At 44.6% G+C, this 72,089-nt stretch overlaps 1 protein-coding gene across 1 annotated transcript; it reads left to right on the top strand.

The window, feature by feature from the left end:
* Positions 1–33,301: 33,301 nt before the first annotated feature.
* Positions 33,302–70,673, top strand: LOC119169234 (uncharacterized). Its single transcript, XM_075881359.1, has 10 exons — positions 33,302–33,486; positions 53,273–53,336; positions 54,651–54,736; positions 56,408–56,500; positions 58,376–58,435; positions 62,065–62,148; positions 63,102–63,249; positions 66,671–66,846; positions 67,803–67,990; positions 70,536–70,673. Exons 1-10 carry the CDS (start codon positions 33,412–33,414, stop codon positions 70,543–70,545), a joined length of 984 nt encoding a protein of 327 aa, XP_075737474.1. The 5' UTR covers positions 33,302–33,411; the 3' UTR covers positions 70,546–70,673.
* The last annotated feature ends 1,416 nt before the right edge of the window (positions 70,674–72,089 follow it).

Here is a 72,089-nt window from a genome sequence, read left to right as displayed (position 1 = left end):
CACTGTTGTGGATGAAGCGGAAAAGTAGAAAAGGTGAGGAAAAGATATAAAAATAATTCGCAAGGTCACGCATCATATGATCACTATTCATGTAGTAAACAGAGAATGGCTTTCATAGAAAAAAAAAACAACCCTCCCCCATGCCGCTATACAGAAACATACTATGCCATAGTTATCCTACGTCTCCTTCCATAATTACCACCAGAGTCGACAAAGCCTCATTGGCTGGTTCATGCGCTACTCTTTGTTCACTTTCTGCGAACCACGCGCACAGTGGGTGGCGGCAGCCAATGAGACGGTCAAAAGACATCCGCTCGCATTAGTCACTGCAAGGTAGTACACGCGAGATCCAAGACGAGAAAGCCCAGTCGAGAGAGAGAGAGAGAGAGAGAGAGAGGAACACAAGGTGACATGCTTTTCCGGCTTTGCTCTCGAGGCAAGCAGTTTCCGAGGAAACCATGGCATTCTGGGAATCATGGACTGGCTGCACGGCACGGACAGAGCATTCAGACGGAGCGAAGCCTACCAGAGGTACCGGTAGCTGCTGTCGACCAGGCCTGTCCACGAGCTGTATTCGGACACAGGAGGCCAACGCGATTTACCCACCGAAGGGCGAACAACGACGCAGTCGCATGGCTGACGGCGAAGCGGGCGTGCGGTTCTCGTTTTTTTTTGTTATTTGCTCCTTTGTGATACCACTCTATGTCGTCTGGGATCGTCTCGAAGACTTGTCTGTCTGGGTAGATTGCGACGCCACCATTAAGCTGGCCTTGTGATAAGCGAGGGAGAAAGAATGCGAGGGTCGAGCACTACAGATGTGAGCATTGGGGTGCAGCTCGTTGCTTGTTCCTAATTTACCCCCTACCAGCGAGAGTTAGCGTTGTGTGTGTTCACACAAATTGTTCATTTGTTCTTTTACTTGCTATTGTTCTTTATTATCTACTTCATCTATTACTCCCCCTTTCTCTCGCCTTCCCCGGGAAGGATAGCCAACAAAGCCGGATCGGTGGGTGGTGGTGGTAGTGGTTAGAAGATGAGAAAAGGCACCTAATTTCTGCAACCCGGTCGGGAGCACGGTGCAGTGCCTGGCGGTACTCCTTGGTTAACCACACCTGCCTTTCCCCTTCATTCGTCTCTTCCCCTCTCCTTAACCTCCTTGCTATCTATCTATCTATCTATCTATCTATCTATCTATCTATCTATCTATCTATCTATCTATCTATCTATCTATCTATCTATCTATCTATCTATCTATCTATCTATCTATCTATCTATCTATCTATCTATCTATCTATCTATCTATCTATCTATCTATCTATCTATCTATCTATCTATCTATCTATCTATCTATCTATCTATCTATCTATCTATCTATCTATCTATCTATCTATCTATCTATCTATCTATCTATCTATCTATCTATCTATCTATCTATCTATCTAATCTGTTGAAAGAAACATATTCAGACAGATTTAGTGACCGTGATGTTGCTGGACACTTTTGTCGACAGTAGAAAAGATTTCTTCCGACAAAGGCACTTGGGCTTCCTAAGGAAGAAAGTAGAGCAACCACTTTAATAATTGTTCTTCACTCATCGCGAATCACTTCATTTTTTCCCCCTCCAGTGTCCTGAATGCGAATGCTTGGATGATGAGGGCAGGAAACTGCGCTTTCCCGCTGGACATGTCCGTGGTCACGTACAGCGCTAAGTCGTAGAAAGAGAGAATGAGAAGAAGAAAACAGCGTAAAAGAAGCGCGGAGGCTGTTCCGTTGCTCTGGGACCCGCCGCGTCGGTGTGCTCATTGTGGCGCTCGACTGACTGCACATACGGAAGTTTTGGGATCTGATACCACCTGTGGCGCCCGTATTTCGATAGAGGCGAAATGTTAAAGTTTCGTGTAGTTGGATTTAGATGCACGTTAAATAAATCCAGGTGGTCTAAGTTTTCTGAGCCCTGCATCTCGGCGTCACTCATAATCACGTCGTGCTTTTGGAACGTCAGTAACTATTGAGACGCAACTATATAAGTTGAGAAACGTCAGTAAATATTTTATAACAGTCAAGCTGTTTAGCTAATTGTTCCGTGTTAGTCGATTGCAGGAAATTAGTGTCATCGTAGACGTGTATGTCTCACAGACAGGGAATAAACCCTACGAGTAACCACTGGTCCACTGCAAAGGAAGAATACAACAGTTAGCCCGACGAATGGCTGCGAAGCGATGGTGGCCAATGGAATATTTCGAGCTTGCACAACCACGGTAAACTGGTACTGGTACAACGAGAATACTAAGAAACAGGTAGGCAACGGTAGTGGTGCGAAGGCCCTGAAGCGACTGCAGGCTTACGCCAATGGCGACAAACATATATGAGCCCGTCTCATCGGTGGTACAGTGGTTGAGTTGCTCTGCTGATGACTCAAAGGTCATGGTTTTGATCGGGGCCACTGTGGCCGCAATTCGGCGAAAGCGTAATGCTAGAGGGCTTGTACGGTGCGATGAGAGTGTACGTTGAAGAACACTAGATCTAAATATTCGGAGCCCTCCACTAATCATGTTGTGGGTTTGGGACGTAAAACCCCAAATATTATTACACTTATATCGATGAGACCCAGGTATGAAACCCATGCCTGTGTGTGTGTGTGTGTGTGTGTGTGTGTGTGTTTGTGTGTGGTTTGTTCGCGCTCAAATAATTTTTTTTGGAATTTTGTACCAACTAGCCCAACGACAAGTTCTTTTACGATTATTCATTCATTTATACCGTTCATACAATTCTTAGTGCATGTGCTGTAACGTTTTGCTTATAGTTATTAGGTCGCGAAGGTGTAAAACGTGATTTTTTGAGCTCCGAATTGCCCCTTGAAACACGAACTGTTAAATAAGACATTATTTGAGAGTTTAAATTGCATTTCGTGTAACCCACGGTCATTCGTTGTTGAGACGCTAACGTGATCGACGTTACGAATCTAAATAAATGCGTTTACTAGGTAGTAAACAAATCATGCCACGCAAAGCGATGGAAAGACCCTTACGAACGTAAGGCAAAGACTTTCGTCAGTGTGAATCACTAACCAACAAAAACATAAAATATACCAAGACATCTTTATTTTAAGAAGAAGAAATAAGAAATGATGCATTGAAATGGCTAGGCTGCTTGATCTTGTTGAGGCTGTTCGAAGTTTTGAAATTGAATCTTTGACTTTGCACTCGCCCATGTCGACGAAATACATAATTCACAACAAGTGGGCAGCTTTGACGACTCTGTAAGAGATTGTATTTTCGAGTTGTCAGCGTTTGAAGAGTCTTCTGGACTGACGCGTGTGTTACGCGAGTAGCGATATGCACTTTGCAAATAGAACATCATCGGTGACATGGTTTCTACAGAACTTTCTTTTTATTTATTTATTTATTTATTGCGAAGTTCGCTCTCAGTCTGCATCGATGAAAAATCATGAGGGTTTTCAGTTCCTCTCGAGTGGCTCCAATTTTTCACGACACATGGGACGAAAACAGGATAACTTTCCCATGGCACATATTACAGCATATCTTCATGTTGTCCCCCGGGTTGCTTTCTAGGCTTCCTATTGTCACTATTACTAAGAATACTTTTTCGGGGTAGAGATACGTCGTTCTATTACAAAGTAAACTTCTGAAATTGAACTGTCCATTGCCACGCTTTTTTCTTTATTTGTTTCAGTTGTCTATGTGTTCTTTTTTCACTTGTTCGTTCTTGTTCTCGTGTAACTTTTTTTTCAAGCTGCAGAACCTATAGAAACTGTGTTGGTATTAACCTCAACCTCTTCACAGCAAGCCAGCTATACCAGAATAGAACATTCATGTGGTTATTGAATTCGATCTTACGACGAAGCAGTCATCCAATTTCCCATTTCCTTCAATAGTTAGACGTCCATATTGATTGCAACGAAAAAAAAAATGAAGCATGGATGAAGGTCAAATTCCACAGTTACTCATTATGTGATCTTAACACGTCCTCACATGAGACGTTTATGGAAAGTCTGGAAAATCGTTTGCAGGATTTTGTTTCACCTTTATTTTGAAGTTAGTGGCATGAAGTAAATATAATAAACTTAAAGGATACAATTATAGCGACCAGTCTAGTTACGCGGCACCACACTTTACACGAATAGAGAATAGAAAGATAGATAGATAGATATTTTAGAAGGAGGATGAAGTAAAAAAGTACAAGAAAAAAGAAGAATGAATGAAGGAACAGCGACAATAATTATGGGGAAATGAAATGAGCCATTAGTCAGTAATAGCCAATATTTACCATTATTTATCTACACAGGAGCTATTAAAAGCCACCATTTAGCACCCCTTGCTGGAAGAAAAAATAAGTTAGATATTCATTTGGCTAAATTATATACGGCAAAACAATTGAATAGGCTAGGCATGTTAATAGTCAAGAATAGTATACACTAGTTGTATGTTTTTAACACAGTTAAGGCAAAGATAGTCAATCTTTACTAGTACTGGTGGTATGCCACTAAGTATGGTAGGTAAAAAGAAGTGACTGTGCCACCTCCGGGACCAGCCAATGTGTTCGTCATAACATGGGCATCGTCACCAGTGGCGTAGGCAGAGATTTATTGCGGTGGGGAGCTTTGATCAGAAGCGGGGTTCGGACAGATGAATGTGGTCCAATGTCGTTTTTTTTTCTATGTATCTCATGACAGAATAAAAATTTTGGAGGAGCACGGGCCTGGTGTGGCAACCCCTGGCTACGCCACTATTCACCACAGGCCCCTTAAAGTGACTGAGTGTAAGAGCCCTATATGAAGACGTTGTAGAAATTTAGAGTTGGGTAACCAGTATTCGGACTCACTGTGTTTGGTTAAGTGCACCTTGTGTGATATTAAACCGATTATGTCCACCGTAAACAGGAACGCAAGTCAATCGCGCTCGGATGTTCATGGCATCAATGTAAGATAGCGTTAGGGGCAGCTTGGGCAAGCATGTCAATCTTGAGAAAGAGGGGTTTGAACGCCCACCTACACAACATTTAGATATTGCCACAAGGCATGCATGCTCTGACGGAACAGCACTGTTGCGAAGTGACTAGTTCCCCCAGACGTAGAGAGACGTTCGTTTATTGCCAATACTGCGGGGCGGACTGCTGCACCGCTTTCATGGTCATGTCTCTGTGCGCTGAATGCCACCACGGTTTTCTCTTCTTCCAGATTGATTGATGATTGATATGTGGAGTTTTACGTCCCAAAACCACCATATGTTTATGAGAGACGCCGTAGTGGAGGGCTCCGGAAATTTCGACCACCTGGGGTTCTTTAACGTGCGCCCAAATCTAAGCACACGGGCCTACAACATTTCCGCCTCCATCGGAAATGCAGCCGCTGCAGCCAGGATTTGATCCCGCGACCTGCGGGTCAGCAGCCGAGTACCTTAGCCATTAGACCACCGCGGCGGGGCGCTCTTCTTCGAGAGTATATAGCGCTCCAGGTTGCTTTGTTATGCAGTGTTTTATCCACTGGAATACTATTGCGCACTGAAAACGCAGAGCGCATCTCTTTGAGCCGTTTATCATATTCAAGGACTGGGGACCCGTGCTCACAAAAACGTCTATTGATAAAGATTTTTACAGAAGAATGTTTTATCCAATGACAATTCAAGACATATTAATAGTGAAACTGACGGACCAAAGGGAAACCGCACTTAAAAGATTTTGTGAATTCGATCCCAGAATCGCGCTGTAGTGCCAGCTGAGTACGTGCACTGCAGCACTATGAGATTCAAACACGATACTCGATGATACATGACTGCCGGCGCTTGTGCCACTGCGGTGGGCTTCGCAATGAAGCAACGACAATGCATTGTTGCGCTGCAGCATATCACGCGAAGGTTATGCACGGTCCCGGAATTTACCCACTGAGTGGCAGACAAGCAGCACGCGGCCGTGGCGTAAAAAACGTGAACCGTCTTCTGGTTCATGCGCGTATCGCGTTTGAGGCAAAAAGTTCTGTTGGCAGAGTGCATCACTTAACCCTTCTCAGTGACGCGCCAGCTTGACGTCGCCAACAGCTTGAGCAGCGCACGTTTAGGGATCCGGTGACTCTCAATATATATCAGCAGGTGGCCATTTCACGCTTGAGTATGCGCCAAAACGATAAGCCTGTTTGGCCAGCTTAGAAGGCTAGCAGATGAGATTTATGGCTCTTTTAGCGAGCCAGCGCGCTCAAGGACCATACGTTGTAGGCAACATGACGTACTGAGAAGGTGAAGCCATTCTCATGTTTCTCCAAGCGTTGCAGACAAAGGAACAAGCTGAAAGTACACAGAGAATACGTGCCTCCTTTATGTTTTGTTCAGGAGCACTACGCTTCAAGTCGATTGCTACATATAAAAAGCAAAAAAAAAATGGCAGCATATCCACGGAGTGAATGATGGGGAGTGGGGCGAAGCATTCGTCCGTCCATTCGTTCTTGCTTCCGTCCGTTCCTGCGTACGTCTGTGTAACCGTCTATGCGTCCGTCCACCCGTCAGTGTGTGCGTCTGTTCGTGCGTTCGTCCCTACGTTCGTCCATGCATCCGCGCCTGCGTCCGTTCATGCGTCCATCCATGCATCTGTCTGTGTATTTATTCGTCCAACTATTCAGCACTCCAAGTACCACCATATCGCATCTTTTCATCATATATTCTCAATATAGAAGCAGCGCCATCCAGTGGACATTTATTTATTTATTTATTTATTTATTTATTTATTTATTTATTTATTTATTTATTTGTAAATACTGCCAATCCCAAAGAGATCATAGCAGGAGGGCATATACAATAGTTGAATACAACATAACACAAATTGTGATACATTGGAAACACCAACTAATTAAAAAAAAGTGCAACACAAGCGCGATTTCAAGGACTAAACGGGAGGTGGCACATGCACACTTTCTTACGGCTTGCGCTTCGGGTTTACTTCCCACCTTTAACCACCTCGAGTTCATGGTATATACTAGTTCACTGTATTCATGGCTATGCGGCCCAACGCTCGCTAAACCTTTCTAAAACCAAGGAGGTTACACCCAGCGAGTATAACGTAGCAACCCTTTCTTGTCAGATCGGGCTTAATGTACATGCCAATAGCTGCTAATGGGAATCACAGCGTGCGCGTTACCTAAAGGCCGAATGCTCCTGTCTCTCATTCCTCCTTAGTAGCCATTAACATGTGCATTGAGCACTATCTTTTATTGTTCAACAACGCACAGAAGAAATTTCTCACCGGAACCACCTTGGAGGTCAAAATAGTAAGGACCGCTATTTCGGGTATGTGCCACTGGTGGTTGGGTACTACGAGAGACGCACAAGCCACGCCATAAGGAGCTTCGCCCCTAAAACACAGTGCTACTTCATACACGGACAAAGGAACTTACCAGGATGGACGCTGTCCATGTGTGTTCCTTTGTCCGTGTCCAAAGCCTTACGAACGACCTCGTGCTCAAGCTAGCATATGCTATATATGCAGGCTACAAAGTAGAGAGAGATGGCATGACCCGCTGTTTCATATTCTATTAAAGCTGCAACTGAACTCAATTGCGCATGAAGTGAAACTGCAATCGGAGTGTGTTTTGCTGCAAATACTCATGGAGGCAGAATAAGGTTATCAAAGACATTCATTCCGCTTTACATTCGTTGTTGCAAGTACTTAAAAAAAAATACAAGGGCGAGTAACTCCACCTCACTATGAGCCCTGCTGGTAAGTCAAATGCAGTTCTGCGAATCAAATTACGTGTCTTTGCGATTTCTGTTCGCGAAAGTGATCAAAGAGCTCCCCGCGTCTCGAGGAAATAAAAATAAATGAAATAGCCTTGTTCGTTTGGAATCAATGCTTCTTGAGCACAAATACACAAATAAAATGGTGTCCCGTGTTTTGCGACTTAAATAGTTTATCTCCATATTGCATAAATTAGAATCCAAGCATGTCTCAGGCAAAAGAATCTGGTGGTGCTGCAGAATAACAGCAGTCTAGGGGTAGCATAGCAGCAAACCAGAGAAAGGGAATGCTTAGGGAAGAGCGAGTGGCGCTAACAAAGAAGAAATGAAGAAACGATAATAATTTAGCATACTATATGTACAGTAGCACACCCACGAATCAAAATTGGTCAACAAGCATTGTATAAAAGCCAGTAACTAAGTCTCAGTAACAATTACGATGTGACGAACTCGTCAGACGTATACCATACGCTACGATATACACAGCGACATTTAAAAAAAAGTGGAAATGTTGCTTCTCTCGTTGCTTCTCTTAAGTGTGAAGGTTAAATTTTCTTTTTAATATTTCCTAGAAATTTGCCTTTGAATAAAGCTCGACAGGAAACCTTTCCCAGGGTGTCAGAGTAATTTAAGAGATCTCAGCAGAACGTCAATGATTCCTGAAATCACTGTGATAGCTTGAGTTCTTCACGGAGGATATGATTAACATGTTAACAGCAAGCTCTATGCGACACAGAACGTTATGTGTGTTTGCTGTAGGTTCGCTTGGTGTAGCTTCGTAAACATGAAAAATTTCATGTCCAATCAGTAACGCGGATGTTTGTAAACTTGTGTACCACGGAGGGGCGACACATCTGTGGAGTATTTTCCACAACTGTCTTCAGCTTGAAAGGCTGCTTTTTTTTTTTTATCGAACGATAAGCTGAAAAAAGTAGGAAGAAGAGGGTTAAAGGGGCGGCCAGAAACTCCTATGAAACACTTCAGCCGGAGTCGGAATCAAAATCGCGACCTTTTGATGTTAACTGCACAGAGTCATATTCTTTGAGTTACCCCGACGCGTGGACGCTTTCACAGAGCTTATTTAGAGGGTTTATACAGACTGGTGCATCTCGAGTAACACTACAACGCTTTCGTGGTTTTCGCAGATCGTGGACGCTCGAAAGTCCTTTAGGACTTTTTCTATTCTGCGCATGCTAAGATTGTCCCTGTCTGCTCATCCACTTGTGTAATCAATAGGAATTCCTAATGGAAACGTTAACTGGCAGGTTACATCGTACAACTATTAGCCTATCACTCGTATCATCGATACAGAGACCTCTCTTTCTCCCCATATATCAGTCCTCACCCTCTTTCCGAAACTCAGGGTAGCCAGTCTGGCTAGGCATAATCAACCTCCATTTTTTGCCTACGTCTGTATTCTTCATTTTGTAAGGGGTGAAGCTCCTCATGGCGTGGCTTGTGCATCCCCCGTTGTCGTAGTGCGTAACCTGTGGCACATACCCACATACTAGTGGCACATACCCGCCTTCGGGCACATATCCGCATGTCCACATGTTACGAAAAACGTAGCACGGCGTCGTTATCTCACTTTCGGTGTTAACACAGCGTTGACAGCAGAAATGTGGTGCATGTTCTCGTTTATTTTTTGGATTGTCCGCTGGAGGGCGGTACTTGTATATGATGAATACGTGGTAAAAAGAAGTGAGATGGCGGTACTTGAAGTGTTCACCAGATAGACGGACGGACGCGCGGACAGACAGACAGGCAGACAAGCAGAAAACTGATGGACAAACGGAGAGACACACACGGCCGGATGGACGGATGAACGAGCGGACACACGCACAGACGGACGCATGAACGGACGCATGAACGGACGCACGAACTGGCGCACGTGCGGATGAATTGACGCACGGACAGACGGACGCACGGACAGAAGCACGGAGGGATTGACGGACTCTTCGCCCCACTCATCATGATTCATTCCGTTGATATGCTGCAATTTTTTTTCTTTCGAAGATTGAAGTCGAATAAAGGTATTTAATTTACAGATCAGTGGTGTAAAGGCGCTACGAATTACTTCAAGAGTTTCATGCTGCGTTTCTGGTAGTCGATACATTCAACGCCAAGAAAAATAGTAGAAATTCTAAAGGCTCACCTGTTTGTTTGGTAGGCACAACATTAATTACAAGCTGTTATTACTAGTTTATCGCCATGGCAACGCAATCGGAAAGTACCCGTTGTTGTATCAATGACGCCGGAATGGCACATTCTACTTTACGACGTCCAGGCATTTCACAAAGTTTGACTGTCAAGGTGATGCGAAATTTACGCGGAGACAGTGTACGCTGAGGGCCTGTGTCGTCAGGAAGCCTAAAGCAAGAATCGAAACGTTGAATTCACTGATCGTTACTCGCGCAACGCACCAACCGAAATAAGCAATCTCTCCGAAGATTGCGGGATCCGTATACTCTGGAGGTTTGACACATGCTGATGAGATGGGAACATCGGAAAAACATTCCGAGCCGCCCCACGGCGAATGTGATTTCCAAAGGGACCCCGCTGGGAAACGGAAAAAATAGGTATTTTCAATTCCAGAGCGGAAATATCAGTTTCCCACTACGTTTGCTGTTTGGCATCTAGGGCGTGTGCGCTGACAAAATCAGAAGTGCGAGGAATAACTAACTAACTAACTAACTAACTAACTAACTAACTAACTAACTAACTAACTAACTAACTAACTAACTAACTAACTAACTAACTAACTAACTAACTAACTAACTGTTTACCTAACTAACTAACTAACTAACTAACTAACTAAATAGAACTATGCTTTAGTGGCGTATGGTATACCGAATGCATTTTGCGCAAGACTGCTTCGCTCTCGCCGTTGTACTCGCGCAAATCACCTTTTACCGGTGCACTACGAATATCGAATGAGTGTAAATAGAGCCTGTGGGATGTATGACTTCGAAAAAGTCATCTTACAGTGAAAGCTGTTAGATTACAGCAACGGCCTAATTCGGTGATGTAGTTGGCCACCGCTATAGCTGTTGTCTATAACCGTTATTAGAGAGTGAGAAAAAAAATTAGCTCAGCTCCGCCCTAATTGTTGTGGTGTCCCCTCGCCCTGACACTCACCTCCCGTTTCTCTCTCTCTCTCTCTCTCTCTCTCTCTCTCTCTCTCTCTATTTCTATGTCTTTATATCTTTGTTTTCCTATGTTTTATTTTTTTTTATTTCTACATTTCTCGCTTCTTTTATCTGTTTCTTTGTATCACTCTCTGCTTCTTTCTATGTCATTGATTCGCTCTCTTTCTCTCCAGTTCTGCCTTTCGTTCTCTCAGTTTTTTCTTTCTATCTTATGTTTTACTTTTTCTTATTCTCTTTTATCTTCTTTTTACCCCCTCGTCTGTCTTCCTCTCCCTCGCCTCTCTTTCTCACTCTCCTTTTTAATTTACTAGATCGCTCGCTAGGCCGGATTAAGCGACCGCTTGTAAGCGTGCAGAGGGGAGGCACAGATGTAGCCTGACAAGGCTTTCTACCCTCTACTTCATTTCTCCTTTCACCCCCTCACTTCTTCACCCCGGGCAGGGTAGTGAACCGGACGCACGTCTGGTTGACCTCCCTGCCTTTCTTTTCTTCCCTTCCTCCTCATTCAAGGCTGTGCTCGGGTCTGTACTGCTCGCCTGAGTATAATTTATACGTGTGTTCGAGTCTCGCCCCACAAAGAATTTGTTTTTCTACACAATTTTCCTCTGTCACCATCTTTATTTCTGTCTCTTTCTCTCTATCTCGGTACTCGTCATCTTACTTATCCGAGTTATTGCACCACACCGCAGAAAAATTGGCGCTTGTGTTTTGGGAGTGATAACTTCTAAGTCGGAACTTATTGACGCCTAATCAGCCTTCACGTAATATTTTATTACTTTCATTGCGTGCTCCAGACGCAGGGGTTAAAGTGCACAAGGAAAATGTGCAGTACGGTGATCCTTGAGGTCAGGTAAGTAAGGAATTGATGATATGACCGAACAATTAGTTGTGAACATCAAGTCAAGTGTATTAGAAGAAAACGCTGTAATGCGCGTCATTTAGACGATTGCTTGGAATAAAGTGAAATTATTACATATATTTAGGGAGCGATCACCTTCCGCTGAAACACTGCTAGCCCTTTTATCCTCACTGCTCCAAATAACTTCTGTAAGGTAAAAAACGCTCAGGACTATTTGCAAGTGCGACTATTGAACGGGAAGTTTGGGCAAACAATTTATTTATTTATTTATTTATTTATTTATTTATTTATTTATTTTGAAACACTGCCAACTTTCTCAAAAGAATCCTTACATAGGGTTCTTCCAGGTAAGCCATTCTCTTTAAAGCTTCATCCTGTCTAATTAATCTGACTAAATACTGTCCATGTGCGTTTTTAAAGCCATATTTCTAAAGTTCATTAGGGACTGCTGTTCAGAATAACCGACACATAAATTAGATCGAAAGAAATGGTTAGCGAGAAAAATGTACTGTGAACGTTTCCTAACCGTCCTCAAGGCAATTTCCATATTTGAAACTACATGCGCTTTAAGCTTTCCTGTGAAGGCAACACCTTAATGAGAGATTCGCGGAAGAAAACAAAAACAAAGCAAGCTACAGAGCGTTTTTTGATGACAACACATGAGCCACGTGGCATGGCCTATTTAACCACAAATGATGGTGGTGCATGGTGGTGGGGGTGGTGGTGGTGGTGGTGATGATGAAGGCAGTGTTGCCACAGGCGTGTCTGGCCTGCTGGACCTGGTAAGCTGCTCCGCCTTAGCGACTCTTTCTGTGAAAAATCTCTCATCATGAATCACTTAAACAGGTCCCTCGCAGAAAACGTCAAAGAATACTAGCCACGTTTTCGCGCACACCTCCCCGAAACACAATCGCCAAGTGCTTCGACATATCACACGAAGCGCTGAAAACTTCGTTCGTTGCCCAAGTTTCGGATGGTCGCTTCAGCAGCCAACTGCAATGCCACTTCAGGTGCATTAGATACTTTGCAAAAACGAAAGTGGTGTTCCCGATTTCTTCTCAGTGAGAAAGAATGCTCACATTCATTAGAAATCAAGGCTTTCGAGCTTGGAATGAACAGAAGAGCGTGGACGTATTCATTCGAATTCTCTTCGACGTCGGCAAGCGCTAATGCCCTGGGCTTTATCGCTCTCTCTACCCGTACATCATTCAATCGTGCGCTAAGAAGATAAGCGGATCATCTGCAGACTGCAGGGACCGAGTAGCCTCGGTGTATATATGCGTTGGGCAAGGCATGCGAAGAAAATGATGGCACGACACGGCGCCAATAAAGCACAGGTTGTAGTGAAGAAGATTAGTGTGTACTTCATCATCTCTGGCTGTGGGTGAAGCGTAAATGAATAGAATAAAATACTGCGAGTGGATTGGGTGGCTCGTTACTGTGTAAGCCAGAACATAATTTGTAAATTTATGATTAGCTATATTTACTCTATGGTCCGCTAAATCAGAATTTGTGGTCCAATAATGGCTATGGCTACGCTGCGTGAATATAACAAGTATAGTGCGTGAACGAATTGAACAGTTGAGCTGCTGCTTACCGTAAAGCGCGATGTCAATTCTATCTTTTTTAAGGAACTTATACCACCTCTGATAATCCTCCAACATTTCAAGTGAACGTGTGCTTGGAGTTCCTAATGTCGCCATCGTTAATAATGGTGCTATAGGAGGTGCTATAGGAGGCGCGGCTGCTTCACTAATTGAAAGAAACAATCCCACTTTATATGCGTACCTTTCGGCAATCCTCATCCCCACATAGTTCGCCGTTACGTCAACATGTCGTTTTCTCGTCACACTTTGCAATACCTGTTCGTCTGCTGTCATACGTGCGCTCGACGCTCATCCACCTCGAACGTGGAGAAGGAGCACATGGCCTCTCTCGCAGTACGGCACAATTCCGAAAAATTATTATGGCTACGTGTTCGTTGTGGATTCGGGCGCAACTGTAAGGTGAGAAAGAAACGGCTCCCTCATCTTTGAGCTCGGGGTAGTGAGGGGCCTAATAACCATCATAAATGATCCATATAAATGGACGCACAACACACACACAAACACACACACACACACACACACACACACACACACACACACACACACACACACACACACACACACACACACACACACACACACACACTCACTCACTCACTCACTCACTCTCTCTCTCTCTCTCTCTCGAGGGTCTCGTGCTTTGCTGAGATTCCTTTTTGCTTTTATGCATTGCTCGTTTGCTCGTTTTGCTTTGTTTATGATCATGCATGCAGTCTCACCGACTCACTTACCTACATGTGGCATTAGGATGTTACGTGCATTATGCACTACGCGTGGCGGGGTTTAGACTGCTATGGAATAATGCACGCAGCAGTACAAGCACCGCATGCACCTCGCCAATGAGCTCAACGAGAAGCCGAGTCGTACCGTCTCTATACAGTAGATATTGAAGATATATACAGAAGAAGGTGACTGGCGCTTTGGTGTTATCCAGTATGAGCCATTTGACATAGCGTTGCGGGGCAGCACGCTAATAATAGAAACGAGGAGCACGCGATTCAAACGTGATTTCATGGGTGGCAACACGTTCTGCATTGTTCAGTATGAAACGTAATAATAACATTTTCATTGAAGTCGCAAATGCTGTAGGCCCATGTGCTCCGATTTGGGTGCACGTTAAAGAACTCCAGGTGGTCGAAATTTCCGGAGCCCTCCACTACGGCGTGTCTCAGAACCATGTAGTGGTTTTGGGGCGTTAAGCCCTCATATCAACCAATTATGAAACGTAATAACTCGACATCTGACGACCCCAAATGATCATGACAAACGCCATAATGGAGGATTAAAGAAATTTTGACCTTCTGGGGTTCTATTACGTGCATCCAAATTTACGTCCACCGGCAGCTACTGTTTCTGGTGTGCCAAAATACAGCCACCACGGCTAATATTCGATCCCGTTGTGGTCAATAGTCCGGTATCGTAACCACTTGTCCGCTATGGTGAGTCTGTTGTGCAAAGCAACACAACAAATACACCAAATACACGAAAAAAATATTGGCAGCATATCCAAGGAGTGAATGATGGAGAGTGGGGCGAAGCATTCAACCATCCATTTGTTCTTGCTCCCGTCCATCCATGCGTCCGTCTGTGTTGACCGTCCATACGTCCATCCGCCCGTCTGTGCGTGCATCTGTTTGTGCGTCTGTCCCTGCGTTCGTCCAAGCATCCGCCCGTGCGTCCGTTCGTTCAGCCATCCGTGCATCTGTTTGTGTGTCCGTTCGTCCAACTACTCAACACTCCAAGTACCACAATCTCGCATCTTTTCATCATATATTTTCCATATAGAAGCACCGCCATCCAGCGGACATTCAAAGGACTAAACGAGAGGTGGCACACGCACAGTTTCCTACGGCTTGCGCTTCGGGTCTACTTCCCAACTTTAACCCCCTCGAGTTCATGGTATATACTAGTTCACTGTATTCATGTTTCTCATTCACCATTAGCAGCCATTGGCATGTACATTGAACACTATTTTTTATTGCTCAACAACGCACAGAAGAAATCTCTCACCGACACCACCTTGGAGGTCAAAATGTTATGAAGGTCTGGATGCCGCGAAAGCTGTTCTTTAATTTTATTTTTTTGATGTACGAACTGTGTACAAGGGTGTTGGGTCCTCTGTCAGGCTATATGCCTTTAGCCCCAACATCCTTTTGTTTCTTGTGTCTTTTACAAGAAAACAATAAAACGAATTTTGAAATTTAAAAAATTGAAAATTATACTTGTTACACACTACAACGGCTACGAGGGATGAACGGGTGCCGTTCTAAGGAGCTTCGCCCCTAAAAAAAATGGGTACAGGGATTCTCTTCACAAAGGGGCAAGATGGAGACGTTTCCGCCAGCTAAGTTGGGACACCTCATTCTACGGCGAGTAATGATAATACTGAATGTGAATTCTATCTATCTATCTATCTATCTATCTATCTATCTATCTATCTATCTATCTATCTATCTATCTATCTATCTATCTATCTATCTATCTATCTATCTATCTATCTATCTATCTATCTATCTATCTATCTATCTATCTATCTATCTATCTATCTATCTATCTATCTATCTATCTATCTATCTATCTATCTATCTATCTATCTATCTATCTATCTATCTATCTATCTATCTATCTATCCATCCATCCATCCATCCATCCATCCATCCATCCATCCATCCATCCATCTATCTATCTATCTATCTATCTATCTATCTATCTATCTATCTATCTATCTATCTATCTATCTATCTATCTATCTATCTATCTATCTATCTATCTATCTATCTATCTATCTATCTATCTATCTATCTATCTATCTATCTATCTATCTATCTATCTATCCGCTTACGCCGGGGTGCTCTCGTGATCGCCTCCTTAACTTTGCGCGAACCAAAATTAGCATGGGAGGGTAAGATGGTTTGACGAACATGATGCGCTGGTCCGCGGGCGGGTATGGGCTACTGGTAATGTGGGTATGGGCCCCAGGTGATTAAAGCTTAGTAACTACTTAGGAATGGCGGTAACACACATGGGTAATTTCAACGCGTGAGTGAGCGTTAAAATTACCAATGTGTGTTACCCTTGTTTGTTATCCACCTGACATCGGCCGCGCTGACCAGATGAGTGCAAAGAATAAATCTCAGGGTCCCAGCAAGGATCAACCACCGTAGCAATCTGCGTGCCAATCAATCATTCTACCGCAGAGCCACGCGAGGTCTCGGAACTAATCTTGAAATAGACCATGTTATGGCGTTTATTAGCCGGCACACAGCGAGTCTACACAATGACGACAGTAACGGCCAAAACACGGGGTCTCCGCGCGAGCGGCGTTCTCCTTGGGCAGACCCACTGGAAAGCACATAAGAGTTCGACCCACTTCAGTGTTCGGCGGCTTCTGTACAATTACCCCGGGGTCGAAGAGGGAGCCACCTGGCGACCTAACAGCTTGTCACTACGAGCGGGTCATAGTAAGCCTTCAGACGCTCCACGTTGACTATGTCGCGCCCGCGGCGGCGCATGTCCGAAGATTGTTCAATTGGCTCGATAAGATAGTTGACCGGAGATGTGCGCTCGATCACACGGTAGGGACCTTCATATTTCGGGAGTAGTTTGGAAGAAAGGCCAGCTACAGAGGTCGGGATTGAGAGCCATACAAGGGAACCAGGAAGGAAGGTGGGCTCAGAAGTGGCGGAGCCATCACGAATACTCTTCTGCCGCTCTTGCTCATGCGCCGTAAAAGTCTTGGCAAGCTCGCGACACTCTTCAGCAAGCCTGGCGGTCTCGGAAATAGGTGTACACTCAGATGGATCCGGCGTGTACGGGAGTATCGTGTCGATGGTGTGTGACGGGTGCCTTCCGTACAGCAAAAAGAAAGGTGAAAAACCAGTCGTGCTCTGAGGGGCGGTATTGTAGGCGTAAGTGACGAAGGGCAGTATGGTATCCCAATTCGTGTGGTTGGCGGCGACGTACATCGACAGCATGTCGCCGAGGGTGCGGTTAAAGCGTTCGGTCAGACCATTCGTCTGCGGTAGGTAAGCAGTAGTTTTGCGATGGACAGAATGGCACTCAGTGAGAATGGCATCGACGACTTCTGACAAGAAGACACGGCCTCGATCGCTGAGAAGCTCCTGGGGTGGACCGTGGCGCAATATAAATCGATGTAGTAGGAAGGACGCAACATCACGCGCAGTAGCCGCAGGGAGAGCGGCGGTTTCGGCGTATCGCGTTAAATGATCTACGGCGACGATGGCCCAGCGGTTGCCAGCGGACGTCAGAGGAAGTGGTCCGTACAAATCGATACCTATACGCCCAAACGGACGGTCAGGGCAAGGTAGCGGTTGCAGACCGGCTGGTGACATGTGTGCGGACGGTTTGCGGCGTTGGCAAGCGAGACAGGAGCGAACGAACTGCTGGACGTAGCGGTACATCCCGCGCCAGAAGTAGCGTTGTCTAATGCGATGGTAGGTTTTGAATACCCCAGAGTGCGCGCACTGTGGATCAGAGTGGAAGGATTCACATATCTCCGACCGCAGACTACGGGGTATCACGAGTAGCCACTGTCGGCCATCGGCGTCGTAATTGCGTCGGTGTAGGAGGCCGTCACGAATGGCGAAATGGTGAGCTCGACGACGCAAGGCACGCGTGGATGGCGTTGCGGACGGATCAGAGAGCAAGTCGATCAGTTGGGCGATCCAACTATCCTTTCGCTGTTCGGTAGCGATGATGTCAACATCAACGGCAGAAACAACAACCGAGGATACTGAGCAGAGCACGTTAGCTTCAGGCAGAGGGGAGCGCGAGAGGGCGTCGGCGTCAGCATGCTGGCGTCCGTTGCGGTAGAGGACGCGGATGTCGTAGTCTTGTAAGCGAAGAGCCCAACGGGCGAGGCGGCCTGAGGGATCCTTCAATGATGACAGCCAGCATAGTGCATGATGGTCAGTGACGACATCGAATGGGCGACCATACAAATAAGGTCGAAACTTTGTAAGAGCCCAGACGATCGCCAGGCACTCTTTTTCCGTGACGGTGTAGTTTCTCTCGGCTCTTGTGAGCGTACGGCTTGCATATGCCACAACATAATCAGGGAACCCGGGTTTGCGCTGCGCCAGGACAGCGCCGAGGCCTACACCACTGGCGTCCGTGTGCACTTCTGTTGGGGCCGTAGGGTCATAGTGGCGGAGAATGGGAGCAGACGTCAACAAGTGGCGGAGCTTCAAGAACGCGTTGTCGCACTCTGACGACCACGAATTGAGGGGCCCGTTACTTCCGAGGAGCTTCGTCAGCGGTGATATAATCGTGGCGAAGTTTCGTATAACGCGTCGGAAGTATGAGCACAGGCCCACGAAACTACGCAGTTCTTTGACGGACGCAGGTTTTGGGAATTCGGCCACGGCCCGAAGCTTGGCTGGGTCAGGAAGAATGCCATCCTTGGACACGACGTACCCTAGGATGGTGAGTTGGCGTGCTGCAAAGCGGCACTTCTTCAGATTTAGTTGCAAGCCGGCATTGCTCACACGTGCGAAAACTTCTTTTAGACGTTGGAGATGGGTGGAGAAATCGGGAGCGAAGACAACAACGTCATCGAGGTAACACAAGCACGTGTGCCATTTCAAGTTGCGCAGTACGGTGTCCATCATGCGCTCAAATGTCGCAGGTGCATTACACAGACCAAACGGCATGACGTTGAATTCGTACAAGCCGTCGGGTGTGATGAAGGCAGTCTTCGGTCGAGCGTCATCAGCCAGGGGTACTTGCCAGTACCCCGAGCGCAGATCGAGAGAAGAAAAAAATTGGGCTCCGTGAAGGCTGTCAATTGCGTCGTCGATGCGCGGCAGTGGGTAGACATCCTTGCGAGTGATCTTATTGAGCCGTCTGTAGTCCACACAGAACCGCACAGAACCATCTTTCTTCGCAACAAGAACAACAGGAGACGCCCATGGACTGTCCGAGGGCCGAATGACGTCGCGTCGGAGCATATCGTCAACCTGCTCGTTAATTTGCCGGCGTTCAGAAGGCGACACGCGGTATGGACGTTGCCGTAATGGTGGATGGGCACCAGTGTCAATACGATGCGCAACAGTGGACGCGCGACCGAGAGAACTTCGCCCGACATCGAAAGAAGAACGGTATTCTTGCAACAGGTCTAGAAGCTGGGAACGCTGCACTGACGTAAGGTTGTCATCAATGAATGGGCCAAATACATCAGGAGATGATGGGTCAGAAGTAGAAACAGCACTGATGGTACGTGAATCGGGACAACGCGAGTCTTCGGGTACGTCCAGGACTTGTGCGTCGTCGACTGCTTCCACTCTGCCGAGACATTCCCCTTGAACCAAGGTAACAGTGTACGGGGATGGGTTGGTCACAAAAATAGCGGCGTTGCCTTGGGTGATTTGCACGGTCGCGAAAGGTACTAGCAACCCTTTCCTCCTGGAAGCACGGTAGGATGGCGAAACAAGTGCAATTGTGTCGGAGAGACCGGTGCAGTAGACCGATACGCCCATCGTCGAGCTTGGAGGCACTATAGTATCGTCTTTCACAAGAATCTTGTTCAGTGTCGAGGAACCGTCTTCTGGCGTCAAATGCGAGAAGGGCGAGAGTTCAATTTCGGCGGCGGCACAATGAATGACGGCGTCGTTGCGGGAGAGAAAATCCCATCCCAAGATGACATCATGAGAGCATGCAGGAATGATGATGAATTGGGCGACATACAGAACGTCCTGAACGACAACGCGAGCTGTGCAGCCTGCTGTAGGATTAATACGATGTGAGCTAGCGGTACGAAGGGACAGTCCAGAAATCGGCGTCGTCACTTTTCGAAGCAAGCGGCAAAGGTTTTCGCTCATAACTGATACCGCAGCTCCAGTGTCAATAAGAGCAGATGCATGAACACCGTCCACAAGCACGTCAATGACATCAGATGGGCGGCTCTGAGGGCTTTCACAATGCGATAGCGTCGCAGTCCTTGCCTCTGGGACTGCGACGTCTAGTTTTCCCGCTCATGAGCAGAAGAACTTGGCCGCATGGGGGACAGAGACCGACGTCGTGGAGACGGCGACCTTCGAGCAGACGGACCTGGGCGAGACGACAGTGGCACAGACGGCAGTTCCTCGTTATACGAACGGCTAAGGTGGCCAGCAACAGGAGAAGTGGGAGCCGGCTGTAGTCGAGAGCAATAACGGGCTACGTGACCGGCGTAACCGCAAGCAAAGCAGATGGGCCGGTTGTCGGGTGTGCGCCATCGGTTTGCCGGGGTGGGTCTCGCCCGGAACGGTGTCTGGAAAGGCTGCATGGTGGGCTGAAAATGAGGCTGAGGGGTTGCGCCAACATATGCAGCCGGCATACCCGCTGCAAAGGACGGAGGTCGTGCGGCAGCTTCGGCGTAAGTCACTGGTGCAGGCGCTTGAACGACTGGAGGCGGCCTTGCGACCACTTGGGCGTAACTTGGGGGTGCAGGGGCCGGAAGTTGTTGTGGGTGGTACGCAGGCATGACCTCCGCTATTTCCTGCTCAATCGCTCGGCGGATGGGTGGAAGAATGGTAGGGGCCGATTGTTGAGCAGCCGGTGGGTGGGCAAAGGGCAGGAGAGAGAACTGCCGCGCGATTTCCTTACGTATGAAGGACTTGAGATCTGCCAGCAGTGCCACCTGATCACAGCTCGCTTCCAAGCCTGCAAGCCCTGCATCTCGTGATGTGGAGCGACGGGTCACCGAACGCTGCCGGCGGAGCTCCTCGTAGCTCTGGCACAGCGTGATGACCTCAGCTACTGTGCCTGGGTTTTTGGCAAGCAGCATCGTGAAGGCATCATCGTCAATGCCCTTCATGACGTTCCGGATCTTGTCTGATTCGGACATGCTGTCGTTCGACTTCTTGCACAAGTCCAGGACATCTTCAATGTAACTGGTGAATGACTCACCGGCCTGCTGAGCGCGTTCGCGTAAGCGCTGCTCGGCTTGCAGCTTGCGAACGGCAGGGCGGCCAAAAACGTTGTTGATAGCAGTCTTGAAACCGGACCAGGTTGCAAACTCGGACGCGTGGTTGGTGTACCACAAACTTGCAACGCCCGCAAGGTAGAACACCAAGTTTGTCAACTTGCCGTCCTCGTCCCATTTGTTGGGGACGCTCACGCGCTCGTAAATGGCGAGCCAGTCCTCCACGTCAGTGCCATCGGCGCCCGTGAAGATGGGTGGATCGCGGATCCTGGGGACACCGGGACATGGGGGTGGCATGGGAGGAGGCGTTTGCTGAGAGGCGTCGTGGGACATGGTAGATTGCAGCGTACGTGAGCGTAGTTCCAAGGGCATCGAAGGGGATCGTAGCACTCTCCACCAATTTGTTATGGCGTTTATTAGCCGGCACACAGCGAGTCTACACAATGGCGACAGTAACGGCCAAAACACGGGGTCTCCGTGCGAGCGGCGTTCTCCTTGGGCAGACCCACTAGAAAGCACATAAGAGTTCGACCCACTTCAGTGTTCGGCGGCTTCTGTACAACCATATTGTTCGTGAAACGTCAATTCTGGTTAGAGTACTGTCAATCCAATTTTATAAACATTACACATGTCTTCCTTTGATACAGCCGTTACGTTGGGTTAACGTCAATTGTAAGTAGGTGTCATGCACTGAAGTAGATTTATATAGGTGGGTCCAAGGCTTCTATCCTCACCAGCACAAGCACTTCATATCAGCTTATCGCTTCTGGTGCTGCTAGTGCTAATGTTGCGGTTAGCATCGTTGCGCGAGTGCAAACAACTGGCTGACTACACATCTGCAACTGTTCAACATATGTCTGTGTGTGCATCATTTGTACATATATTTAGCGTGTATTCGTAACGGGTCGCCCATTAAAAAAATTACAACATGGTCACCTTCCCTCCGCATGCCCCGCATAACTTTGATTCCCAAGGTACTTTGCGCCCCGCCGCGGTGGTCTAGTGGCTAAGGTACTCGGCTGCTGGCCCGCAGGTCGCAGGATCAAATCCCGGCTACGACGGCTGCGTTTCCGATGGAGACGGGAATGTTGTGGGGTCGTGTGCTCAGATTTAGGTGCACGTTAAAGAACCCCCGATGGTCGAAATTTCCGGAGCCCTCCACTACGGCGTCTCTCATAATCATATGGTAATTTTGGGACGTTAAACCCTACATATCAATCAAACCAAGGAGCTTTGCTGATTTTTTTTAGACAAGATGAACTGGACAAGTGTCTCTGAATGTGTCCTTATTCTCACGCGCACGAATATATTTTTACGTGTCGCACGATAAAACATATCAAGAGTGAAACAGACGCAAACATGATATATAAGGTCAGCGCGCACGAGCCAGTACTTCTTATAAACAGAAAAACGTTATTTTCAGTTCATCTTTTAGCGCTTGTCGCCTATTCGTTTCTTTTAATTTCTAGCGTGTCAGCTTCCGTATTTGCACTGGCTTGGGGCAGTGTCTCAGAGTGCAATGTTTGTATATTTTTAGTCGACGAACGCTTCTCGAACTACTGCCCATTCGTGTGCACAATAAGGTGTTGAAAGACTGGTCTTCGCCAATACTCAGCATGTAAGATGGCGCACTGCTTTCAGCTTGCTGGCCAGTGTCGATAGCTGCGAATCTTCCGGGGAACTTTGCTCGCTCTGGTGTAGGTAATTGTTCCCGCTGATTCTACGTTTACTCGTTATTTCTCTCATTATAGCGCATAAAGTGTGGCAGATACGTTGATGTATAGCTTTCTTATCTTTTCTTTTACTTCATAGCTCGAAAACAATACTCTTATGTAGTTTCACTGGCCTAAACCATTTGTACGCTTGACAGTGGATGTTAACAAAATGCTCCCAGTTCAATTCGACAAAGTGCACATTCATTTGAAGGAAGGAAGGAAGAAAGTTTAAGCGGAAAGACTGGGAGGTTAGCCAGTTCTTAGACCGGCTGGCTACCCTGTGCTGGGGAAAGGGGTGAGGGGAATAAAAGACGTTAAAAAGAAATGTTTCGAAAAGAGAGAGAAATTACAAAAAAAATGCGACAGAAGAAAGGCAACATCAAAGAGTATAAGACACTAAAGTCTGTCTCTGAGGCCAGTTATCCGCAAAAAGCGCAGCAAAGCTTTCAAAGCCTTCCGGGCTGAGGATGGGCTCGGCCAATGACCCAGAATCCTTTGTTCCGACAAAGGCTGATCGTCCAGTCTATCCAGAGCTGCAGTGAGTTCTTGTCTTTGCGCAGTCATTTGAGTTTTTCAGATGGCCCCGGGGACGTATGCCTCCTACGCCTAATTACCGAGAAGCGTCTAGTGCGTGATGTCACAGTGCAACTCAGTCTCGTACAAGGCCAAGTGAACTCGTACAGCTGAGCTACTACCAGATGCAGGCTAATAGATTGTAGGTGGCGCTCACCCTGTGCGTGAACGAAGTTTTCTTGAGGCGAACTGTTAATTACACAAACATAATTACACGGTACCAACAAAACCAATGTGACTACGTAATACATGGGAAAACGAGTGCCGGCAACCAACGGTCATACATTGATAATGCAAAAAAAATGGCCCGAATCTACATGTTTCACTGTAAATGTCGTCGAAAGACAATAGTCTTGCGTCTGGAGAGAGTGAACAAAACCTTTATTTGATGTTCTGCGCACGAAAATCGGTGAATGCTATTCTGAAGGTGCTGCGTTAGAGTGCCTCGAGCGTGTAACGGAGGCGAACAAGCGCATCTTGGCACGTTAAACGCGAGCGCCATCTGGCAGTTATCTTCCAAAACGAAGGCATGCGTGATCCCGTGCCGTCGTAGCAAAGCGTCGGAAACGCCTTCTTGAGCATCGCGTTGCACTGTCAGCGCAGCGCGTTAAACGCTACAGTCCTTAGAGTGTTTTGTGTGTGGCCTCTTCTAGTACAAACGCAGACATACAAAACATTAACATGTTCTTATCGCGCCTCAGATATGCGCAATATTTGCTTTTTTAATTGTGAATCGCATCGCACAACTATGAACGTTAAACTTTGAGCAATATTGGTGGGCGCTACGGATGGGGTTGGCCGTTCAGTGCCATTTGAGGTATTGTTGGAGCGGACAACAAACAAATGTACGGACAGACAGACAGACCAATATTTTCCCGTCAAAGGTCCTCAAGAAAGACTATGGTCTTTAAAACTGTGTTGGACAAACAAGATTTTAACGAATTCAACCAGTCTCTAGCCGTGAAAACCAATGGATAGAGAAGCTGTAAGGCGAGAGTGTATGAGGTAGGCTGAGACAGTGTGGTCTCATGTCAGTAATCATCATCATGATTTTATTTAATTATTTCTTTCTTCACTCCCGACTTTATTCAGCTCACCTGCCTGACGCCTGTTACTACTACCACCACCACCACCACCACTACTACTACTACTACTAATAATAATAATACTAATACTACTATGACAATGATTACAAGAAGTATAGCTAAGACTACTTAGCTGTATAAAGATGCTGCATATTCAAAAGAATATGGCATTTATTAGCTTCGGATCATGACGGCATCTATGTTTATTCAAATTTACAGTCGCTGTTCTTTATGTAGCAGTCTTGCCACTTCCTTTTCTTGTAGAACGGTTTGACACTCAATGTTTGCACTCTTTCCCAGCCGTATGCGGCTGCAGTTGGTCAGGGATCTCATCACCATAGGCGTGCTATAGCGACGGAGATCGTGGCTCTAAATTTCCTCGTCAACCTGGGGCGCAGCCAGGGGGTGGCACTCTGGCACGTCCCGAAATTTATTTGTCGCCAGTACAAAGAGAGATAAAAACAACTATTTCAAGCGGAGCTCCCTTCAAAAACCGGACACTGCCCCCTCCTCTCCCCCGAAAAAAAAAATCTGGCTATGCTCCTGTCGTCAACGGCCTTCCTGTAGCAACGAAGCTCAAGCGCGTGGCCTTGAGATCAAGACGCTGTAAGCGTCCCTTATCTGTTGAAATAAACCGTGACGTCTAGCTCCTTCGGCGGATTTGGAGCTGGCGGTGCGGCTGCCTGAAAAAAGGATTTTCTCTTCTCCGAATCCAAACACGACGTCTTCGAGTATTTTTAGCCTCAACGACATAAATTGTCGACTGGTCGAATCACGTTAATACAGCAACCATGTAAGCCGAGAAGCTAAAGAGTATATGAAAAGGTGTATATGTAGGAGTAGTTTATTTAGTGCTTTTAATGGGTGCATTCTTCTTCTGCATGGGTTGAAATGCAGTGTCATTTGGTATGTGGTGTAGCTGTGTATAGCTGTGTAGCTACTATCAAGCAAATAATAGAGAAATGCACAGAATATAACCAACCACGATACATAGCCTTCATAGATTACGCGAATGCGTTTGATTCACTAGAAATATCGGCAGTCATGCAGACACTGCAGAATCAGGGCGTCGATGAAGTATATATAAACATCCTGGAAGAAATATACAGGGGATCAACTGCTACCATATTGCTTCATAAAGAAAGCAACATAATACCAATCAAAAAGGGTGTAAGGCAGGGAGATACAATCTTCCCATTGCTATTTACCGCTTGCTTACAGGATGTTTTCAGAGGCCTAGAATGGGAACAGTTAGGCACAAGAGTTAATGTAGAGTACCTTAGTAACCTGCGCTTCGCCGATGACATTGCATTGCTGAGCAACTCAGGGGACGAATTACAACTCAGGATTACGGAGTTAGACGAGGAGAGAAGAAAGGTGGGTCTTAAAATTAATCTGCAGAAAACGAAAGTAATGTACAACACCCTCGGAAAAAGCTGCGCTTCGATATAGGTAATGGTGCACTTGAAGTTGTAAATAACTATGTTTACTTAGGACAGGTAATTACTGCGGAGCCGAACCACGAGATTGAAGTAACTAGAAGAATAGGAATGGAGTGGAGCACATTTGGCAAGCACTCTCAAGTTATGACAGGTTGATTGTCACTATCCCTCAAGGAGAAGGTATATAACAGCTGCATCTTGCTGGTACTTAGCTACGGAGCGGAAACCAGGAGACTTACAAAAAGGGTTCAGCTTAAATTGAGGACCATGCAGCGAGCAATGGAAAGAAAATTGGTAGGTGTAACCTTAAGAGGCAAGAAGAGAGCAGAGTGGATTAGGGAACAAACGGGGGTTAAGGATATCATAGTTGAAATCATGAAGAGGAAATGGACATGGGCCGGGCATGTAGCGCGTAGACAAGATAACCTCTGGTCATTAAGGGTGACTAACTGCATTCCCAGAGAAGGCAAGCGGGCTAGGGGGAGACAGAAGGTTAGGTGGGCAGATGAGATTAAGAAGTTTGCGGGTATAAATTGGCAGCAGCAAGCACATGTTACGAAACAAGACGCCAACACGGTCCCGAAGGCGCCACTGCTCCGAACTTTGCCGACCAGGGCCACCAGCTGTTTGGTAGTCTGTGTTACTCAGCTCGCGACTGCTTCTGCGCAGAGCTGATAGACGAGCGGACGAGACGACGGTGAGTTAAGGCAAGGTTTATGTACAGCATAGTAATAGAGAGAGAGAGAGAGATAAAGATACAAGGAAAGGCAGGGAGGTTAACCAGACGCACATCCGGTTTGCTACCCTGCACTGGGGAAGGGATAAAGGGGAGAAAAGAGGTTGCAGAAAGATGAGAAGGTACACACAATCACGAGCACACTCGGGGAGCACACACAGTTTACAGGCGGTCGCTCAGGTTTGTTGACTTAAGGTAAAGTAGCAGTGCTTTAGTTGCTTTCTGCGCAACTGAGGCAGATGCCCAAGGTCCTAGTATCTTCTGCACACAAAATGGACCGGGGTCAAGTCGATTCAAAACCATCCGTAGCTGGCATCGCTGTGTGTCGTAGCAAGCGCAGCTGCACAGGACGTGTTCGATGGTCTCTTCATCTCCGCAGTAGTCGCATGTAGGAGTGTCTGCCATACCAATGCGAAAGGAGTACACCTTTGTGAATGCAACACCCAACCAAAGGCGGCATAACAGTGTCGCATCGGAGCGGGAAAGTTGTGATGGTAGCTTTAGCTTGAGCGAAGGATCCAGTTCATAAAAAATTGCCCGCAGCTTCCCTCGGGGGAACACTGAGGAGGATGTGGACCATATAATTGGTTAACGGGGTGTTAAAGTGCGACTTACTTGGGTCGATGGCTAAATTGGTTAACGTGGTTGTGAAATGGGGTGTTAAATTGCGACTTACTTGGGTCGATGGCTAAATTGGTTAACGTGGTTGTAGGAGGGGGTGTTAAATGAGTGAACACGTACACACGTATGCGAAAGGGTGGCGCTGGTCGAAGGGACGTCGATCATTGTGTTTGTGGATTCGTTGGAATTCATTTCACCGCGACCTTGGACGTCGACGCGCCGTACAAACCAACCGACGAGCGGCAACTGAGCGAGCGAGCGCCGACCTTGAGTATATATACAGCACGACGGCGCATGCACTGTCAGCTGTTGAATGTTCTCGAAGCGCGACGCCACATGCGCGTCCACTGGAGAATCAGGAGAATTGTAGATGTCGAACGCGGTGTGTAGTGGAGGAAGGGTGCACAGATGGTGGAGGAGTGAAGCGCGCGCGGTGTGTAGAGGAGGAAGGGATGCACAGATGGTGGAAGAGTGGGCGATGGCGCGACGGCGCATGCGCGCGCGTCAGCTGTCGAATGTTCGAGAAGCGGTGCGGACGGCGCGGACGGCACACTACAAGGCGCGAGTATAAGATGCTCCGCATCTAAAATTGACACCTTTGGAAGCTGGTAGACGACCAGAACGTGCGTGTGAGATCTCGAGCCAGCAGGTAAAGTTGTCTTGCTGCATCATTCCTTGATAGAGGAATCGGGACTACACGGGTTTCTTCGTGGGCTGAGCAGGCTGCATCATCGGCTAATTGATTTCCGGTAATACCAATATGTCCAGGCAGCCATTGATATATAATATCATGCCCTCGTGCTAGAGCTTCATGATGGCAATGTCTTATTTCTTGTACCAGTTGGTCATGGCTCCTCCTACGCATGGCAGACTGCAAACTCTGAAGCGCTGCCTTCGAATCACAAAATATGACCCATTTTCCTGGATGTTCTTGAACGAGATATCGTAAAGCAGCCCTTATAGCAGCAAGCTCTGATGCCGTAGATGTAGTCATATGCGACAACTTAAACTTGATTGTCATTTCTGCAGCCGGAATTACAGCGGCACCTGATGAGCTGCTGGATGAGACGGACCCATCAGTGTATATCTGCGTTTGGTCTAAGTACAACTCATGTAATAATAGCAGTGTTGCTTGTTTCAATGCTACTCTGGAGTGACTGCTTTTCTTTTTGATTCCCGGAATTTCTAGACGTGCTTGCGGCTGGTCGAGGCACCACAAAGGGCATGCCGTTCTCGCAGCTGGCGTATATCCTGATGGAATGCTGTTTAGGTGCTTGGCTATGACGTCTGAAAATGTAGCACGTGGTCTTCCAGAAGGTAGAAGGGCCAAGTGGTGGTCGGGGACACGGCTAGCATGTCGAATGTGCGCTCTGAGGCAATCCACAATTATATATGTCCTGACCGGATGGTCTTTGGCAAGCATGATTGTGGCATAAGTAGAAGCGCATCGGGGCAGTCCTAGGCAGATACGCAGTGCCTGACCCTGGAAACTCTCCAATGAATGAGTATTCGATTTGCAAGTGTTAGTCAGTACCGGCAAGCTGTAGCGCAATAGACCCAGAAATAGGGCCCTGTACAGCTGCAGCATGGAGGCCACAGAAGTTCCCCATGCTTTGCCACACAAGAATTTCATGATATGCACAATAGATAGCAGCCTCTTCTTCAAGTAAGCACAATGTGGGCTCCACGAAAGACTTCTGTCGATTATTATGCCCAGGAAACGATGCATCCGTGCATATTTGACACTCTGCCCATTGATGTAAACAGGGTATGGCGTCATTGGTTTGCGTGTAAACGCCATCAACGCGCACTTCACAGTTGATATATTTAGGCCTTGTTTCTGAAGGTAGGCTGTTGTGAGGGTTGCTGCCCGCTGTATTCGTGCACGCACCTGAGGGCGAGTAACTGCAGCACTCCAGAGGCAAATATTATCGGCGTATATGGATAGGCACAGCGACTTTGGCAGAACCTTCACCAGACCAATGAGGGCCACATTGAACAATGTGGGGCTTAAAACACCTCCCTGAGGTACTCCGCAGTAGGTGTAATGTTGGGCAGTTGTACCCTCATATGTTTGTACAAAACAACCCCTGCCAGTTATATAATCTTTTATCCATTGAAACATTCGTCCACCAATGCCCATTCCTGCGAGAGAAGTGAGGATGGCATCGTGAGCTACATTATCATATGCACCCTTCACGTCAAGAAAGAGTGCCATTGATATGCGCTTGCGACTTTTTTCTTGTTGAACAAATGTCGATAAATCAAAAACACAGTCAATGGAGGAGCGGCCCCGACGAAAGCCTGCCATGCAAGAAGGGTATTTGGTGTATCGTTTCAAGTACCACTCGAGACGAAATAGAACCATTCTTTTCATCACTTTTCCGAGGCAGCTTGCGAGGGCAATAGGGCGATACGCTGTCAAGTCCAATGGTGATTTTCCTGATTTCAAAAGTGGTAATATTCGACTAATTTTTTCTTCTCGGGGAACACTGCCGCTGAGCCAGGAGTTGTTGAAGCATGTTAAAAGTTCTTTTCTAGCTTTTTGTCCAAGGTGTCCCAACGCACTATAAGTAATACCATCAGGACCTGGCGATGACATGCGTTTAGAAGCGACTAACGCACCTTCCAGTTCTTCCATGGTGAACGGAATGTCCATTTCTGGTAATCGCGTCTCAGGAACGATCACAGCGTCGATGCTCTCGTAATAGTAATAGAGGCGTTATAAATTCGGCACTGGGGCCGACAGCTTAGGGACTCGAAGAGCCGAGGTGTCTTCTCTCGCACGCATCCGTACGCATCCGTCGGATTCTCTCTCTGTTACGAAGCGCACCGCCGACGAGGTTACGAAGGGCGCCACGAAACTCGCCGCTGCCAAGGACACCGAGCGCGCCGACTACGAAAGCGACTCCACGCAACGAGAGGCTTCTCTGACACATAGGTCTACTGCTGGCGACGCGCCTCAGGGATTTTTTTAATGGACACTGGGTGGATCCTTCGAGTTACCAAATGTCCAACCAGGAGCGCCACTGGCCGTGATGTCGGAATCCTCCAATGGGGCCCGCCGCTGCGCGTGGTTGCACCAAGGACGAGGGAAGTTGCCACGCATTGCGTAAGACTCGCCAGACTGGAAGGCGCCGATTGCGGCGCGTGGTTGCAGCTAAGGACGAGTGACGTTCCCACCCATTGCGTAAGACTCGCCAGACTGGACGGCGGATTTCTTCAACGGGCTCGCGGTGCGTTGCGTGACAGAACGGCGCCACCGCTTGATGACGTCGTTGAGTTGATCGCGTCAGGCGGGTTCGATTGCTGGCCTTGACACAGATTGCCTTTTGTGGAGGCATTGACGTTCGGTGTGGACTCGCAGGCGTAACACACAGGACCGAGTCGACTGGCAGAACATGGGAGAGGCCTTTGTCCTGCAGTAGACGTAGTCAGGCTGATGATGATGATGATGATGATGTAGCTGTGTGAGGTATTTGGCCTTTTCAGCTTACTTCTAGCCGACTAGCGAGGGGCCATTCAGCAGGCTCATGAAGCGGCTGCTAGGTATTCCTAATCGGTCCCTACGTGGTAAACGTCCGTTACGCGCATGCTGCAGGACAAAAATGAAGTTTTTCCAATCCATTGTTACATGGTGCGTTGGTCCTATTCAATCAAGTTAACACGACCGTATTGCATTGGGATCAAACGCACAACCTGCAAAATTACTTGTCTAATGAGAGAGAGTAGCAAATAGGAAAAGTCAACCAGACGCACCTTTGGTTTGCTACTCTGCCCTAGCGAAAGGTACAAATGGGTGAAAAAAAAGGAAGAGAGGGGTGGTGAGAGAGATGCACTGAATCAGCATGACAGGTGAATTTAGTCGTCATTTACGGAGGCATTCGATTGTTTTTATGATAGCGTTTATCTATTCGCTATGGCACCTGGAATCACAGTGTGATAAGACTGCTTGGCGCAGTTGCACCAGAATGGAGCCGTTTTTATCAGTCGCTAAGAGTTTCCTCTACAGAAACCAAAGTGCTTCAATTCTGTGCAGCAAGAAAAACAAGGAAAACAAAAGGTGCCCCGACAAGAAGTGTGTTCAAGAAGCAATCAATAGAGACAAAAAATTCTTTGTGAGCTCTTAGTAATAGCTCGAAAAAACAAAGAAGCTGCAGGTTTTGCCTAGATCGTTCTAGAAAAAAAAAAAGGAATGTTAACTGCGACAATGAAAAACATTAAACGATATGAAGATGTAACGCGTGCCGAATCAAAGTGCAATCGAAAGAAGCAGCTTTGAGGCTCCTGTTTTACAATTAGCTACTGAAGGCGTACTTGCCGATAGAAAATGTAACCACTCAGGAAGCACTGTCTTTTACAACACCACAGAGACGGTGGACTAAGATACTGTCATAAGGTAGCATGTCAAGGCTGCACGTTACTTGTTTATTTATTAAATTTTTGCTATTGCACTGTATATTTCCTACAATTTCTGGGTATTCGTTTGTGATTACACAGTGGCCTACATTAAAATAGAGTAAATATTTTAAAACAAATTTTTAAAAAGACCATCGTTAAATGACACCCATAATAATACACATACATGACGAATGCATATCTAAAACGAGCATCTTGAACACTGCATCGACGTCAGTATTTTGGGGAAAAATTCGAGCTATATTTGGAAGTTATTGTACAATGGGTCTAAATGAGTATTCAGTTTTGTCAGTATAACGTACCATGAATGCGACAATGACCCACCTATACAAAACGCACACACAGACGCAAGCAAACCTATTCGCAGTACGCTTGCAAAAAAAAAAACGACACGCCACGCCAGAACTGCGTCACTGCGTCACAGAACTGCGCCAGAACTGCGCCAGAACTGCGCCAGAACTGCGCCAGAACTTCCACGCCAGAACTGCGTGGAAGGCGCAGCACATTCACAGCAAAAGCTTGACGGGCGACCTTTCAGAGCCTTTTCAAAACACTCATTGGGTAACTACTGCAAGCACACTTGCTTGGTACCCACTAGGGCATTAAGAATTAACTTCTGGGTAGTAGGCCAGCATTCACTACGCTATTTTTCGTCATTCTTCTGAGAAATGTGGTATCGGCTAAACACTTGCAAGAAATTTTGTGCCTATTCTTCATGCAGTGGTTGACGACGATGAGGAATTATGACTGAAGTGGGACTGCGGCATAGTTAATGGGGGAACAAGAACAAGCTTTTGTAATGTGTTGGAGCATAGGACGGCCCACTAGTTATGCCGTTCTCATTGTGCCACGACTGGTTGCCCCCTTGCTGTTTTAAAACTCTTTATAAGTCGTATTAACGCGATTGCTTTCCCGACATCAAGCCTGCCTAAGGCAAGTTTGACAACACGTCACAAGCACCGACGTAGTTCAGTGGTTGAATACTGGGCTGGCACCTAACAGACCCTGGTTTAGATCCCCACGGCGTCTTTGGTGCTAGATTTTTTATAAAATAATTTCGCGCGATGTGGTTACGGACACCGGCGGTGGTGACGGACAACTGCGTGTGACCCGAGTTGTGATAACATAACAAGTTCCGCTGTAAAACCCATGCACAGAAAGATAACTAGATGAAACTAGCACGAATTACTCAAAAAAAAAAAAACGTGCCGAAAGCCAGTACAAGAGACACGACATCGTTTACCGAGGAAGTAAGAACAAGGGAGCGTGCGGCCACTCGGTCAAGAAACTGGGAAGAGGATGGGGAAGAAGGGAAAGAGGAAAAGATGGGAGGTGCGATCGACGCGCCGCGCGGTGTTTGAACGCCGCGTCAGCGCCCGGCGGCCGGTATGAGTTGAGTGCTCGCCGTCGCTTCTGGCGAGTCGCTCGTGAGACGGCGAAGCGGTAGAGTCGGCCTGCTCTCGGAGAGCGTAACTGACAACCGATCGCGCTGCTTCCCCGGAACGTCTTGAAAAGAGAAGTCGCCCTCCCTTAGATTTCGAGATGGCTATCCTGCGGTCGTGTTGTTGCTTTTTCTCCGTGCGCAAAGGAAGCTTCGTGTGCGGAGTCTACACTTTGGTGAGTTGAAACAGAAAACTTTTTCCGCGCGCATGTGTGGCCGGTAAGCGCTGCGTACTAATTGTGACTTAGATGACATGGATAAAAGTGTGTCAAAGCGCCAGGATACCTGTTAGCTTTTGATTCTTATACACAAATATTTTCGGTAAAGACGAAAATGCTTGAGCCCTCTGTACTTTAATTTTAGTGCACGTTAACAAAACCGAGCTGGTCGAAATTTCCGCAGCCTTCTACTACGGCGTCTGTCATAATTGCGCACATGAAACACCAAGAAATATTATAGTTCTTACGAACCTTAAGGTTATGGGATTGAATTTCCACCATGGTTGCCGCGTTTCCGATGGAGGAGAAAATGCTATTTGTCCGTGTGTTCAGATTTATGTACACGTTAAACAACCCGAGGTGGTAGAAATATCAGAAGCCCTTCTTAACGGCGTCTCTCGTAAGGTTTTGGGACGTAAAACGTTTTATATTATTATTATTATTATTATTATTATTATTATTATTATTATTATTATTATTATTATTATTATTATTATTATTATTATTATTATTATTATTATTATTATTATTATTATTATTATTAATATTAATGAACGCTGTAGTAGTTCAAAACCAAAAACGTTGCACAGCTGATATGGTGTCGTCAATCATCTGATGATGTGTCTTCCTGCCTTTCCTTGCATCTTTATCTCTCTCTCTCTCTCTCTTTCTACTCTTGTGTATTCCATGTCTAAATTTTGTGATAGCCAGCTCTATAGTTGCTAACTAAACACTGGCTGTGCTGGTGGGACTCGATCACTGAACCGAAAGTCGCGAGATGGAATACCGTCTCCAGTGGCCGAATTTCGACGGAGGCGGAAATGCTAGAAGCCTGTGTGCTGAGATTTGAGATGAACGTTAATAGCACCAAGAGGCCGTACCGCTTGACTCCCTTCAATGCGGCGTATTCGGTAACAATACCATGATTTTGAGACCGTAAATACCAGAAATTACACTATTAATCCTACCTAAGACAAAATTAGAGGGGTGGATTTGCATGAGCGCTACAGAAAACACAACAGTTTTTGGTTCTTACACTTTGTGATTATTCAATAGCTAAAGCCTTGCGCTACTGATATCGTGTTGCTATCATATATGCGGTTGCTGATTTTCGTATCTGTGATATGGGGGTTGTCGGCTCAAGTCATTGCCTAGCTCGCTCGTGTTTATCTTCACGAAAAAAAAAACTTGAACAACAAAGTGACCTCGCATATAAATTTCTTACCGAGATTGCCAACTTGGGAATCAACTAGAAAAAAAAAAGCTCAAGCATAATAGATTTCTCGCACAGTAAAAAAAAATTCAGACATTGCAAGATAATGTCACTGCGCTAAATGTGCCTGATGATAGAATGGTGGTCTTGGCGCGTAAAGACCTTGAGGTTAATTGTATTTACGTCACTTCTTGCGCTGATTGTGTAAATTAGAACCGTCTACAAACCTTTCCGGCTTACCATTGGAAACGAGCAGACACCCTAAACATTATTGTTCTGATGAAGAAAACAGCAAAGGAAGGGACTAGTAAGTACACATTCATGAATGCGTTGCGCTTGGGTGGCAGTTGTTAGTCGGCTCTCTCGACAATTTCTCTGTTGTCTTTGTCTTTTCTGTACGCTAATCGAATAGTAACACTTTTATTGCGATAGCAATTACATGTGCCGTCTTGATGGCTGTTTTGCCTTACTTTCATATCTCGTATAAAGTGCACATTGATAAGATCACCCAGCGCATCGTACGTTCTACCCGCCAGTATTAGAGCGCGAGCGAGGGCGATGAACGTGGCTGAAGCAGATATGAAACCGACCGGGCCCATCTCCATTGCTCGAAGGTTGCAGGGGATAAGGTCCACCCGTCTGTTGGACCAGCTGCCGAATGCTCAAGCAGAGAGAAAGTGCCGAGCGGCAACAATGAACTTTGATTTTACGGGCGTGGTCGAGATGCCTGGCGCTCACGCTATCTTGCTATTTCGGCAGCCATCGACGGGTGGCTTTTATATCGTTCTACGTGCTGCTTTCTCAATGCGATGAGACTGTGTAAAAAGCTTCCCTGGAATGGCTGTATTCTCATACATCATCTTTTTGTGAAACTGCGTGAGACCGAATCATAAGAAGTAGCTGCCAGCCTCACTTCGTATGTCATTGCAATTTGTTACTATCACATTAATTGGTTCACCGTTGTGGGAAAGCTGTTACTTCTTACTCTACGAACATGACAAGTGTGTTACGAGATATACATGAGATAGATAGATAGATAGATAGATAGATAGATAGATAGATAGATAGATAGATAGATAGATAGATAGATAGATAGATAGATAGATAGATAGATAGATAGATGTGTGCAGTGTAATATAGACTATTTAAAAATATCCAGAAGAATTGCGCTGTCTTCTCCGGCATCGTACCCTTTAATTTTTTAATTATTTTTCTGTGCCGAGCTCAGAGCAACGCAATCACAAATAAAACGCAGCTTGGAGTGCTGTGAGGCTGAGCTTGGGGACATACATAGCATAAATAAGTAATAAGTCGTCTTATAGATTAAAGCTAGTGAGGATGCTACGCGTACCGTTAGATTAAAATTCGCCGTGTGTGTGGGTTTATGCCAAGCTTCAGAAAATAGCATTAACATTTATCGCTGGACTGCAGCGCTTTGTAGCGTATCTAGCAAATCACAGCTCTCGGTTATTTATTACAACATTTTTAATTGTAAAACAGGAAGTGTTCATACATTTTAAAATTTAACATACATTTCGGAGTGCGGGATGGCTTGAGAAAAAGGATATTTGGAACACGAGGTTTATGTAGGTAAATAGGAGTGCTGACAGTGGTCCAAGGTATGTTTAATGCATAATAACTGTTTCTTCATAAAGTCGCGGCGACTGGCGCTCACAAGTGTTTTCAGTGGTGCTATATATATATATATATATATATATATATATATATATATATATATATATATATATAACAGACAGTAATGTCAAGGAATGTACAGGGAAGTTATTATAACCAATGGAATGTAAATAAGAAGAAAGAAAAGTGGATGAAAAAATTACCAACTGTGAGCAGGAATCGAACCTACGACCTTCGTCGTAGGTTCAATTCTCGTCACTCGTACGTTATAAATTACCTTAGCCGCAGCGTTTACTGGTTAGCAAGCCTTAGTAATTAACGCGAAAGCGTTTCTTGACCAGATTAGCGAAAGCGCACACCCAGCTTTCATCCACAAAAGTCACGTCCTTAAAGTACGTGACTTCTCCCAACAGAAATGGCGTCGGTGCAAAGAACTGCTGCAGCAACCACCTGTGGATACGGCCTATAAGTGAGGGAACTTCCTACCGTAGACTTGCAGCACCCGTCGGTAACAACAACCCAATAAAAAATATGCTTTCGTGTTTACATCTCATAAGAACATGCTTTGGTACACTCTGCAACATTTTGTTCATCTGTGCTTCTGAGCGAAACAATATTTTACCGAGGAGGACACCCATATCGATCGCTTTGACTGAGTAGAGTTGTGTAACACCCCCGATCTGGAACACATGTGTTAGAGCAGGATGAAAGAAGGTTAATTAAAACGCTGGAAGGTTGAATCCAGTTGCCTACCCTTGACTGGGGAAGGAGAAGAGTTTTAAAAAAGTAGAGAGAGACCACCGTTTCTGTGACCTACGTATAAAATATAGTTTTTTTTTTGCTCGATGAGCAGACGACCATCGGTCTGGTAGTCTTCAAGAATCACCCTACGCTTTCATTGCCTTTTGTGGCTCTGATAAGAAAAAAACTGCGGTATCAAAATGTGGTGTGAAAACACAGTCGTGTGTCATTTACTCCTCGCTGTCACGTTCACCATGCACGTTCGTTGATAATTACATTGGCTGCAATGCCGAGTGCAGCGAATGCTGTCCCGAGATGAATTCCAAGCACAATAGGGCCTATGGATAGTTTTGAAAATAAAATAACTGGCATTCACACTGACGTTTACTGCCCTTACAAAACTATTTTACTGTGACATACACATGAATGACCAATGATATAAACGAGGCGAACGATGCACGTTTAATGCGAAAGGCGTGGGTTGGGCTGCAACCTCCAGCAAGTTACGTTGTGCATGTTCCTTTCTCTCTACCGTTTTATTTCCATTCAGTGAATAAAAATAAGTAAATTCACGAATTATTTTGTTTTATTTGTTAACCGTTGGGAATCCAGTAAATTGATAACTTTGGGGTTTTTTTACTCAACAAAGCACCCTAATGAATCAGAGCGTCAGAGAATATTTACTTAATGCACCTGGTTTGCAATGCATCCTCACATGCAAGCAATGACTGCCATAACAATCCCACAGCATCGTTTTACGCAAGTACTTGCATCTGTTAGGTAACTGTCTGGAATTTATCATTTCAAGTGAACTCGCAGGTAACAGCACATTTTTTACGAGGTGATGTTCTTCTACGTAAGCACATAAGCCGCCACCACCAAGAAACAATCCCCCAATATTGTGATCACCAACAGAATGATAATTGTAGCCACTCATAGCTGCGTAATTTGCGCATTATATATAGCATTTACGAACCGTATCACCAATGACTCTACAGATGAGGAAAAGTGAAGAGTGCTGAATTGTCAGTCCTGAAATTTTATGAGAACTGATTTTTACTAAGATTCAGACGTACAGCCTAAAACGTGAATTTTTGCATGAAAACCGCTGTCGGCACCAGGTTCGAGAAATAGGCGGCAACACAAATAAGATTAGTGACTGTACTGCTATCAAACGCAAACAGTTCTCACTTCTTTCCTCCATTGCCTAGAGAAATAAGCATCGGCGCTCTAATACCCGCCTAAATTAGCGTTATTCGGGACGCCTATGGCGTTTCTTCGGGTAAGCTGCCCCCAAGTCCTCCAGTGACTATAAATGGAACGAAATCTCAGTGATGTTTCAGAATTCTCGCCTTGGGAAGATCAAGGCGCAAAATAATGGCTAGAATTGATTTCTTTTTTAAGCGTTTCTGATTTACATATATAAAAACACGGTTGCTTTATTAGATTGTGCGGAAAGTTTAAATAGGACACAGAGAATCGTGTGAGCTCGAAAGCGCGCCCTGCTTCACTGTGAAATCAATAAGACTCGTTTCTAGTTTGCGAAGCCTGAGTTTCTAACGACGCAGCTGTGCGTTTCGCGACACTATGTTCTGCGTCAGGGCGGGAGCCCTAAAAAAAACAGAAAAAAGAATCAACGTCGTTGCTAGCATAAATTTGAATGTGTCATGATGGTGCATAGAATGCAAGCGTACGAGCGTTTGTGTTGGAGGCATACAGGACATGCTTTGTAGTGTGTCTGCACCGACGTGAATAATAAAAGTTCCCCAGTGACCAAGTGATTTGGTTTGGACGCAAAAGGCGCTGGTATGAATTGCTTGATAATGACTTTATGGAGAAACGGACAAACAATCAAACAAACAAACAAACAAACGAACGAACGAACGACAAGCAAATCACTATTCAGCTGCATGGGCGGGGCAATGAATGCGATAGCGACAAACCGGAAAGGTACGTGAAGTATGGCTAGTAGCTGATTGCTCGGATCCAATCTCGCGTAACCAACAAAACGCTGGTTTAAGGGAATACTGCATGTTACAGAGACAGAAACACCTTTTATGCTGTCAGCCCATTAAACGCGAAGCGCTGAGAATACGACGTGCTAACCTAACTCTTTCACGATGTCTGTTGAGATAACGTCCGTTGCAGCACCTGTGACCTCGCGCTTATGGGCAACGTTCACAGCTGCTCGTGCGATGCAGCCCCCTTTCCTTCTTGACGCTTCTTCTGCTGACAGAAGGTAACCGGATGACCGCGGCATTACCTCTCTGCTTCAGGAGCCATGGACTGCAGACTTCATACGCTGGGTGATATTATCGCATGCACCCTTCGTGCGACGAAGATAGCCGGCTCATTTCATCTGAGCTTCAGCCGCGCATATCCACAACGCGTGGGTGCTCGAGCGTTGAACATATGGTGCACGCAGCGACGTTATAGATTTTGTCTTTTATTTACCGAACATGACAACATGACCGTGATGGCAACAGCAAAAAACTGTCGAGAGTGACCATATAATTTATGTCGCATTAAAACAAACAGGCACACAAACCATCAAAAGGAAGCCTTGAATAGATAATTGAACAGACAGACAGACAGACAGACAGACAGACAGACAGAGAGACAGACAGACAGACAGACAGACAGACAGACAGACAGACAGACAGACAGACAGACAGACAGACAGACAGATAGATAGATAGATAGATAGATAGATAGATAGATAGATAGATAGATAGATAGATAGATAGATAGATAGATAGATAGATAGATAGATAGATAGATAGATATGAAATAACTAATGGCGACTGGTATGCGAACATAGCATTCGCGCAATATTTTATGTCGTTGAGTGTAGCTTATTTTGAATTCAACCATGTTTGTTTCTCTAACGCGTCTAAAATGAAACAATAAGGTGCCCCTAGACACTACATTCCTAATTGTGCAAAAGAAATCACACTGTCTTTTTTCTTTTTTAAATAATTTATGCCAAGCATCTTAAGTTTAATTATGCTGGAAACATTCTTTTCATTTCTTCGCTTCCCTGTGTCTGCGAAATGTCTGAGCGCATTTCGTCGAGGATTAGTTGGTCAATTTCACCGTGCTATTTCGTCACCTTTTCAAAGCGAATTTTCTACTTGCGTTGCCAAATCGTTTAAGTCCAGCAGGACACACGTGCCTTTACACAGTTAACACCTAGGCAGAAATAACTTACCCCCAAGGTGCAGAAGTACTGCGCCTTGTCTAGCACATGTGATTCCTACAGCCTAGTTTGGCATCTCATCTCCTTCATATCTGCTCTTTTTTATATGCTAGCCAGCAAACTAATGAGCAGTAAAATTCTAGTCAACCTCTCTCTCTTTTTCTTGCTCTTTTTACCATCTCCTCAACACTTTTTTGTTCTTTTCATTTGATTCAGAATGACGACGAGGATTGCGACGCTTGAGTCAGATTGCTCTCACGGCTACGATCCGAACTAGGCGCAGTAGTTGGATATCGGTCGTATTTTTTCCTTGTCTAAAAACTTCAAGAATTATGCTTGTAATTGTGCGTGTATTTGGGGCCGTCTTCTAGACGAATTCTGGCTGAATTACGTTTTATTTTTATTTGGAGCATAGTGCTTGCACAGATTTCATTCCTAACAACCATTTTCCTTCGTTTTTTTCCCCAATTGTACGTGCCCGCGTTGCATTCAGCCGAGAAATCGTTTTGCTGAAATCATTATCGCGAGTGCGTGAAGAAGTGGCGGATGCCGGCAGTATGCGCGATTTCACTAAACGTAACAGCGCAGCATTTTGCAAGAAATACTCCGAATGATAACGACGTGAGCTGCGTGGTGCAAATGGACGTCTGCCCCACTTGGGTGCCTCGCAAATGTCATTAAATCACGCGAATGTACGTTTGACTGAATGCGATGCTATAGAGGTTGTCGTGGAGGCTCCCCCAGTTTTGAAAGAGCGAGCTAATCTGATAAGCATTAAAATTATTGAATATAAGCAAAAAAGAAAAGCTGGAACTTCACTTGCCGAACGAAGTGCGCGAACGGCAAAGCTCTGCACCTTTTGCGCATGCGTACATATATAAGCAAGCGTCAGCGGAGGAGCTGCTACCCGCATGCGAACGAGAAAATCACGTGGCTTATTTCGGAAACGATTTCTTCTTTTCGCTCACGTGTGGGCACGATCGATGAACAAAATAGGCTTCAGAAACAGAATAATGAAATTGGTGAAATTACGTTTCGTCTATAGGAAGCTCATTCGTTCATTTATTTATTAGATGCGAAGTCTATGTCGAACGACGTCGGCATTCGGACGGCGTCAGCCTGTAAAGCGTGCACTGCCGCAAGTATTGTATTGTAGTGGAGAAGCTTTTTCAACCATCAAGACGATAAGAGTTTTAGATGTGAAGCATCTCTTGCTCGGGCCTATCTCACGCTGCATCAATGGCATACGCACTCACATTACGCATGCAAAATTCTCCCCCTCTCTCTCCATCAGCTGCTGTTACTCTCTCCACTTCTCCCCAACCACCTGCGTGCGCTCACTCCCCCATCCCCTCCTCTAGGCGTTCTTCCCAGCGGCGTAAACATCCCCATTGCGCATGCGCTTCCCCTCTTCCCTCTCTCCTCTTTTACGCTCACTATCTCTCACATCACAGTGCCAATGCAGGCAGCGTCTGCTAGTGAGTTTCTGTGTTTGGAATAACTGTTTAACGATTTCGAGTACTTCGTACTCAACTATGGGAGAGCGTTGAACCGTCCCGATCACTGTGGATCCGCTGAGAAGAGCAGGGCGCTGTGCGAGTTTCTTGATTGAAAAAACCAACTTCTCATGATGCACAACCGTTCACTGGCTACCCCATATATATAAGAACTGGATCTGTACCTTCAAGGTAGTGCCTGTGGGAGATTTCTCGTGTACGACGTAGTTGAACAATAAACATTCGCAGCGCGCATGTTAACTAATAGCGGACTGCGGGTCTTTGTGTACAATCGGAGTCTTCGATCTCTCGCTGCCCATTAGCAGCGATTGGCATGTTCCAGTAGGAAGCACAGCTCTATTACTGCGTGCCTTGTGCGTCTCCAGGTTTTTCTCCTGTGCAACACCGCGATGAGCGCCAGCGTCAACGCCACCACCAGTGTAAGCGTTAGCACTTCCTGCTTCGCATCTACACATGGTTTCATTTAGTGGGAGATGGCGTTATTTGTTTATTTATTTATTTATTTATTTATTCACTTATTTATTTATAATTTTCGTGTGTGTCGCGTGGTAGCGTGTTTAGTGTGCGCGTAAACTTGTCTTGTTTTTACATGGACTTACACAGATTAAGCGTTTGACCAAATAAGAGTACGAGAAATTGACTCCGCTAGGAAAGAAATCTAAAGAGGGGAAAGCTGAAGGTGTTAGAGGAACACGGTAGCATTCCTGAAGACAGTGTGTGGCTTCAACAAAGGACAACTCGACCGGAAACGGTAAAAATAAAAATAAAAAAATGGCTTCACTTAGTTAAGGCGGATGTCCTTATCGGTAGGTGTGAGTTCGTTCATCTCTTTGTGCCTTGATCATCACTTACCACATTGCAGCGTAACAAGTCGTGCATACTTCTGGCTGACATTTCTGCGCTTTTTTGAATCTAATTCTCTCTTTCGGGGGTACCACATAAGTTTATTATGTAAGACCAAAGCACATATGTTTCTGCAAGTAAAGTGACGTTTAAATCCGATATGCCGAATCTACAGGCAGTATACCAATCTGCAATACATAAAAAAGCAGCAAGAAAAAAAGTGTGCAATCTAAATTGAAAGGAACTACGTGTGCATCAAGCCTGGTCAGCATAGTACTTTTTTGAAGCAAACAACCCAAGAATTCGACGTTTTCTTCAAGTTATACGAACGAAATCACAGGCTGGAGGCAAAATTGCCTTTTTACATGAGAAAGAGAGAGAGAGACGATGAGGAAGGCTGGAATTTAACCACATATTAGCATTGACTTTGCTACCTGGCACTGTATTGGGCAAATAATGGTTGAGAAGGGGGTATAGAGAGAGAAAGAAAAAAAAACCCACACAAACACACACGCGCGCACACAAGCAGGCAGGGCGTTCTTACAGTCGTCCAGAAAGGCCGGTCAATCGCAAGAAACGATGCAGCACTTGCAAGGCCTTCTTCTGTAACGTTGTGTCATATCGACGTCATGGAATTCTCGTCTACGACAGCAGGCTGCTGTCAAACTTAATGAGTGCGTTGCAGAGGGATAGTCCTCACCATGCATTGTACTGTAGGCAGTCCCACAAAATATTTGCCACAGGTTCCTCGTTGCCGCAGTGGTCACACTTAGGATGCCAGTCGCTGCCGTCTCGGCCAGCTTGATTCGGAACGCATAGGCGTTGGTAAATGCAATGATCAACCATAACCAAACAGTAGCGTCTACTCTACGAAGCCTCGATTGGACTTAAAAGCTTAAATTAGGGTCAAATTAGTGCACTCAGGTATGCCTAAAGAGCGGCTCATTCCAGTGTGACGTGGTGAATCTGTGAGCAAGCAGGTGGAGCCTGCGTGCAGCATCGGTCCTAGAAAGCAGTAGGGGTTCATTCGTGGTCTTCTGTATGGGCCAAACGAGCTCCTATATCAGCTCGTTCGTTTTCATTCACACCATGGTGCGCTATCTATCCACCATAACCATAATGACAAGGCATAGCCACCGAAAACCTAAGATGTCCTTTTGTCAATTAGGTTGTGTATTGCCTCTCCAGTCTCAAAACCAACTGCTGAATAGAGACTGCAGTAATAAGTCGTACAAAACGGTCCACGTGCATGTGTGTGCGTGTGAAAGATAGAGAGAATAAAAATGAAAGAGAGACAGGGAGGTCACCCATGGCTGGTCCTGGTAGGCTACCTTGCACTGAAGAGGGGGTGAGGGTAATGAAAGTGAGAGAGGAAGAAAGTCGACGCGTGGGTCAGTGAATCAGTTATGAACTGAAACACGCTACGAAGCGCTGCGAGTTCAAGTAAATATTGGGCAAGCTACCGACGCCACAAAATCCCTCCCAAGCGCACTGCGAATGAAAAGATTTTACCGTCACCCCGCCGTGGTGGTCTAGTGGCTAAGGTACTCGGCTGCTGATCCGCAGGTCGCGGGATCGAATCCCGGCTGCGGCGGCTGCATTTCCGATGGAGGCGCAAATGTTGTAGGCCCATGTGCTCAGATTTGGGTGCATGCTAAAGAACCCCAGGTGGTCGAAACTTCCGGAGCCCTCCACTACGGCGTCTCTCATAATCATATGGTGATTTCGGGATGTTAAACCCCACATATCAATCAATCAATCAAGATTTTACCGTCACTTTAAAAAGCATTCTTCTGTTATTGCTTGGAACTTGCGTCAAACAAGTGGTAGTTACAGTGCGCGTCGAATCGTTATAACAAAAAAGCACGAAAAGATATTGACCTAGTTTTACAATTAGGCCGCGTCTTGTCTGAACTTGCAACGACAATAAAGCCATGGCAAGGTATAAGTGAATTACAACGTCATTTATTAGAAGCTGGCGCGCACGTCTTCTAGGTTCGCTCCCTTTTTTTTCTCTTTCCTTCCCTCCCCTAATATCTGTCTTTCTAGCAACCACATTTCTTTGTGTGTTTTTTTCATTCCTTCGGTCCTACAAGTAGGTTGGCAGGAACTGGCACCTTATTGACTATTTCCAGCTACTTTCGGTCGATTTACAGAAACATATTGAGCCATGCAGTTATTGTACTTTGGTGGTTCCATTTGAGAACACTGTGACATGCGGTTGCACTTTGACGATTTTCAAGAACCCCGCCCCTAGGGGCATTCATGTATAAAAGAAAATGAAGCGATTCAGGACGCACAAAACGATTTTGTTTGTTTTTCATCAGAGAAAAATGCAGCAGGGAGAGAAAAGACGTTTTATCCCCCCCCCCTCCCAAATAACAAAAAGCTGAAGTGGCGTTCAGAATGACGTGAAAGGCACCTCACGATAAAGACAGATGGATCCACTGAATTGGCTCCGACCAGATAACGACGCTTCTTTCAGTTTCCACGAGCTTTCGTGCAGCACAAAATTGATTCTTTCCTTCCAAAAATTTTCGGCAATAAAAATAATGGCTTTTTTATATTTGGCAGAACATGAGAAGGTAGGCTACATTAGAGCCATCCTATCCTATCATCATAACAGTAATGTACAATAGAAACACACAGAAAAGCAAAATTAGGAATAAAATAGGAAAAAAATAATGGCTGTATCATTCGCAGCTCATCCTTTGGCAGCTGTCGTAGTACGATTTTACATTTCACATTTCTCGCACACCGAGCAAGCCGGGTTCCTGATAACACTTGAAGCACAACAGAGTGCTACATATCATTTGCTCCTTCAGGGTTCGCCATCATACGGCTAATACTTAGCGCAGCTACAATATAACTTATATTTGACAGGGTTCACTAAGTGACCTGTTAAATATCTGCCTTTGCCGAATTGGCTTTAAAATATATTTTCACTGTGCTCTCTCACTAGCTAATGAGTAAGGCTGGGAAGGTTGCGTTATTAATTGGAAGCTTACAATACTCTGAACAAGTTCAACGAAGCGTTTAAAAATACACGGACCCAAGATTTCATACATTAACATCTCACAGTAACAACGTATTTATTTTAAAGACGGGACCACTTATACACCACGATTTCCAAGCAGATGGTTAAATACGGGGAAGAACTGCTAAAACACCACCTTACGTAAGCCAATTGATGTTGAAGGTAAACATCCTGCAAGTCACAGATTACGCAAAGAATTATATAGTATAAATGGGATCTCGTTTTAAACATAGACGCGTTGCTTGTGGCTCTTTGTGGTGTACTTGCTTGCTTTACTTTGTGCGTTGGTAGTTTAGCACTACATCAAAGATGTTCAGATGATTCACTTACAAGACACCATTCCGCCTTCCAATCGGCATGGAAGACAGTGCTGCTTGCAGTCATTGCGGCAGCAATAAAACTATAGAGCATGTTCTCTGTCACTGCCCTCGTTACAGCGTGCAAAAACGGCAACTAGCTGCTGCGTTAGCTCGCCTTGACGACAGACCTTTGTCTGAACAATCAGTGCTTGAACGTCGACAGGATTTGTATGCTCACAGAAAATCATTGAAGGCCTTACTGAACTTTTTGCTTGGCAGTGGCCTATTGTATAGACTATAGCACCCCAACCCTTTCGTTTTCGCGCGTCTATGTCCCTCTTCGCTTTCTTTCCCATCTTTCTTCCTCATTCTCCCTTCCCTAGTGCAGGGTAGCAAACCGGATGCTCCATTTTCTGGTTAACCTCCCTGCCCTTCCCTCATTTTATTCTCTCTCAGTCCAACCCTGAATATACCGCCGAATTTTGTGATATTTACAGAAGCCACTCAACGTTTCATGTGCCTCTTGAGTTTTGACACCACCAAATGTAAAAATATAGAAAAGAAACACCATGTCTTGCCTATTTAAAATAGCTGTGTATCTTCAAGATAGTCCCGTGTTTACGGTCACGATAATACTAAACCATCGGAAAAATTCATAACTGTCGCGTGCTCCTTCTCGAAAGTCACCTATGATCCGCAATGACGCTTGATCATAAAAGAAGTTTTTACAACGAATGAGTTCTCAGCGAGTACTTCACACTAACGACACTCTGATCATTTTACCTGAAAGCGCGCTTTCACGTACTTAATTATATAATCTTTCCTCTGCGTCTGACAGGGCGCAGGGCTTTGCATCACAGTGTTTATGTAACGAGTATTTGCACAACGGCCAGTTGTTTTTTAGCCACCGCACGAGCGTGCGTTCGAGAACGCGAGTGCTGATTCTCGCGAAGGGGATAAGTCACGGGGGATTTCTCTCGGTCACTCTGCAAATGGATATCTCCGCATCCTACCTCTCGTTAGTAACTTGTGAGAGTTAAGCTTTCGCTTATGCAAATAAAATGATAGAGCCTAGATGTTACGAAAGAGGACCAGCATCGGCGCACATATTTAGTTATGCCTGGGCGTTTCACGCACTGCTCGCATTATTATTTGAGTACGTCCCTCTAAAGGTCAACGCCATAAACTTTATAAATCTGCTGTTTTCACATTCATAGACAACCGAGTGTTCGTACCGTCGTGATCAAATTTAGTAGCTTCAACTATATCGCCATTCAACTTGTCTCTAAAGAGGCACATAGACCTTTCTTAAGCACATGCGTACTATCTGTAAAAAAAGGTAAATTGTTTGAAGCTATATAGCAGCGAACAAAGCAGTAAAGATGGCAATGAAAAAGCTAAGGCAAATTTTATATTCGCACAAAAAACAAAGGAAAATTTCACAAAATACGTTTGAACTGATTTAGAACGCTTTGGATGACCACTCGCTGATGCATCACTTGTCAGGAATTAAGCAATGCTTGTTTCCTGATAAGGGTGAGTGCAAGAACAGATAGATAGATAGATAGATAGATAGATAGATAGATAGATAGATAGATAGATAGATAGATAGATAGACAGATAGATAGATAGATAGATAGATAGATAGATAGATAGATAGATAGATAGATAGATAGATAGATAGATAGATAGATAGATAGATAGATGCTGAAAGTACCTGCAGTTTCTAAAGAAATGCGTCGGAATAAAAAAAAAACCCTCTCCTTCAACTGATTTGTGCAAGTTGGCACCTGCCAAGTACGTACTGGCTATGCGTGAAGCACCCTTTACAGGCCTTGTTTAAGATAAATAATGCCGGAACAAAATCCTGCAAAACACAAGATGTATTTTAATATATAAACAGAAGATATCAGAATCACTTTGAATATTTATTTACTACATTATAAACTACACGTATATTTAGTGAGTTTGAACGTGACAACGTTGAAGAGCTTGTTTCGTAGAAATTCTGGGGGCGGCTTCACCATCGTTGGTTGTCAGCAAAACAACGAAATTGATAAAATGAAACAACTGACACGATGTTACACTTGCACGTGTTAACTCGATTCTTGTATCAGAAAGATAAAACACATATTTATTTTTTGATTTTCATTCATTTCATAGTTTTGCTGACAACCGTCGATGGTGATGCCGACACCAGAATACCGGCGAAACAAAATCTTTAACGCTATCGCATTAATATTCTCTAAATATCCGTCTATTTGCTAATGTAATGACGAAATAATCAAAATTATCCTGTTCATACTTAAAACAAAAATTTCACCTCCTCTTTAAAGGGTGCACCTTTTTTATAACACTGTTATTGCAAAAAAGCTGAGCTTATTGTTGAGAGGGGCAGGTAGAAACGATCAAATAAGCATCGTTCTCTGCCCTGTAATGCTTCTTGAGCTATAAATGCGGGTGACAGCACTGTCACGCCCAACATTTGGACCCACGGGCCGCCATTTCACCTGCTTTTCCAGTATACCACACGCGCATAAAGCGTTTATATTCTAACGCACAACCAGTAAGTGATAACAAGTAGCAGCCGCAATGCGTTGGATAAAGGGTCCACGGTGCAATGTGTGACAGTTTTTTTGAACACTAGTAACGTTTCCACGCATCACGGTAGACTCATAATTCAAACAGACAGAGGTAGCAGCTTCTGAAAGCGAGCTCCAAATACGCGCGGGCAGGGCTGTGTTAACGCTTATCACTCCCGCGTCCCTCCTACAGCCCACGTCACTCCCATGGGACCTTCGAAAGCGAGAGCGCTGTCACGATGTTCTATCTATATGACCACGGATCGGCCGCTAACTTAGAACAAAGGTGGAAGCTATCTAAATACCACGAGCAGATCTGTGCAGCCTTGTGTTATGGAAGGCGATACGTGGAAGCTGAATACAGATAGCACGCGTACAAGAACAGTTAAAAGTACAGCGCGATGAAACGAAGACCACTGAAAGGGGAAGTAGACAACGGGCTGGTAATGTTCTTTGTCTGCGTATACCTTTCACGTGTTCGTCACCTTTGATACTTTACTCTTTAGGGTTTGTAACTCGTCAACTAGTCTAACATTCTATTCCACAAACAAGGCCCTTTGCATGCTAGGATATGTTTTACTTGGAGTGATAATAACTGACCATTGCTATGTTTACAAAATGTTGAGGAGTGGCGTTGCGAACGTAACCAATGCAACAACAAGATGACCTATGTCGGGTAGCTTTCACTGCACTGCATGTATTTAGGCAGGCGGAGCTGAGGCGAAGTTTAGCAGTGTGACGAGAAAGCAACCGAAGTTGCTTTCGCATCAACGAGGGCGCGTGCCACGAGGTTGTTTGTGTGGCCCGTCCCAAATATACCTAAAAGAAACAAACAAACGAAAAACAAGCCACACTTTTGGTTGCGATGGGATGCTGGTGGCCTCGCACGTTGCTGTGGCAACGGGATCCACCAAGCTGGCCGGGAACAACCAGTTACGTAGAGAAATGCCTCACACCGATGAGCACAGCAGCAATAGATAACGCCTCTCGGATTTCCTTCTGCTGCCCTTGGGAGTGTGTCATCTGAGCAAGCCGCCGCGCGCGACAAATACTAATGCGATTTGCTAACGACCGCTTGCCGGCAAGCGGTGGCTTATGTGTTGTAGTACGGCACCGAGATTACAGAGCCAACAAGTGTTGGATGCGGTTGTTGACGTGGCGTCGTTTATCGAGAGAGTTCAGAGTGTGCGAAAGAAAAGGCCATGACAGACGGGTTGGCTTCCGTTTTACGGTATGGTACGAGTACGTCCGTTCTTCGACAGCGGAGGGGGCGGGGGTGCAGAAGTTGCGGTAGCTTGAATATTATTGCTGGATCGTTCTTTCCGCGTGTTCGAGGTCATGACTTTCCTCGTCGTTCCAGAACACTCTTATATAAGCTTAGAGTTCGCCATGTGATGGTGTGCCATCGCTTATGTCACCTGCTTGCTCAAGAAGGACGAAGGCAGTTGTGCACGGACCATGAACGACTATAAAATGAACGAAAAGAAGAACTCGTTTGCTCGTTCTATTAAAAAGGCCGACTTGCTTCTGGTGTCTCAATCTCTGCGGCAAGATCTCTGTTTTGACGTCGTGACACTGGTAGAGGTGCTAGGTATCGATCCCAGTACCTCTCTGCCCTTATACCTTCAGCAACGTGTGGACGTTCCATTGTGCACCGGTTGTGGCTCCGGAGAAACACTGTAGCGTCTTACATTAGTGTTCCCCATTCGTTACATATCAGGTACTGCTGTAAAAATAAAATTAGATTCCGCGGATTTAAGTTCGCGACCATTGACGATTACCTCTTTATGAGACGGTGTGCCTCTCGACGCGACCAGGCCCATCGTGCTTCGCTGAGCTTCATGAAAAAAGCTAATTTGGCCAACCGGCGATGGTCGTTAATTTTTTCTTTATTGCTTTTCTTTAGTTTATTCGAAGTCTTCGTCATTTTTCAGTTACCAATTTTTTCTATTTGTTCTCTTCTCTTATTTCCTTTTTCCCTGTTTATTCCTCTGTTACGAAAGAGTAGGCAAGCGTGTGCCCCCTAAAGGTGGCGATTGTCAGCCTGGTCTTTACCCTTTTCCTCTGGGTATGCATACAAAATGATGATAATAATAATAATAATAATAATAATAATAATAATAATAATAATAATAATAATAATAATAATAATAATAATAATAATAATAATAATAATAATAATAATAATAATAATAATAATAATAATAAATTTGGTTTCAGTGTATAGTACACGTGCTTTACATTTCATGAAAGGAGAACTTGTTGCTTATGTATTACAAATATTATAGTAGTATAAGATCACGTATGCACTTCTAAGTTGTATTCTAATAAATGCCTTAACAATTAACACCCGTAGCGGAGAGATTCGTCAACAGATGTGACGCTGCTGCTAAACATCGGCTGTAAAAAGTGATTCTATAGTGCTTCGAGTTCATCGACTTCGGATCCCGTAATAGGAGTTGAACTTTCTTTTAGTACAAAGAAATTTCATCTTCTAGGAAACTAGGAAAATTTTAAAGCACCAGCATGTTGTAAAGGGTTCAAAGGCTACGTTATGGGAAGGTTTAAGGATTAAAAGACGGCTACATTTTACAAAAGTCTTTTGAATAACGCTTGTGTTTCCACGCACCAGGAGAACAAAAGAGCTCTTCATTAAAAAAACTATTGTTGAGAAATATGTAAAGCGTACTTAATTTTGCTGGATTGTCTTGTGAACTCTGTCAAACGCACTCCAATTTGAGATTATTCACTGCATGTTCTGAAATCAACGACTTCTGAAGTGAACAATACGGTGTTATCTTGTTCTTTTCGTATATAAGCCATTCATCTTCTCGTATGACTCGTTCGGTTTTCTTTTTTCTTCTAAGTGATCGAGGACTTGCGTCGATACGATGTAATATATTTGTACCATCTAATTTTTTGGTTGTTGCACTAGGAGATGCATATTTCTTCAGTGTTGGGTTGGTTCTCATGATTCATGTTTAACGAAGAAATTTGACGACGTTCTCGTCTTATCTTTGCACACCTCCTCGAATTTCCTAATTTAGCTGTGCTTTGTGCAAGCAGTCAACGAGAGAGCAAATATCGTGATCAGTTATAAAGATGAGATATGGTGAAAAAAAGATAGTGGTGTGTGTGAAATAACCACCACTTATTTTCACCATGCCTTGTTCTAATAGAGAGCTGCAACAAGTCTTAGACATCTCCATTTAAAGTTTAGAACTAGGCTGGATTTATTTGGTTTGTAATTTAGGAGAGACATTCAAGATATCCTGATTGGCAGGCATCGCAGCTGTGTGTTTGCAGTAGCTAATTAACGAAACAGATGTTGCGAAACGCACGAGAACTCAAGGCGACGGGGTTCATCGGCTCTAATTTCTGCGCTAGGAGCGAATGTTCTGGGCGTGGCATCAGAGAAGACTCAAATTCTTGTTGTTTCAAAGTATGCGTTGACAATGACCTTTGCTGGGAAGCGAAGCGACAAACAGAATCTGAGACTTAAGGATGTAGGATGGCTTGAGAGGAGCGTTCTCTACTCCAATAACGCGGTGTAGTGACAATTAAATCTAATCTTGGAAACGCGCTGTACGACATCAAAGAGAGCTTCAGAGGTTGCCGTAATGAAAAAAAATTGAGTGTTTCTAACGCGCTTTCGCATTATTTGTGCTTTGTTATCGACCTTTGAATAAACCTTTCGTCGCTTCTACGTGACTTGTCCTTATGATTTCAATAATTTTATTATATTAATCAAAACGTAACTTGGCGTCGTGTTCCGAGATAACTACCCTTTACTATCTACTCGTTGTTAGTTAGCTGTTTTGTTTCTATTGCTACGTAATTAGCATTTATGAATGTTGTACCAGTAGTATTAGGCTATTGAATGAATTGGTTATATCTACCTTTCGTAGTTTGGCCACGCAAAGCATTAATCCACGTCATCCAACTTACAGTTCGTTCATTATTCCAAAGGTTTGAAGATTTGCGTTCCTCTCTGAAAAAATATTTCTTAATGATGCCAGTAGTTATTGCTTCGAGGAAAATATTATACATTCATTGGTGGTACTCACTATGCTCTTGCTAAAAACAAATGAATTAATGCTCACAAGAGTGCACGAAAACATATGTGCAGTGGTTCACAGATACACGTTTTTGTTAAAACTCGGCTTGTTCAGCGTTCTGCAGTGATGGGCATTTCCTATATATGAACACAAGAAGCTTAGTGATTTCGGTTATGATCGCTAGACGAGCAGTTTTTATTTTATGTCATTTTTTTCGACTGTTTAAGCAGCCGATTACATATTGCAAAATATACTCGATGAAGAGTGCGATCTGCAGAATTGAAAACTCAAGAACCAATATGCAAGCAATTAATTGCCAGGACAGACAAAGCATCACATTGCGTGAAGCGTTTATTTTAATCTGTGTTTATTATTATTTTTGTTAGCAACTGGTGACTTTCCGTTATTGTATAATGGTTACAAAAGTTAAGTATGCTTTTATACTATTCATTTTAACCCTGTTTTAATGCAGTATACATGACGGATGTGGTTATGGCTTTTCGCAAGTTTTCATTAAAGAAAGAACTATTTTACAGCCCGAGCACACACATTTAGCGGGACATAACACCGGCACGAAGAAGCGCAACGTTTGAGTTGATGCTTCCTTTACTGTCTTACAGATTTTCTACACGATGCTAGTGGTCACCGGAATATTCCACGCAAACTCCGTGCTTCATACTCCTGGTAAGTTTCAACGTTGTTTGCCTCTTTGTAGCATGCTTTCTTGCTTGCTTTTAACTGGGCGTGAGCTACGAAAATATTTTGCCTTTGCCCTAATATGTATACATCTAGTTTTACGGCCAGGGGTTCATAGGCACGCACCTGGCACCACTAGAGCGAGACCGCATTTTATTACGGTGTTCGCACACTTGTTGTTCACTTATAGAAGAGCATGTACGGTCAAAGAATAAACCCTAAAGCCACAAAACTAGCCTCAAGCCCCCAAGGCAGTTCAATATTTGCATCGTAAACAGGATGAGGAGCGGGCGCGATGGGATTCGAAAGTTTGTCGAATCAATATTTGTCAGAAAAGAGGAGCGTGTTTATGAAATATTCATGGGCACCAGGGAAACACTGGATACTTGTTCTACCAGGTCGCGATATATGTGCCTCGACTGTAAAAAACCTTCCTGCGCGCACACTCACGCTCAACTTACGTGCGTTCAATTTCTGAGTATATTCACGTTGTGGTTAGCAATGTGTCAAATGATGAGAAAGGGGAGAGAATACTCGATCCTGGTAATTTTCCTCCTACACAAGGGCGACTACCCGTTTCTGTTTGACTAAAGCATTTTCAACGAAATGTGTTATTTGGCGGATTGTTCTCATTGAAGCATACATACAAAGGACACAGAGAAAAAATAAAACAAGAACAACAAAGAGATCTATAAAAGAGGTAACAATGCAAGCACTCATTTACACTAAAAATAACATCATTTACCCCATAAAAATTTAAGAACGACAAAACCAGCACTGAGATTGACTTTATGTATTTGCGTGTCCACGCATGATTAAAATCTAGAACAGGCTGAGCTTGCAGCATTCTCTCTCTTATTAAAAAAATAAACCTATATAAGGAGAGATTGGTGCCAATTCATCGCCCCGGCTTTGCCTTTTTTGTCACACAATAATATAACTCTCACAATGCACAGAACAAAAAAAAACAAAACTATTCAAAGGCGTACAGTAGCACACTCACGCGGTCAGTACCAGTTATTCAGTACAAAGAAGTGGCCACTCAACGCGAAAGTTTATAAAGCACAAATGTTCACGCTATTAAAATAATGTCCAGACACATCGTAAACGTTCTTGAAGATGTTGACAGAGTTGATCATCGTTTACGTTTGTTTAGTTGAGGTTATGCTTGTGCATATGTGCGCTTCTTGAGCTGACCATTTACTTCTCAAGATAAACATGTATTTGTCTCATTAATTGTCTCTCTTGCGTGAGTGCTGTTTTTCATTCACCTCATTTCACAAGTTGTCGTGTTCTTTTCAGTCGGCTTTACGTTGGTTCTGCTGCTCCTCATTTTTTCGGGCCTCTGCGTCATTTTCTCCGTGGTTCTACTTTTAGGATTATTTCTGGTAAGTCAATGAACAGTTTCGCTGGCTTCTTTTTGAGATGTGAAGCAGCTCTCTAACTCAAGTGTGAAACGCTGTACGTACGTGCGTTTGTATGAACGCGCCGCAACGCGTTCCCCTCGCCTCAGGTGTTGGAGCGGTGCCAAATAGACGACGCCACAACTGTGCGTTGACGTCACGTTACCCTCAAAGCGACCGCTGAGTTCACTCTCTCCCTCGCTTGCTGCGCTTTCGCTGCACAGCCCACAGCTGCCACCTCGTCCATTAGCCCGCAACACCTGCCGCTACCACCGCTTGCTACACCGCAGACTCGTCAGTTCACGCGCAATGAACATGACGCTCGTCTATCGTTCCCGTTAAAACTTGCCTGTATACGTGTCACCTCTTTCTCTCTTCATCCTCTTCACTGCTCGCTGCATAGCATTCCATCACAGTTTCCTTTGAGAAGATGGTGTGAATTTTTTTTAATTCAGTCAATTTTTCAGCCCTTGTATAATGCTGCAAAACGTTTTTGTTTTTAGTTATTCTTTAGATTCTCTATTCTTATTATATTTAGCGTTTATTTTATCTATTATTTGCACCGTTCATTGCCCCCACCTATGTAATGCCGTCTGGACCTTTAGGGTATCTGAGTAATAATAATAAACACACCACTATTAACGTTGCCTAACGAAGTTAAAGCATGCCTGTCGACATACGGAGGGGGAACACTAACAGCCGAAAGCAGATGCTAGAGAGTGGTTTGTGCTACCTGTCATCCAAACGTATCCGTAGGCGTGCGCAGGATTCTACATTAGGGTGGGCTAACATTCAGCGCAGCGCCACCTTTTCGCCTTTTTCGCAATGGTCGGGTCCACGAAGATGCTGAGCGCTTAATAACAAGTCGTCTCTGCTCGCACATATTTCGCAACGACTGTATGTTACGTACAAGGTTATAAGAGCAGGCCGCTTGCACATTCAGCCGAGCAAAAAGAGAGTGCAGTCGCCGCGGCTGGGGCAGTCGAAATAAATGATGCATGCTACCCCCTAAGCCCCTCCTTTTTTTACAAGCACTTTGTGGAAGCATAAGTGTTGCATTAAAACGGGACTTGATGTGCCTATGCATCTTTCTATATAGAATTGTGTCGAGGCCGTGGGTTTTTCGTAACTCGTATTATCTACAATTAATTGTGACTGTTACTATTTCGAGTCAAAAGCACTCGTTATCTTGCCCTTTTTTAGCGAGAAAAGTATACGATGCCATGTAAAGGAAGAAAGCATGTCTTGCAGTTCATACGACAAATAAAATAGCGAATTTAAGTTACAGCTATCTTCCTTCTAAAAAACAGATTACGTGTTCGCACTTGATAGTATTAAACCACTACGAACACAGTACAAATAACGTTTAGGGATTACTTCGCGTCAGTAAATATTTTTCGAGTTACGACATCACAACGTCCTGCTATGAGCAAAACTTGCGTACGATCTATGAAGTTCTTAAATAAGACTAAATATTCAATGGCTAAGATTACTGTTGCACATTAAATAATCGGATTAGGCTACACAAATTACCGGAAATACTCACTCGGTCATGAATAAATTCAGTTTTTTTTTTCATATGAGTCGAAAAGGTGCATACTTATTTGGTTGTTTGCGAACATGTCATGCAGTCAACTGTTCTTCGCGCCATTTCAGGACAACCGTCTTTTGCTGATTCCATGGCTTACCGTTGTCTCTATGACAACGCTTCTTGACGTAGCACTGTCGCTGTACTTCGTCACTGACCTGGTAAGCATCCATTGTGATTGTTGTAGTAAACAGTTGTGTTTGCAAAGGTCGCATCTCCTTAGGCTCACACTCCACTGTCGCCGTCAAAGCTCCTTGCAACATAGATGCAGCGCTGGCGCAAAATAAAAAAAAAAGACATTGAAATGATCTATCAATATTCATCTATCAGCTATTTATACAGAAGTATATCAACAAATTTTACAATTTATATTTCCGACTGCATTTATTTGATGAGAGCATTGTCATTTATATGTATCTCTAATTCATTTTTTAAACCTTGTATTCTCTTAGTTTCGCACTGTTGTTGCTAACCAAATACATGTGTTTACATTTCGTAGGAGGTCCCATTTTAGTGTATACTATGGGACCTCCTTCTGTATATTCTTTTTTGTGCATCTTATGAAATAATAAAACTTGATTTGATTTTTTATTTTTCGAATATCGAAGCCCTGCGCCGACGTTAGACAAGCGGGGCGAGCAAAACAACAGGTGCGCCCTTGCGGCCCGGAGCGCGTGCATTTTTCCCTTCGTCTGTGCCCCCTCCCGACTCCAACCGGCCTACGTGCGAAACCGTCGCTTTGTCTTGTAGTTGGTCCGTTGGCTGAGCTGGCTCGCGCTGCGCTATAGCGCGTTCCTCACAGTCACTCGCACACTTGTTCCCGCTACCGAACGCAGCAAACGCTCTCCCCACCCACTCGCCACCCTCCTGCCTTCATGATGTCGTTTGCGTCCCATTTTTATGAAGGTTCGCTACTCGGCTGTATTCGTACACGAAACAACTGTTAGTTTTAAGCATGAATGGCTGAAAAAACCGAGGGAGTACAGTGTCCCATTTCCCAGAATGAGATAGCGGGTTCAATTTTCGTCAACGGTAGCCGCATTTTAAGATAATCCGAAATGCGCATGCACTGAATTTTAAACTGATTAAAACTCTCTCTTTGGGATAAGTTGGTAGAAGTTAAACAGTCTAAAATGCCCCTTCATAATGCTTCCTTGAAAAACGTGGCGTGCGCTTCAACAAACCCACGAGATCGCGTTGAGTTTATTAAAAATTAGGCTTTGAGCTGGAATCGAACTCAGGTATTCTGTGGGCAGTGAAGCAATCTAGCGCAGAGCGACGCCAGTGTTTGAAATCGCTTAGGAAAAAGACCCAGTGCAGTTCCCACCCCGTGAAAGTGTTCATGTTACCGGACGTAATAATGCGCAGAAGAAACGCAGAATTGCACTAAGTGTCACACCTTGTGAATTGCATAACTAGTGGGTGGCTTAAAAGTGCCTGACCTTTACGAAATGCCTAGCTATAAATCATCATTATAAACACATGAAATATCAATTAAGTGGGCAGCTACTTGAGCTCTCAAGTTTTGAAGAAGATGCTTATAACTATACAATAATGATGGCTTTCGCTTTCTAATCGTCTTGGGCGAACGCATACTGGACCATGTGAGTTTTTTGGGGGTATTTTAAAGGACTGCGATTTTTTTCGGAACGTACGCAGCAGAAATCAATCTGGTGTCTTACACTACTGTGTATATTGAGAATACTTGCTACTAAGACAAGGCATTGTCTATTTTCATAACCTTTTCTTTTCATGTCAATGTTTTTTTTTTCATTGTGTATTCTGATTTACATACAATTACCTAGTGGTTGTTAAGAGCAAGGAGAGTACATTTAATTAACCTTTCTTCAATTTTTTTTTAGTTTTTAAATCTCTGAGCGTCATCATAGCCCTAATTACAAAGAACGAGCTCATCTGATAACGAAAACTGATTAAAGTTTACCCTGACGCCTGCATAACGCCTCCGCGGTACACAGTTATAGGGCTGGTGGCTTCGTTCAAGTTTTCGCTAATCACCCGTTTCTTATTTGTTTCAGCGTGTTAATCCGTTCGTGATTGCCATGTACGTCGTCGACTACACGCTGTGTTCCATCAATGTAAGGACTGATTTGTTTTTACTCTTTTAATCATGAGAAGGCCAGTGGGAAATTGCTTTCCGTATCGTGCGCAAAAAAAGCAAAAAAAAAGGTTTCTGAGCTCACAGATCAAACATATCATCCGAGCGCTAATGCAGCTCTTATAAAGACAAAAAAAAAGAAAGAAAGATGGAACAAAAGAATCAAATGTAAAGAAAATAATGTTGGAATGTTGAATAGCAAGGGGAAAGAAGCGTACATGCAAGGGGAAAAGTTACTGAGACAGCGAGTGGGGCACTGTGTCCAAAGCTTCACTCCCTGGCACCGGCCACCCTTAGGACATATTTCAGGGAAGAGTCCCGAACACCCATGTCGTGTTTCTTTTGTTCACACAGACTGCTCATACGTTATTTCTCCTGCCCCTGTGCTCTCCATTTACTATTCCCACTGTGCTTTTTTCCAAGTATAAGGTAGCCGACCTAGCACGTTCTTGGTTAACCTCCATTTCTTTTGTTTATCTCTCTTTATCTCTGTCTCTCTTAGTTGTGTCCTCGCCATGTTGCACCTTGAGAAACGGTCATATGCAATCGCCCACAATGGTGTAGCTTGGTGATAGCCCATTGGACACGTGTCATCCCACATCCTGTCCCTTGCCCATTTTCGTTCTGCCACGGCAAAACACTCGACCACATTAGCGTGCTTCCACCCCACCCTCCCCACTTCTCTTAATTCATTCAAGAACGTCCCCTCCCCCATCTGCATTTGAAAGAAATTGCTGCATCTGCCTATGCTAATATCTTCAAGCGCTATTTCTTTATTTATCAGTTACGCGATCTGCTGTAAAATTCCCAACGATTATCTCAAGTTGCCCGTAATGTATTTCAAAAAAAAGTTAGATTTTTCCTGTGTGAAAACATACCTCATACAGCGGGTCCGTTGCATCAGAACACCACGCCGATAGTTCCCGAGGTGATTTTTAGATTTGACTTATAGATCTTCATAGTGTCTTCGTAGTGTTTCTGTGAACTTTTTTCTAACCTCTTTTTGAAGAAGAACCGGCTTTTCCCGATAACAAAATTTCCGGCATCGGAATACTTTATGGTCTATCCGTACAAAATTGTGTGCAGCTTTCTTCTAATTGTTGTGTTTTTACTTACTTGGTTTACAAACTTTTTATGAGCTTGAGTTCGGGAAAAAACAGTAAGCGAAGGTGTTAGGAGTGGAGAAATGATATATAATCCCAGCGCTATATTAGTGAGATTTCTACGACGTGCTATACAAGATCCTTCATTTTAATTCACTTATACTCCATAAAGCGTTGAGCATTTGATTTCTGAGGATAACTCAAATGTATTCAAGAAATAAAAAATAAAATAAAAAGGTTTTCGAATTCTGGAAAATAGCTCAGAACTGTGTTTACCCGTATCCTTTATTCACTAGATTGGTACAGATATGCACGAATTGTCCACACCATGCTTCAAGTCCACGAGTTTTTGAAGAAATTCCCCGTTTTCAGTAGTGAAATCCAGGATAGCGTTATGGCGGGAATCGGCTATTGTAATATGTCGAATATACGCTCTTTTTCTTGATTTATGTTTGTTGGTTAATTTTCAAAGCTGTGAAGCGTAGCAAAATGAAACTTGCGTTTTTATACATGCACGGAAACGTGTCGAGTTATATAACAACGCCGTTTTCGACAGAACTCTCTCATGCGTCTTGTGCTGACTGGAAGGTTTTGCATCTTCACTGTTGTCTTGTTCAAAATACGCCAAAAAGTTCTATTACCTCTCTTCGCTTTCGTTCCAGTCACCGCCATTTTATTATCGATATATTTTCACACTGTTCGTAGTTTTAAAACCATTTTTTTTTCGCTATCACCACTAGTACTCACATTTGCATAAAATGTGAATTTTGATTAAAAGCGTGACTGATGAAAAGGTGGTTAGGGTGTGAATATGTGTTTTCTTTTTGGGCTTATGCCAAGATAACCACCTAAATTGCTGGCGTAGAACGTTTTCAGCGCAATAACGACGAACAGCTAATTACTACAGCGACCGATAGCATTTATAAGAGAACTCAAATAAGAAAACCCTAAAACCTTTCGGCGATAATTTTCTGGCCATGAAACCAATTAAAAAATTGCGAAGCACGGGTGAAGTTGATGTACGTCTATTCAATACTGAGCCATGGAGGGATATCTCGATTGAGCGAACTACACTGTTCCATCGCGGAGAATAATATTTCAGCAGCCAAACGGGTACGAGATGCTGAAGTTAATTAAAATTTGGCTCAGTGACGTGACCCAATCTAATTATAGCTTGGCGCATCTGTATTCATAGAACAACATGCCTGATCGCCAAAGTTAATTAATTTCAGGTGCGGGATGAGAAATTAAATCGCCGATTTGAACGCTAAAGCTAACCTGACATTCATTATTTTGCTCACATAAAAAGTACGCCGATGATAAGAGAGGTAAGCAAACAGAAAAATTAGAAAATAACTGCATAGGCTGTGCTTTATAATAGGCTGTCATAGCTATACAAACTCGGCACTTTGAAGATCGATGCAAGTCGATGAAGAAGATGATGCTGGGGGTCAGCAGATTTTCACTCCACCTTGATTTATGTCTAACGTGTGAATATTTCTTTTAGTTTCATGTAGCTCTTGTGCAAAATTTTTTCATAAGGCTCACTGTAGAATGAGAATATGATGCCGCGTCTGCTGTCTGCCCGACGTTTCAAAAGCTGGGTAGGCTTTGTATAGAATGCGCGATCCTCAGGGTTAGAATCATTATAGAGGAGGAGGATAAATATGTTTATAACAAATATTTATGGAACAGCACCACACCACCACGGTAAGAGAAAAACGCGGAAACATGATAACAAGCTTGCCAACTCAGTGAACTCGAACCAAAGTTTACGGTTCGAGGCATCTCTGGGGACTCAATTTTAAAGACATTTTTGAAAACAACTTCTGAAGAAGAGACCAGTGCAAATTACTGGACGCGCATTACGCTGCAATATATCTAAAGGATGCTGGAAATGAAACCACAATGTGCTGTCCAGCATATTTTCTCGAGCTTTTTTTTCTTTACGCCAAATTTTCCGTAGGCCTATTAGGGCGCAACAGGCGTGCTGTTCTGATTAAACTCTTAACTTCTAACAGGCTCATAATAGTCCTAAAGCCTGGATATATCGTTGTTGCAATTGTCATGTGACGTCACATCCCTTCTTCATTATCGTAGTTATTGCACAAATACACACAACTCAATGTCAGAGTTTGTTCTATACTAGCTAATAAGCTAAGTAAAACATATTGAACAATCTTCTTAACGTTTCTTGACGTATGGGATGTGTCACACGCACAGGATGAAGGTCACGCTCTGAGTTGACTTGTTGAAAAGCTAATACGAGCCGATAAGGGATGGCGTCGCTGCTGTACAGTTTTATTTTCAAAAAGCTGTGAAGATAGCTTTGTCGTCGTGTCAAACACCTCCCTTTGGTGAATGCAAACTAGACGTATGAATGCAATACTAGCTAGGATTTTGAATTAGTGCTGCTTTCTTCACGTGTGCGAGTTACCTACCGAATGTGAAATTGTTGCTGAATTATTCGACGATATGGTGCTGTTTTTATTTTTGCCTTTTACAGATATACGCCATACTATGCGTGCTTTCCCAATACCAGGAATACGCAGTGGGGCGAAGGGCGATGGGACAAAAGAACCGCGCTGCTGTAAGTTTTAACGAATGCCTCACGGTATTGTTCCCGCACTTGAGAAAAATGGCGCCATCTGCGGCGAACAGGATGCATTAGAACGCGCGTGGAAGGCGGCCGAAATATGCCCTAGGTGTGCCTATTCACAACTCCTACTGCTTTTGGGTTCGCGTTGTTTCTCGGAGAACACCGCAAATCGTACGTGGTGGCAGCTCAAGACTGCTCTGACCTTTCGAGACGCTGACACAGCACATGGTGTATTTTATTTATTTATTATTTATTTGTACATAATGCCGGCCCTAATCGGGCACATGCAGGAGTGGATACATAGAGGTAACATGAGACATAATAACCCTCCACAAAAAGAAAAGAAAGTATTGATATACATAGGATACTTCATGATTCACGTGTATACATATTCAGAAAAATCAATCTCTTCTAGACAGTTGAACATTAACATGCTCACTTCATTTCTAGAGAACTCTTTGTCCGTACATTAATGGTCACGTTTGCAAACACTAACGCTTTATCGTTGAAAAATCTTGCGTAGTACAATCAAGCCTTCTAATTACACCGACAGTGCTTCTAGAAGTATTTTTAAACAGTGCTGATATTCTTCGACAGATTACAAGAGCGTAGAGACCTGAGACCTGACTACATGCACGGGTTGCGGCTCGTGTATATATATATATATATATATATATATATATATATATATATATATATATATATATATATATATATATATATATATATATATATATATATATATATATATATATATATATATATATATATATATATATATATATATATATATATATATATATATATATATAAAGAGGTTGATTGTTGATTGTCGGCTTGTCGGCCCTTTGAAAATTGGCCTCCGCGCTGCTCCATATCAGTATCTTTATTCATTGTGTGTCTAATTCGTTCGTATGTTGGGCACTGCACGTCAATTCCCGCAGCTCCCGGTGCTCTCAGGTTACAGCAGTCGCGGAGAACGCTCGAAGATAAGCAGCGTGGCTACTTGGCCCGGTCGCATGCAACCACAGTCGAAGCATGTCAGCCAGACTTCGACCAGCATGGTGACCCATTCAACGGTGCCCAATGGCGGTGAGTTTCCACATGTAAAAAAGTGTTATTGAAACGGAATCAATTGTTAAAACTGAAAAAAATATGTAGATTATAGTGAGTTGCGCCACATTCATGTCTTAAAATATATGCTTGAGTCTATAAAAAAGGTTCCCTATAACGCCTCTGAAAATACAAAGGAGCGCATTATTAGCGTACAAAGGAGCGCGTTAAATACAAAGGAGCGCGTTTTTTTCTGAAGCCTTACACATGGGGATGCCACGGAAAACTCTGGACAACAGTGGAAACGTGAGAGAGCTCACATTCACTGGGGCTAATAATGCAGCCCGGGCAAAAAAAAAAAAAAACAGACCCGGGAGGCCGAGTGCTGTCAGCCTTTTCAGCCGTGATAAACCGCGAACGGGAATGCAAGCGGTGGTGTTGGACGCATCCTGGAAACCACGCCTCCGAGTTAGCTCGCGATGTCAAACGCTTGAAACAACGCCGCGCCGAGCAATGAATGCGGGGTTCTAGAAGAAGAGAAAAGTGCACTAATTTCTTTCTGCCTATAGCCGACAAGGCGCACTGCCTGCGCCGAACAAGTGGTTTTGGAGCGCCAACGTGATGATTGCGAAAACACGTTTGCCTGTGGCAAACGCCCACTTTCGGCTGGAGTTTCTCCGGCGGCACTTTAGATTCATCTGCGGTGCTTGTGACCTTCAGTGGTCCGAGAACAACCACCGTGATTAACACAATGCGAAACGCATCTAACTGCTCATTGCGCTCAGAGGAGACAAAGTGTGTGTCATGTGAAATAAAGGCTGTGGTAAACCCAAGCCAAACGTGTGTCTATGGCCTCATTGAGAAGCACGAACACGTAACCAATAATTGTGAAAGGCTTCATCGCCACGTCGGCTTGAACCAACTGCTGAACACCGGACCGGGGCCCCACGTTTCATCTTTCGCTGGTTAATCGTTCATACGGAGTGCTTGGTTGGCGGTGATTCTCATTATTATTTATCACGTGTTAAAAGAAATTTACGAAGAAGAGACAGTGCCAGTAAGAGCCTAGTGAAGGCGACAAAGAAACCAGTATCTCGTCTTTTTACTCAAAGAGGTTTAGGGGCACTTTAAAGGCGGTGAAGAGAACTCAGAGGAGTACGCATAGGCGCTCGGATTGACAGGTTTCTTCATCCTGTTGTCCCCTTGCTTAATAATTCGAATTGACATGATTTTAGTATATATAGTAGAGAAAATATCCCGGATAAACTACATAATTTGGAGTAGAGTACTGAGTTTCGGTAACACGTTCTTCGAAGTTCGACTTTAGCATTCTTGCTTTAGGTGCATCTTTTGTTATTTCTTGCACTTATATTCTTTTTAAGAGTCACTGAAACGCTTACTTGCAGACTTGCATAAACGAAGAGCTGGGCGCTTGCCCTTTGTTTCACTAGTTTAATGTGTTTGCAAAACATTACAAACTATTTCGATGTTGAAACAAAACACTCGCTTTGTGTTCCTTTCGATGTTTCACAACCACGCCCGAGCTTCTACTCTAAAGTACTTGCGCATCTAAAGACATTCGCGGCTACAGCCATGCAGACACATAAAACTCCCCTAGACTCTGTTTCACCGTGTTCTTCGGTCTTGTTCCTCTTCTTTATAGCGAGAACACAATATATATATATATATATATATATATATATATATATATATATATATATATATATAAAGATGATAAGGGCGAAGTGAACTCGGAGATGAACTTTCATTGTTAAAGGGGGGCGTTGGCTTGGCAACGGTGAAACCACATGAAATTCGACAAGGCATATTCTCTACAGACGTCGTCTGAAAAACGAGCTCGAACTTTAAAAATTGGCAATCTAGCTGGAGAGCTCAGGCAGCGTGGTTATCGCTTGCTTCATCGACTATCTCTATGTACGACTAGCGTTAGCAACGGTTTTTTTTTCGTTTCGCAGACGGCATGTTACGAAAGCTTGGATTTCACGTCTCAGCTACGGATCTGGTCTCAAAGCGGGTGGTATTACCGGCCATACGCAGGACCGTCCTTTCGTTTCGTCTTTTGTAGCACGTTCGCGGCGACGACTGCGCCTTGTGACATTTCGTATGCGGGGAGCGTTCACTTAAACTGATCAATAGTTTCAATCAGGTCGTCCATGCTTCGTCGCTCGTGCTGCTGGCATTTTCGTCGCCACCTACTTGTGCGTTTCCACGTCTCATGCTGCGTCAAAATGACTACGGATCTTTTCAAGTTTTTTTGTGTGTGTGTGAAAGACCCTAGAAACACCTCTTGGTACGGTAGAGCCTCCAGAGACGGTGCCAGAATCTCGGTAATACGGGAACATCCACGACAAGCGAGTTCTTTGGAGGCAAGGAGGGTACAAGTGCAGGCAAAAACTTCGAGAGGCTACCACCTCCCACTTAACTTCTCATGCACGTCGCAGTCGTCACTCCTGACAACATCACAGGAAGTAGTACGTGATGCTCCGAGGTGATTATTTGTTGATTGAGAAGAAAAATTTATAATATATAAATTTCGTAAGCAAGTGATGCCGTAACAAAAGTCTAAACAAGTAAAGTAAACACGCCTTCTTCTCCCATACCTTCTATTCATGAGTATACGCATAGAACAACTTAAAAGGCAATAAAAAATAGGTTTCGCAAGTGAATTGACCAAACCTTTTCACTAAGACAAGCACTGTGTAAGCTTTGCAGTCCGAACTTCAAGAAAATTTCGAAGGAGGCAAAAATTTCTGAGGTCCGTGTAGTTAGATATAGGTGCATGTTAAGGAAACTCGGGTGGTTGAAATCTCCGAAGCCATCTACGGTGGCGTCTTTCATAACCATATTGCGGTATCAGCATGCTAAACTTCAACAATTATTAGTATGCAGTTTACGAAACAGCGACTGACGAGCACGCGGCTTGCTCGCTTCTGTCGCAGTGCACACTTCGTAATCACGGACTGGTGGTGTAGTTTAAACTAGACGAGGTCAGAGGAAGAAAATATCAACGCACTTAACCTGTATTACCTGTGTGAACTTGTGAGCAGGTAACCAATTTCGCAAACAGTCACATCTCTTGAGAGGGGAACGCTTCCTGGTGCAAGTCCCGTCAGTCGCAGTTCCAAGTCAAACATGTTCACTATACTATTAAGTAACCTTTCCGGCTTCTCTCTGAAAGAATAACAAAGTACGGGTAAGGCGGTAACAAATAGCGCTAGACATAGGACGGTACTAGATCGAATGACGGGCTGCTGGTAGTACGACAGACATCAGCGTCCTGTCCTTCTACCACCGTCCCATGTCTACCACTTTTTGTTCCCGTCTTAATGACGTGACCAACCAACCAACCAACCCAGTTAGCTGCAATCTGGCGGTCCATGATACGGGTAATTAATGAAATGTCCTCACGCGTTGGCCGTGCAACCTCCTGCTTACGCAGACACAGCGGCTGGCACGGGAAGCAAGCTGTCCCCGCATCGTGGCCTCCTGGAAGCTACGAGTGCATTCGCGGCCGGTCCCGAGGAGTTATCGAGCGGGCTTCACATCTCCACCGCTGAAACGTCACTGCAGCCGTCAGGCGACGACACGGACGTTCAAGAGAACTCCTGCGTGTTGGTGAGAACCAATGTCCCGACTTAAAACTCTGCATGAGGAGGTACGGTACCTAGGGAATCTTTTGAGAAGCGCGCTATAATTAGGGTCCTCAATCGCTACCTTATACTCTAGCAGAAGTAAGAATGATAATGATACTACTACTGATAATGATAATGATACTACTACTACTACTACAACTACTACTACTACTTCTACTACTACTACTACTACTACTACTACTACTACTACTACTACTACTACTACTACTACTATAGTATACTAGTGCTGTTGCTACTACTACTACTACTGGTGCTGCTACTACTACTTTACTAGTGCTGTTGCTGCTACTACTACTACTACCACTACTACTACTACTACTACTACTACTACTACTACTACTACTACTTGTGGAGGCCCTAAATGATATTTCGTTGCATTGCATATTATGAAACCGCAGCCGGCACTTTTTTTAGTTTGGATAAGGGTAATCACACTCTTGGGTATATAATCATGCCCCGCCACGATGGTCTAGTGGCTCAGGTGACCCGCAGGTCGCGGGATCGAATCCCGGCTGCAGCGGCTGCATTTCCGATGCAGGCGAAAATGTTGTAGGCCCGTCTGCTCAGATTTGGGTGCACGTTAAAGAACCCCAGGTGGTCAAAATTTCCGGAGTCCTCCACTACGGCGTCTCTCATAATCATATGGTGGTTTTGGGATGTTAAACCCCACATATTATGAGTATGTATTCATTTATAATGTGCGATATTTAACTGCGGTAACGTAAAAAACACCATTAGTACTGCAATAACATTTACGAGTATGAGTGCAAGCTCCATTACCGGCAGCTATGCTGCAAATACTGGCACTATGTGAAGACTGTAACAGCTACATGTCAAGACTGCTTATATAGTACGGACCTGTGCTCATACACTTGACAACGCTTTTAGTAAGGGCCCTTGCCATTTCTTTTTTTACAGGACGTAAGCAAGGCAGAAGACGGGAACACGGAGAGCAGGACGTTCGTTGCAGACGCAAGAAGTGCGCGAGGGACCATGGCCAACCACGAAGCTGACCGCGCATTGGTTGTCCCCGTGCCCGAAACGCGGCCGCTCCTGGAAGTGACCTGCGCCGCTTACACCGGAGGAAGGGAGGATGGTCAGGAGGAGTAAGCGATTCTGTTTGGCTTTAAGAAAATTCTTGCCGATATGCTGAGATGACTGCTGAAGTCTCTAACCCTTTGAGCGCGGCAAATAATAATAGAATATCACAAATGTTTGATCAGAGTCGCATATGGGTGGATACAAGATGCTAGAGATCCATGTGCCTAATTAAATTTAGGTACACAATTTGGAACTTCACTTGGGCGCAGTTTTCTGAGCGCTTCCTTTCGGAGGTGCTTTTACAGTGCAATCGCAGACTCACCACATAGAAAGAGTGTCTGTGTTTGCGCTGTAAAATTACCTCTATATAATTATGAACCAACTAGGGCCAAAAGAAGTGTTACTGAAGTTCATTACGCAGTCTCTCTTAATCGTGTGGGCAGGTGGAAGAGTTGGCTGCAAACTGGTTGATTTGCTTACCGTAGCTTCGCGGTGGACTTATAGCATCTTATCTGTGTTTTTTTATTGCTTACCTTTGGTTTTGGGTAACATCTTTTTCTCGCTGCAGAAGTTATGAAAATAAGGTATCCGCGGTAATAAAAAATCTCAGCCTCTCCACAGCAAGAAAGTTTGAACAGAACAAAACAGATACGTGCCACATTATCGACAGCATTCAGCGTACCAAAACCACTGCTGCGGACCTCTCCTAACAGCTTATTTGCTATCTCTGCAGAGATAGCAAACACGTCGGGTCCGTTGACACCACCGCTGAGAACAATGAACACTTTGGCGAGAACGTGCATCGTGTTCCTCGAGACAGACTACAGGCATCAGGCAGAGAAATTTTCAGAGACTCACGTGTGCTATAGCTGCCGCTACGGGGCGATCGAATGGCTCAACTCTTCGCACTGGCTTATGTTTGCGAAGACGCACAACACTGCCCATTGTATGCCTCGGCTGATGGGCACAATAACTCACGTAGAAAAGGAAAGTAAAGCAGATACACACGGGGGGACGACGGCCTCACTTTTCGATCCGAGGAAAAGCGCGGGCGGCGTATATTCGGTATCTCGGGTTTACGACACTGGGGTCTGTGTGACGTCAAGTGATCTCGAATCCGTTGTTCCTCAATTATCTTGCCTTGTTTGCAAGCTCCTCTGAGTAGCTAAAGCCCACTTTTACTCGTGCGTACCCCTCTCCTGCCTATGTGTAAACACGATTACGAAATTGGTGGCTCGATCTTCTTCCAAGATCGCATTTCGAGCAAAGCATTAGAAGCTTATCGCACCTATCCTTTCCATCTGTACACGCTTCAGATCTTCGCTTGTCTTGTGCGAGTTCAATCAAAAGGCACTCAAAAGACGTAACAATTGGCAAATTAGATGTTTAGAAATCTGTAGAACGTTGCCCTTGCCATGCATGAACGCTTAGCGAGCAAGTGATGAAGCGAAATCGAAATATCAGTCACAGCATGCACCCACGTTTTAGGGGCGAAGCTCCTTAGTGTGTGGGTCTGTCCTTCCTCCGTTGTTGTCGTACGTAGCCACCGGTGGCACATACTCGCTCTAGAGCGGGTATGTGCCACAGGGGATGCGAGTTTGGAGATGGTGGTACTTGGAGTGTTCACTAGATGGATGCGCGGACGGACGCATGAACGGACGGACAAACAGACTGGCAGACGGACGGATGGATGGACGCGCGGAGCTGGTATGTGCCACAGCGGATGCGAGATGCGAGATGGCGATACTTGGAGTGTTCACTACATGGACACATGGAGGGACGGAGAGACAGACTAGAAGATGGACGGAGAGATGGATGGACGCGCGGACGTACGGACGGATGAATGCACGAACGGACTGACAGACGTATGAACGGACTCATAGACGGACACACGGACGGACGCATGGACGGACGCATGGACGGACGCATGAACGGACGCGTGGATGCTCACGCGGACGGACAAAAGCAAGAACGAAAGGACGGCCGGAAGCACGGACGGGCAGACGGATGCTTCGCCCCACTCATCATCATTCACTCCGTGGATATTCTGTGATTTTTTTGTCCCCCATACTATTCACCTCGTTCTTTTGTTGGGCTATACTAAAACATCAAGAGGAAACGAGAGGACAGAACACATATTGTTTTGTTCTCATGTTTCAGTACAGCGCAGCGAAATGGTGGTGTCATGTCACCTAGTCTCAGTCAAATCCTTATTGAATGGAATCCACTAAACGTTTTCAAGGGAAAGCAATCAAAGGAGTAAAATAGAATGTATGTGTGATAGACTGCTTCACCACTGAACATTTAGTTTAGTTTTTCACTGTACAGATTTTTAAACTATGAATGAATGAATGAATGAATGAATGAATGAATCATCTGTCTTCACAAGTGGCTTCCAACGTTCTAGTTTAGTTATTTTTGAAACTTTTTTTGCTGTCACAGGGCAAACTAGTACAATAAAGATATGTCATACTAGTAAATGGAGAATCAATGAACGAATGAGTGAATGAATGAATGAATGAATGAATGAATGAATGAGTGGAATGATTCTGTGGGCGGGAACGAAACCAGTGCAACGCCAATCCCCTCGCTTTGTGCTTGTTCGTGCAGTCACGTGTAGTCGAGGTGAACGACATCGCCGGGGCTCCAAGCAGCAGCTGAGATGGGCCGAGCCCAGCCGTCTTTGTCCCGTATAGAGACGTCCGTGCATCCTAGGAGTTTCATATCGTCGCACTAGTCGGCATCAAAGCTCTGTATACCGATGCCACGCTGCACTGCGTTTACTACCGACAAAGCTGCGCCACGCCACAAGAACTTGGGATGCCGTACCTGGCCGCATTCACGGTACGTTTGTTTCTATCTCATTTTAGAGTTTCTGTTACCGTAGAAATAAAACTTGATAAAAGTCGCGATCGAAATATCACTGGGAAGTGTTCTACTTCAAATACAATCTTCCATATGTTTGTCTCTACGTAAACAAGCATTTTATATTTCTGTCTTTCTTTTCCTTCCGTTTTTCTTTTCTCGGACAGGTATTTATCGTTCGGACGACGTGGGTCAAGGCTGGCCAAGTTCAACGTGGCTACCACCCGTGTGATTGCCTGAAAGACAATGATTAAATATGGTGTTTAGTTCTTGCTATCGAGATCGAGTTCTTTCTCGTGCATGGCTGTTCGCCTCAGCGCAGACGAAAACATAGTGGTGGAGCATAAAGGCTTCTAGCTTTAGCGAGCTATATAGATTGAATCACTTCACGGTTAAATCAACTTTATTTTCAGTACCATATTCTCTCTATCATTTCCTTTTCACAGACACCATAATCACATTCAACAGAAATAAGCGTGTTTTCGAAAATGAAGTCCCTTCTTGTGTAATATGTTTTTGCTGCTTTGCTATAATGATGTTAGCCTCACAGCCGATATTCCTGAAATTTTGTTGGGTAACCACGTTTTTATTGTGCTAGGATGCACTAGATACCCTACGGACACAGTCCGCAGTAGTACATTCTCTTCATTGCCCGCAAAGATGTGCAACCAACCAGCCCCTATTGCTGCTCTTACAGAAATTTCCAAGTGTTCAAGTCCAATGCGGCTTGTCGCAGTATATTGACACGTAACGGCAATCATTACGCGACAGTGCTTACGTGCAGTACGTAGACTGGACTAAGAAAAAAGTGATAGCATGTGGCGCAAGCTTTGAAAGCGACGTGGGCATTGCTACGCATCTTGAAATCGACGGGCCTCGAGTGATCGATCGCAGGCGTAATGAACAGCCGCACGTGTTCACAATAACAGAACGCCCCTCATCCTCTCTCCTTCCACTCCCCTCCTTTGCTTTCACAACACCCTCACTCCTGTATCTCGAATGGAGAACAACACGCACATCAGGTTTAAGTCCCGGGCGTTCCTCCGTCTTCTATTCTTGTTCATCCGAATCGACATGAAGCCTGCTTCCGGCAATCGGCGTTCTGCAGGTGAGCAAAAGAAATCACAAGGCAGAGGCCGTTTTTCATTGCTACTGTTATACACGAATGCACACCACGTGGCCGACTGATCTACGAAAGGTTGTGTTCACTCCTTATGGGTTCGCACTTATGTCAATTTACCGTCAAATAGTGCGTTAGTGGCGGTCCTATAAGATGCAATGCACAGAAAAACGAACACA

This window comes from Rhipicephalus microplus, chromosome 2 (genome assembly GCF_043290135.1).
Source record: "Rhipicephalus microplus isolate Deutch F79 chromosome 2, USDA_Rmic, whole genome shotgun sequence".
NCBI classification, from domain to species: Eukaryota; Metazoa; Arthropoda; class Arachnida; order Ixodida; family Ixodidae; genus Rhipicephalus; species Rhipicephalus microplus.
Note: the sequence above shows the minus strand (reverse complement) of the source record. Positions and strands in the feature narration are given on the sequence as shown.

Excerpts from the sequence above, each read along its gene's own strand:
- LOC119169234 (XM_075881359.1), top strand. The coding sequence starts at position 33,412 with ATGGCTATCCTGCGGTCGTGTTGTTGCTTTTTCTCCGTGCGCAAAGGA. Across the intron at positions 33,487-53,272 it reads TGTGCGGAGTCTACACTTTG|ATTTTCTACACGATGCTAGT; the intron begins GTGAGTTGAAAC and ends ACTGTCTTACAG. Across the intron at positions 53,337-54,650 it reads CTCCGTGCTTCATACTCCTG|TCGGCTTTACGTTGGTTCTG; the intron begins GTAAGTTTCAAC and ends TGTTCTTTTCAG.